Source organism: Pinus tabuliformis, chromosome 6 (assembly GCF_031772625.1).
Source record: "Pinus tabuliformis cultivar Carrire ecotype Pingquan chromosome 6, CPIR1, whole genome shotgun sequence".
In the NCBI taxonomy this organism is placed as follows: domain Eukaryota; kingdom Viridiplantae; phylum Streptophyta; class Pinopsida; order Pinales; family Pinaceae; genus Pinus; species Pinus tabuliformis.
In genome coordinates this window covers 799,872,050-799,944,138 of record NC_142292.1, presented here as the reverse complement: position 1 = coordinate 799,944,138, position 72,089 = coordinate 799,872,050, and the positions used below count along the sequence as shown (strand labels likewise).

General features: G+C 36.9%; 2 protein-coding genes across 2 annotated transcripts; both read right to left on the bottom strand.

Annotated features, from left to right (window-relative positions):
* Positions 1-10,983: 10,983 nt before the first annotated feature.
* Positions 10,984-15,027, bottom strand: LOC149261221 (cytochrome P450 720B2-like). The gene is made up of 9 exons (XM_089381398.1): positions 14,804-15,027; positions 14,242-14,569; positions 13,654-13,803; positions 13,324-13,560; positions 13,118-13,210; positions 11,957-12,035; positions 11,548-11,675; positions 11,320-11,438; positions 10,984-11,086 (listed from the first exon to the last, which is right to left on the bottom strand). The coding sequence occupies exons 1-9, from the start codon at positions 15,016-15,018 to the stop codon at positions 10,984-10,986; spliced, it is 1,452 nt and encodes a 483-aa protein (XP_089237524.1). The 5' UTR covers positions 15,019-15,027.
* A 33,273-nt stretch (positions 15,028-48,300) lies between these two features.
* On the bottom strand, positions 48,301-54,128 carry LOC149261220 (cytochrome P450 720B2-like). Its single transcript, XM_089381388.1, has 10 exons — positions 53,766-54,128; positions 53,360-53,687; positions 51,109-51,258; positions 50,954-51,019; positions 50,675-50,869; positions 50,469-50,561; positions 49,312-49,390; positions 48,922-49,049; positions 48,693-48,811; positions 48,301-48,400 (listed from the first exon to the last, which is right to left on the bottom strand). Exons 1-10 carry the CDS (start codon positions 53,987-53,989, stop codon positions 48,301-48,303), a joined length of 1,482 nt encoding a protein of 493 aa, XP_089237514.1. The 5' UTR covers positions 53,990-54,128.
* Positions 54,129-72,089: the final 17,961 nt, after the last annotated feature.

Here is a 72,089-nt window from a genome sequence, read left to right as displayed (position 1 = left end):
ACATTCTACTCATATGAGAAACCATAAAACTATTAAATCATTTTATTGTGTTTTATTATTTTGATTTATTAACCAATGAGTTTAACATCATGATTGTCCCAGTATAATATACCAATAATAATTATGTCTTGAATTTATATTGTCCAAGTATAATATACCAACAATAATTATGTCTTGAATTTATATATGGTATAAAGTAAAATGTTATATGGCTAATATATTATAATAAATGTGTGGAGATATATAATGATTTTTAAATATAATTGAAACTTATAATGATTATATTTATGATTTAAAGAATATTCTAATTATAATCATTTTGGTGATAGAATTTATAAGTCAATAGTTAATTGTTGTTGTGTTTGTTTATTATTTAATTTGGAATAATATAGGTTTAAAAAGACTATTAATTTATTTATTTATATATATATATATATATATATATATATATATATATATATATATATTTTGGATTAATATGAATACCAATCATGCATGGCTTGAATATAAAAATTTATTGTTAAAAGTGTCATTTGGATAAACAAAATGTGTTTTTAAATTAAGAAAAATAAATAGGATGTGAATTTATAATTTTGAAGTATATGATTTTTATTTTTTGTTGGCCAAAAGAGCATTATTATATTATCATCCGTGAAATCTAGAGTACAAAATTAGGTTGGATGGTCTCATTAGCTTCACTACAAACAGAGGGGAGAGAGAAGGGTGCCAGAGATAACAGAAGATGTAACCACATAACCATTATTTCTTATAGGCTTACTAGCCTTACATTACAAAAAGATGACAAAAAATACCAAGAACCTGAGATAAACATGTCATGGAGGGTGGTGAGGTGAAATTCTAGGAGGACCTGCATGGAATCTAACTCGCTCATGCATATGGAAATCAATGTGCTCCACTGGGGCCTCCAAATCACACAGGTGATCATTGAGGCATCTCTAATTGGGACAGATACTCTCAAGCAGCTCTAAAGTCTCATTGAGGAAGAATTGGATGTCATTTAAAAAGGCCACCAATTCATTCTGCTCTTCATACTGGTGATCTATCATGATGTCCAGGTTGGCTTGGATGCCTCTCAATGGATCTACAATGATTTTCAATGAGGCTGCAACCTCCACTCGACCTGGTGAACACTCACGAGATTGAGCGACCTCATCCTCCCATTCTCTGCTAATCGCATCCTTTGAAGTTGAGCTCAAACCAATGTTTTGTCGTCCAGGATGGCCCTTATGCCCTCCTCCATGACAAGGGCGCCCATGCTTCCGAGGCATCACTGGTCACTCCTAAATACCTTCAACCAAAATGACCAGAGAGGGTACAACCTCCTAGGAAGAAACAACCACCTGTAAACACCCTATCCAGCATGAATAATGCCACACACGTCCCGTTGTGGCTCGACAATGCTGACCAATTCAGGCCACCAAATGAAGCTGGAAAAGAATCACTCCGTTGGATCCCTTAAATGATGCTAATTCGTTATGAGTCCACAGGAAAAACAGAGGAGGGATATCTGTAATTCTCTACCCAAAACCATACAACTACACTCTCGTCGACTCACACAATTCCTCAATATAAATAACCAAGAGACAAATAATAAAGGAAGTATATATTGCCCCACAACCAAGAGCACACCCTCCTTAATCGAATTTGTCAAAGGGCATCGACAAAAGCAGGTGCCACCACAAGCCCTAACCGGTTGTGAGAGAGTTATCTTTAGAAAGCAATTGTGGCCACAGACAGAGCCATTCCTTCCACATGGCAATGGGCAATGTCGATTTACAAACCACCACCAACAACCACATCATAGGAAAATACCTTAACCAAATAGAAACAAGAACGTAGAGATCATTGAGTATGCACCAACCTAAAACAACCCTCCTTCGACGGCACCCAAGGTTCCCCCCTGCATAGCCAACCTTGATGCACTAAAGGGAAGAAAAACCTTCAAACGAACTTGGATCCCAAATGAACACACACCAACCCGATATAGAAGCCACAACGACAGATTTCGAACACTCCACAGAGTTCCATCTACCCCATGGCCCTGGAAAGCTCGCTCTGCCTTTAACACTCTCATCTGCCACCCTACACATAGAGTTCATCACCCAAGAAACCATAACTGTTATAATATCACCACCAAATATTATAACAGTCAAAGGCAAGTCTGGAGGGTTCGATCAATCATCGACCCGTTGCATCACTTTATGGTTCAATATGTTTACACCTACCTTGTGCCTCGTGAGGCCTACCGCGAGGTGAACCTACCATGTGTTGATACAACCCCATCAGGGCTATATATGATCTTTGTTATTATAATAAGAAATAATTGATTTTTTTCTAAATACTATTTAGGATAAACAAATTTATAATAAGATATAAAATTATTTTTTTAATTCTAAGTTAAAAGGTTAAATATATAGGTAAAAAAAGTGGTGGGTCACTCTCGTAAAACAACAATAAATGTGTTGTATTTATTTTATTAATAAGATGAAGAAAAAAAAATTAATGAAAATTTATTGTTATCAATTGTAAACTTAGTTTTCTTTATTTTATGATTACATGATCTTAGGAACGCTAACATGTGTTTAAAAATGGCATATAATTTTGTTTTATTTTGATAAGTATTGTGTTTTGGGGTGTTTATAAACTTTGTTATGCCATGTTGTACTATATAAATGAAATATTTGAAATGATGTAGAATTCCCATGAATGAATGGGAAAAAGGGATCTGAATATTTTTTTGCTTTATAGGGGAGATCATGGGTCCTAAGCGTTGAAGACAAACTCAAGTCACCCCTCGGGTAGAAACCCCACCTTAAGTCACTGCAGAGATTGGAACCCCGACCAAGCAAGTCATATTACATTCCCTAGGAGAAATGAAAAACATATTAAAGGATTGAGTCACCAGTCAAGGTCAAGATCAAAGAAATGATCAAAGTAAAGAAAAGGAGTTGGAACAAACATAGAGACAACACTTAATTTTTATATCAATGTTGATGATAGACGAACAACCCTCGATATTATGAAATAAGTTCAAAAATCGAAATTACTAGAGTTCACAAGTCAAGATGGGGATTCAGTATTAGAAGCTTGGGTGATTGTTGTCAAGAGAGAACTTAGCTTTAAAGCATACTCTTCAAGGGAAAGGTCCAAATAGTAATTTCTACTAAAAGGAGAAGCTTTTTCATGGTGGGTAAATGAAGAGACTAAGATGCAAGTCACCTCATTGCAAGTTACTTGGGTTTTTTTTAGGAATCCTTTAGAACCAAGTACCTATTAAAGGAATATAAACATCAAAAAATAGGGTCATTCCATATAGTACAACAAAATGGTAGATCAATCGAAGACTATGAGGTTGAATTATATGCATTAGTCCATCATGTAGACTATATGGAAGATGATAAACGCCAAGCTGAAAAACTCTGACATGGGCTTAATCCTTTGGTTTGAGCGGAGGTCACCATGTGGAAACCCACCACTATGGAAACAACCACTAGTTTGACCAAACAAGTCCAAAGGATGATAAATATGAAAAGGAAAATGGTGGCTAATGAAAATACAGAGAAGGAATCCCCCAAGGAGGGTGTAAACAGAAAGGGGCACACCAATATGAATTCCATAGGAGATGAAACAATGTTTCTAGGATTGCTAATGTAGCCTCTGGGTTACCTCTAGAGGAACGTAGGAACCAACCCTACTTGGAAAGAACTAATAGCAAAGCTAGAGGAGTTAGTGGTCAAGGACAAGGACATATCGAGGTCAATTAGAATGTTGGGAATGTGGGGATCCACATTACAGAGACATAGTTATGCTATGGCATGTCTGACCACATCAAGAATAATATATACAAAGTAATCCATCATGTTTCTTGCGACTGCTTGAATCTAAGTTTATGAGGAGGAAGGTGGAGGGGAATCTTGACCCATAGAAGGGGTAGCTCTACCACGTCTACCACCTCTACATTCAAAATATAATCTACATCTAGCCATCAAGGGCAAGGAGATGTGTAATAGCCTTAGTTAAAAAAATCATGTAAAAAATATAAGAACAAGGTCATGGGACACGTATTCCAAGCTGAATGGTGGGGAAAACATCCTAATGGGTGTTCATTTGGTTTATTATGGCTAAGGAAATGACAAAGGCTTTGGAAAGGCAAGACACATTAATTGACATTTTATTTATGAAAATAATGAAAAATAGGAGAAAAGGAAGGCGAAAGGTCACAGGATGCATGTGAGGAGGAAAATGAAGGAAAATTGAGGAAATTGAAGAAAATAGAGGCGTCATTGATAAAAAGGCTTCTGAGGATCAGTTCATGGATTCTGTCAGTTCAACCTTTTGTCATCTCAATTTTAGAGCTCTCTCTCTCTCTCTATTCTCATTCTCAAACTCTTGGACACTTGGAGTTTTATTGACGCGCTTCAACATCGGATCAAGGGAAGAAAATATCAAAAAAGGAAGAGCAAGATCAAGTAGCTACAACGAGATTACTTCCAGGTATCGATTTGCATGTGTGATTTCCTTGCTAGTTTTGGCATGCATGGTTATGAATGTGTGTTCTTGGTTCTCTCGTTATCATGGGCATGGGTTTGTCTAGGTGTGACAATGTTCTTTAGCCTTACCTTTCCATTTTCGTATAGCCATGTGGTGTGATAAGGTTCTCATGTTTTAGTTGAGCTAGATTCTCGGATGGATTCAAAACTTAGTGAGGTGGTCTATGAAAGAAAGAACACATGTACTAATGATCCCTCAATCATAATACATATTGTGGTAAAGCCTTGGCCTAGTAACCCCTGAATCAGATTGTGGGTTGCGATAAAAGCCAAATTTTGTGGTGCCTCGATGAGCCTAGGAATCCTCAACCGGTGAATGGCAGGATATACAATAAATCCTAGAGGTGGGTGCCCTTGATCAGGCCTGGGAAACATTGGCCGGTGAATGGTAGGATATATGGTAAAGCCTGTAGGGTGGATTCTCGATTAGGCCTAGGGATCCTCGACTATTGTATGGCAAGATGTACGGTAAAGCCTAGAGACTAGGAGATAGAAAAATTCCTCACGGTGTAGGTGGAGAAACCCGGTGGCATCCATGATTGTTTAGGGCCTAGTGTTCCGATGGGGATTGTAGTAAAGCCTAGTTCTATTGATGAGGGTGAGGTGGTTTAGCCTCGGAAAGTGCTAATTTCTTTTTGGTTATGAGTCCCACATTCATGCTTGGAATATGACACGGGGTTGATTGGCTGAAAGAAATATTTGGTTCAGCCAATCTATGGTCGGGTGGCATGTGGAAGTCCCAAACCTGGTTGGTTTATGCATTCATTAATAAGGGTTCCTTCTCCTTGGTATGTCCTGTGTAAATGTATTGGTTTATATGTGGATTTCATGGTTGTTGTATCCTTGTTATATTTGTTGTTTATATGTTGGTTATGAGTATGTTCTATGACAACGATGGTGTATGGATCTCATCATGTTTTGATTAGCAAATGAATGTACAATGAATATATGACTTAATAGATGATAATTTAGCTATTGTGACAAGGCATCAATGCTTCTTTGCAATTCTCAGATAAGTATGAGACCCCTATGCTCATATCTGTTGATATGACCTGTAGATTGTATATTTGTGACGTGTTTAACGAAATTCCTATCATGGCTAGTAAGGGTAAGATCAAGAATTTATTCAAGTGTTTGTATTAGTATTATTGTTTCGATTTTATTTTTCATTTCTGGAAGTTTCATGAAGTTCTAGGAAGTGGCCTAAGACTTAGCCTTGAAAAAGTGGCACAAAATTCGAGGTTGTTGCCTCAGGAGTCGCTGAAAAATTCCCTAATCATTGGCATGCCCTTGTTATGGGAGTGACTAAAGGGTCCTAATAGCATGCATGCCCATGCCATGGGATCCACTGAGGCTCTAGGTTAGTAAAATGTCAAATTACCTTAGGGGTTGGTCACCTAGAAGGGTTGGTTTGCTCCTGAAGGTTCTGTAACATGTGTAGAAGGAAAAATTGGTTGTTTTTTGTCAGTTCCACTTCCTTAACTTTATAGAAGGATTTGAATCATATCATAGCGGCCTCTCATCACATGTTTACCCCAACAAACCGGTTAACTTGGGTAAATATGGCAGGAGTGCGTTATACGATGACAACCAGGATAGAGCCAAAGAGTGAAGAGTGAACACTTAGTAAAAAGGAGGGTGGTGAATACTTAACCCAAGTGAGCAAAAAAATGGAAAAAGGAAAATTCTTAGCAACCAGGAGGGAAAAGGGATAAAATTAAGGGATAGGGAAGTTGAGGCAAAGTGCTAGACAAGGGAACTAAAAAATGTAGGGGATAATACAAAGGATTAAAAAGGGGGAAGGGAAAGGATAAAACTAAGAGTATAAGACCTGAAAACACTAACAAACCAAGAATATGGCACAAAAACCAGAGAAGTATGAAACAAAACTTGAAATTTTTAACTAAAATTGAGGAATTTTCTATGAAACTAATAAGAATAAGAGTTTCCTTGAGACTAGAGCAATGGATTTATCCACGTCTAGGTCTGACACCAATAGAGGTGAATCCATGAAATTCCCTTCATAATCCATAGACCTAAATTACACTTTGATAATAAGGCCATCACTAGTAGAGGCCTTTCTGTTTGGGTGCCCCAAGCACGATGACTAGCCAAACTAACTAACCCAAAAATTACAAACACAACACCAGAAAAAGGAAAGAAAAAAATGATATAGACCACATAAGACTAAGTTTCTCATGGGTATCCTTCCATGTCACAACTTCCACCATACAAGAGACCAATTTAAGCTATTTCTCCTCATCAAGCGTGGAATTTCAAATCCTCTCTGCCTGTCAAATGGAAATTTGTTGACGTTTTTGTATTTTTCATGCCCTTCATTTTACGTTCTACGCAAATTTGTGAATGTCAACCTCCCCTTATCTCAAAACTCTCTTTCAACTACTTTTGCATCTCAATTTTCATTAAATTTCCTCTAAAAGTGCCTTGTTTTTCCTAAGTTAGCATAAACATGTTAACTGTTGCAATTTTATTCCATAGTAATATCTTTTGTTTAATTCTCTCTCTTTTTAATCATATAGTCTCTTATTTTCAAATTAAAGGAATAAGTTATTTCATTCTCAATTTTATTTTATGTTATAAAATATTTGACATTAAAAACTATTTCAATTTGCAAAGAGGATTTAAGGATATAGATTTTGTTATTCATATGATAACTTTCTATTTATATAATGAAAAATAATTATATATTTGAAATTTATATGATTTTAATTTAGTATATATATGTGTATGTATGTGTGTGTGTGTGTGAGAGAGAGAGAGAGAGATAACTGATAAAGGAAAAAACTACTAAGACTCATATTTAATGTTTTTGGCTAAAAGATTTATAATAATGAGATATCCATAATTTATTTCTATTCTTACTCATACAAAGCATTATAAATTCTTTAGACTTTTGAAAATATAAGCAAACAACTAATCCTTACTTCTTATTTAAGAGTTATGTGTTATAATTATATTAAATTGAACATCAATTTCATTTAATCATTAAAACAATTAATTTATAAAACAACCCAAAATATATTATAACTAATTAAATCAACATTAAACCTAAAAAAACAATTAAATTATTTTGAAAAGTCCACCCAAAAATACAATTAAATTATTTGAAAAAATACACAATAGCATTTTGATTTTTTTTAAAATAAGAAAAGCCTCCCACCTCAAGTGCATGCCATTGGCTCAAACAACTAAATTTTTATTAACCTCAAACCATGTACATTCTTAAAACTCACAAAGCTAGCCACCTCAATCAAACGTACAACCTCAACAATCACATTGGCAGTAAGTCCTAGCATTTATTTAACAAGTCAAAAACACCTCAAAATACTCCAGTGCTTTACTGCACTGATAGCAACGATGTAAACTATAGACATATCGCAAAAAAGCTTCAGTGCTTTACTGCACTGATAGCAACAATGTAAACTATAGACATTTTAAACCCTGGTTGGGCATGTGAGTGAGATCAGGATGGCCTCTCAACTCTTGAGGAAGTGTGAAGTGCATAGATACGCTTATGTCAATAAATTTAAAGTTTTGGATGCATTAAGTACTATTAATATGAATGCTATCTCAATCCATTTAAATTTGAATATGTGAAGTTTCAAAATGCATATGACAAGTTCACACAAATAAATAACATATCAAATTGGAATTTGATATATGCAATCAATCATATTATTATATCATAATCATTTTAAAAACTTATAATCATATGGTGTCTTCTTAAAAGATTATTCCAGAAATTTTTTAGTTGAGACAACAATTTGGTTATTAAGATTGTACAAAGTTTGAACCCTTAACCAATTTAGATATAAACACACAAATTCTAACTAGAAATAATTATGGGTGTTATACGACATTGCATTATACAACAAATTGACGTGAATCGTATAGATAAAAGATCAATTGCATTCGGTTTCTAGAAATAAATATGAGTATTCCTAGTTATAGAGCTTGAGAGTGCAGAATAGTTGTTGGAAACCTGAAGTCCCAGTTATAAATATTCAATACCAGCACGCCGAAGAGATTGAGAGTGCAGCCAACTACTTGTATTTAAACTTATGCTAAGTGGAAAATCCCTTAAATGGTATTGGTATTATAATTTTTTACAGTTTAAATTTGAAATCAGACGTCATTCTGACGGGTTGCAGATATAAAAGAGACGTCATATCTAACGGGTTAAGTTTTTAGCATGCCATCAAATACGTCTTGAAACCCAAAATACGTCTTACAGGACGTCAAATTCCAGGCCTGCTCCTCATCCTCAACTACTTTCACCATCTCTTCCTATATTTATGGTGTTTTTTGGTTAGTTCCAAGACAATCATGTTAGAAATATGTTTGAATGACATTTACCTATCTAGTTGTACTTATAAAGAATCTAACCAACATCGAACAATCAATAATTTCGGTATAGTTATTCATTTCTAATCCAATTTGATTGTCTCCATTAGATGCATTGATTTCAATGTAGTTATTGATTTCTAATCCTATTTGATTGCTTGCACTAGATGCATTGATTTTAATGTAAATGTTGATTTCTAATCCTTTTTTATTACTTGCACTAGATGCGTTGATTACAATGTAGATGTTTCTTTCTAATCCTATTTGATTTCCTACACTTGATGCATTGATTTCAGTGTATATGTCAACTTTTGATTTGAATTAAGTAGATGCATGATATACATTAATTTCAAAGTAATTAGTGTGCATTGATTTCAATGTAAGCACAAGAAAATTATTGACAATGTGCATTGATTTTTGTGTTATAGTAATTCAACCATAAATAAAATACTTGAATTTTCATGTTAGATAAAATGTTCACTTACCTAAAATATTTGCTTCTTGAAACTATAAACTATTTGTAATTGACTACATTCTTCATTTTCCATCATTCAAGTTATTAACATTCACCATCATCTCAACAAATTGAGAAAATGAGCATATTTAAAATTTAAATGACCATATTTATCTTAAACATGTTTAGCATATTTAAAATGATCAAATATGATATACATTAATCTCAAAGTAATTACTGTGCATTGATTTCAATGTAAGCACAAGAAAATTATTGACAACGTGCATTGATTTTTGTGTTATAGTAATTCAACCATAAATAAAATACTTGAATTTTCATGTTAAATAAAATGTTCACTTACCTAAAATATTTGCTTCTTGAAACTATAAACTATTTGTAATTCACTACATTCTTCATTTTCCATCATTCAACATTGTTAGTCACTTGCGACATCAACTTTGCATTCAAACGAGGTAATAGAAAATAACTACCATTAAAATTTATGTGGAATTTAACACTTCATAAGTCACAATGATTGACTTTGGAGAAAAATAATATTAATATGAGAGCGCAAGAGAGACAAGGTATGATGTTTACTACAATTGCTTGAGTTAAATATTTGAATGATCTACGATTTCAACTGCCTTTTTCATATGATTGATATAAAAATATGGCAAAACTAATAGGTGTGACAATAAGAACAATAGAAGAAAATAATTTGAAGATCTTAATGAGCATATTTAAAATTAAAATGACTAGATTAATCTTAGACATGTTTAAACCTTTCCTCAAATTTTACACTATAAAAAAGGATTTAAACCTCAAAAGATTTGATCGCTCTCAACACTTGATAAATCCGGAATTAAGATAAATCTAAAATTACTTATAATACTTGAACATTTTTTTTTCATATATTTTTTCTTTCATTTTTTTATATATAATTTTAATATAATTTAATAATTTTATTTTAAAAATTCATTTTCATCCATTTTACCAGATTTTTAATATATGAATAATTTATATAAACTCTTTTTTGGATTTCTTAATTTTTAATCTATTTAAAAATATAAGTTTCACTAAACAAATTTTATTTAATAAATTAATTAATAAGAATTATAATTTTGTTAAATTTATAGTAATAATGTGTATTAATTTTTCTATTAATACTATTCGAATGGAAAACAATGAACATTTTTATAAGTAAATAAAATCCCATTCAAAAATGATTAAGGACTTGAATATATAAATTTCATCCCTCCAACAACCATTAATATCAACATGTCACATCATGGGCACATTTACACATTCCAAAAAATAAAGATGGCTAATTCTTTACATTAAAAAAGGAGCACATTTAGATGTTTTTTTAATATAACACTTTTTAATTCTGTTGAAATCAATAATTATTTTCAAATTGCAATACTTTACTTATATAATCCATATCCCATATTTCATAATTGTGTATTATGTATCCCATGTATGTGTCTTTATGAATCAATGAATCTCCGCAACGCTGCAATCGTTTTATGCTTCAAACTTGCTTACTGTTTTTAATACTCCATACTGCATGAATCAAATCCTATTATAATGCGATTAATCATCCATTTGTTCTTGAAGATGTAGACGGATCGGAAAGCCTTTAGTCAAGTGAGAAACAGGAAAGTAGGAGATCTTATCATCCTCCAGTGCCTCCCATCTGCAAATATCAAGCATAAATAAGTTAATAAACCTTGTTTGGATTCTATTACTGTGATTTTTTTGGTGAAAAAAAAAATAACAAATCAAAATGACCTTTGCTCAACACTATTTTGTACGTTTTCCATTATCCTAAAAATAATTGTAGAGGATGAGATTAATTAGGAGCAATGGTGCAAGTAAAATTGACGTTTTATTTCTCTTTCTCTGAGTGTAAAGAAGGAAACACAAGACCTGAATTTGGTGACGAAGTTATGAAGAAAGAGGGCCAGCTCAAGTTTTGCCAGATGCATTCCTGGACAGAGCCTGGGACCCCCTCCAAAAGGCATAAAAGAGGGGTTCTTTGAGAGCTCCTGCAATATAAAGTCCGAAAGATTACTAACAGAATTAGACAGAGAAAGATTACTAAGAGAATTGGGGTTCATAAAACATGCAGTGATGGATTTCATGCTAATTAATTACATTATTTTCCAGCTGCCGTTGCCAACGCCATGGGTCAAATGTGAGCGCAGAAGAATGGTACTTGTCGTCCAGATGGGTACCTGTCAGAAGCACCAACACTGTCCACCCTCTTGGAATCACAAAGCCTCCTGAGAACACAAGTTTGTGATGATCCGAATGCTGAAGTAAATCGCGTGGCAGTATTCTAAACATTCAACTTTTCTATCAGTTTTGCTTTATATTTGGCTCAAAAATTTAAAAGAAATGCTGAAATTGTAAATATCAGTTGAGAGTTTATGTTTTTCTAGCTCTTCAAAGAATCAACTATTTCAGCAGCAGCACCACTACTTGTAATTTTGTAAATTTGATTGGAAAAGTTAAAATGAACCATGAAAATCAACCAAGAAGAGCAAAACAGATTCTTAGATACCATTAATTTTGATGTCTTCTTTTGCTTCTCTGTAAACAGCCGGAGCAGGGTTGCCGATACGAAGCGTTTCATTTATAACCTGGGAATTGAACAAATGCAAACATGATCAATCATCTCAAAACATAAATATATGATTTTTCATCCATCTTCAAACAGAGAAAACAAAGACAAAATGCATAAGGTCAATCCCATAGATCCAGGAGGTTAGTAGAAAACGGATTTGAAAGAGAAAATACATGTGTTTGAGAGGTGATTTTTCATCCATCTTCAAACGGGGAAAACAAAGACAAAATGCATACGGTCGATCCCACAGATCCAGGAGGTTAGTAGAAAACGGGTAAGGTGTCCTGGAGGTCAGTAGAATAAGGGGTTGCTCTTAGAGGTTACAAAACTGTTTTTGCCTTGTGCTAAAAGGATTTGTACATGACTTAGCAATTAAAAAATTAACACTTTAGAATACTGTGGAGGGACAAAAATCACAATAACTAGAGGAAATACGGGAGGCAGAGTATCCTGTAATAGTATATATTTATTTTAAATACAGAAGATGAGTTTAGAGTGATATAATTTTTTGATGTGCAATTTTTTTACGAATCCACATTATTTTGTATAGTTTATAAATTTTTTATTTTTAAAATTTTTATTTGGGCTGAGATGAGTAAAATTGCAACTTTGATGATGGATGAACAGAGTTACACATCAGGGTTACACAACATGCTAGGCTATAGAATGAGCTTCTAAACTCAATAGTAGTGTAAGAATTAAAGAATAAATTCGTTTGAAAGAGACATCTTTATACAATTGTAGATCATCAGAGTTACACATCATACTGGGCTATAAAATAAGCTTCTAAGCTCAATAATATTATAAGAATTAAAAAATAAATTTGTTTGAAAGAGATATCTTTATATCATTGTAGATTTTGAAAATATTATGAAATTTAATAGTAAAACATTTCCAACAAAATTATTAAGCCGCCAATGTTTTGTTTTTTTAAATGTAAATGGCAAAAAATAACATAAGGAAAATTGATAATAACAACTGAATTCATTTGTACAAACGTAATCTACAAAATTTGTAATTTGCGGAAAATATGGTAACAGCCTGTCACCAAAAACAGAAATCGTTGGCTAGTCAACAAAACAGCAATTAATTACATACACATTGGCTGAATTTCATTGACTGGTAGTCATCCCAAGTGAGCTTTTGGTTTCTTGGACTCCCCTTTCTCTCTAACAACGCGTCGTGCTCCGCCTGTAACGTGCATATTCCACCATCAGTGCAATCAGTATTAATGTATCAATACGAAGATTTGGAATGTTTTTATTTAGAATAGACATTTGCAGCAACTGTACACTGGCACACACCTTCAGTTCCTGAAGTGCCTGGGGACAGTCCGTGAGAAATTTGATAGCCAATGCCATCGATGAGGATACGGTTTCGTGACCAGCTAAGAGCAGGAATAGTATAAAATCTGCTATAACTTCTTCTGAAAATATGTCTTCTTTCAAGAGTTCTGTTAAGAAATCATTATGGACAGCTTCTGGATGCTGCTTTCTGTGCTTTATACCCTCATAAATCTTTTTTATCAGAAACTCTCTGGCCTGCAGCGATATTAGTGATAACACATCCGGTAAGAACAAATCAAATTAGTAATCAGTAAAATAAAAGAGAAAAGTATTGAAGCGTTTGTGCACCTTAAATCCTCTCGCGTACGTGGTACCCGGGATTCTAATGGGAACGGAAAGGACAGCTTTACAAAAATCACCGAATGCCTTACAGATCTCTTCCGTCTCCTTGGACGGAGATAAGCCCAGCAATTGTTTTGCTATCAAATTCAGAACAAGCTATAACAAATATCACATGAGAAAGAAATCCAATTTAAACGGAAAACGGTTCACCGCCATTCTGATAGCAGTAATAACATGCAGGTTTCGTGGTTTAATTTTGTTTGATTTCGATAAATGTTTAATAAATCCACACAGAATGCTTAAAGAAGGCATAGATTTTCTAAAATTTAAAGAATGCTTAAAGAAGGCATAGATCTTCTAAAATTTAAAGAATGCATAGATTTTCTGAAAGCTAAAGGATGCTTAAAGAATGCACAGATTTTTCTGAAAGTTAAAGGATGCTTAAAGAATGCATAGATTTTAAAAAAATTAAAGAATGCTTAAAAAATGCATAGATTTTCTGGAAGTTAAAGATGCTTCAAGAATGCATAGATTTTCTAAAATTTAAAGAATGCTTGTTCATATTTTGGAATCGGTTTTGTCGATGGTGCTTACCTGATGGCACTCCTCTTGAAGATGGATTTCCCTCTTGGCTTGCCATTGGGCGAAGGTGGTCTGCATAACGCTCTGTATGCCCTCCATGAAGTCCACACTCAGCTTCTCGAACCTCAGGAAATTTACGGCCGTTCCGTGGAGCTTCTTCTGGAGATCTCCGTGCACGGAAAGCAAACCGAATTTGCCGATGAGATTTCGAAAAGGTCTCGGATATTTGGATTGAAACAGCCTGCCTTCGTGTTGCAGAATATGTTTGTTGAACTCTGGGTCCACAGACACAACCATCCGAGATGTTCCGAACAAATTCGATCTGAATATCTGCCCATACCTGCGTAATTCGCATACACATAATTCACATTTTGGATTTGATTTGTAAAATACGCGTCAATGTTAAAATTAACAGTACCTTAGCTCTCGATCTTGAATGTTAAAGTTAACAGTACCTTAGCTCTCGATCTTGAATCTTAATTAAAATTAACAGTACCTTGGCTCTCAATCTTTAATGTTAAAATTAACAGTACCTTAGCTCTCGATCTTTAATGTTAAAATTAACAGTACGTACCTTAGCTCTCGATCTTGAATGAATCGGCGTGGTTGTGAACCCGAATTAATCGCTCGCATGAAGCCCAAGGATTCTCCAATCAATGGCCACCCTCTGGAACCGGGAGGCAAATTGTAGCCTCGACTGTCCACTATTCTGTAGAGCTGAAGCAGTATCATCGCCAGAACGAAACAGACGAAGCCCACCAGCCATGAATACGTAACAATCTCAGCCATGATCCCCAATTCAATGCTTTCCTCGGACCACAACTATCGCCTCTCTTACTGTGAATTCTATAAATGCAATGCGCTTATCAGTCCATGCTACACCATCGCTTCGGAGTATACCTTCGTTAACTTTGTCTCACCGTTGACCACCCGATCTTGAAGCGAGTGGGAGCAACCACACGTACGTCGGAGACAAATAGATATCTATCAGCATTAATTTTATATACTTTATGGTACACCAATGGGAGCAAGTACATGTGCCTCCAGCACTAATTTTCATTTTCCCAGTATTAATTTTAAATATGGTTGAATTTCGAAAACGTTTTATATTGTTTTCATTTTTGGTAAGGTTTTTGATATTTTTTAATATTGAGTTGTAGGTTTATCATCGGAGATATATAAACATTGAAAACGCGGTTGATTAGTTTATATAAGTTAAATGTCTATATCAATCCCGCACAATTATATCAAGCAAAAATATTATTAAATAAATACTTATTAATATAAATAATGTTAATGATATATTATTAATTAATAAATTATTTTTTCATAAATATTGTTATTTAATAAAACATTTTATTCATTTTTATTAATTAATATTGTTTATAGTGCTATTAATTAATTAATAAATTATTTTTAGTAAAAATTAATTCATTATTAATAAATTTATTATTAATTATTTAACCATTAATTAATTATTTATTTCATTCATTATTAATTAATTCTACCTAATGATTAATATACTCAATGGATTAAGTCAACCCAAAGGAATAATATTATAAACATAAGTGATTAATAAACTCAAGTAGGGAAAATTTTAAGGGCTAATATTCGTAGGTGGGCTAATTTTCAATGATTTTTCTAAAAAAAAGATTTGCTAAATTTCTTCTCTTTTTTTTTTTAAATAGATCGCCCAAATTTTATAGTATAAATTTATTTTACTTTAAAATTTACCAAAATGTTATAGACACTATATATAAAACTATTATAAATTTGAGTAATTTTACAAATATATTACTAAACATTTTACAACTTACATATTAAGGACGATAAGATATGTCAAAGTTTCTAAACTTTAAGATAAATTATCATTCTTAAAATTTTCCCGAATCCAAGGGATTAATACTAAAAACCCAAGGGAGCAATATTAAACAAAAGGGATTAATATTATAAACCTTAGGTATATAAACCCTCAGAGAAATACTATAAACCCTAAACTAAACATGGTTGAGCATATTTTACCATGGTTGATTTTCATATTGAAATAATATTGAGACAATATTTGTCACAATGCGACATTTGACCATGGTTAATTTTCATATTGAAATAATATTTTCCAGTGCATGGTTCACCATCATTATAAACCCAAGGGATTTATATTAAACCCTAGAATTAATATTATAAGCCTTCTAAATAATATTATACCCTCGGAATATGAATCATAGATTGATAAACCTAACAAATTGGTATTATAAGCTCAATGGATTAATTCTAAAACCCCAAGGTACTATAAACCCAAGAGAATAATAGTAAACCCAAGGGATTAATATTATAAACCCAAGGTATATAAACCCTAAGGTAAACATTATAAACCCAAGGGAATAATTAATCTAAGTGATTAATACTAAAAACCCAAGGCATTATAAATCCAAGGGAATAATATTAAACCCAAAGGATAAACATTATAAACCCAAGGTATATAAATCATAAAATAAACATGGTTGACCATGGTTGGCCATGGTTGATCTTTATATTATAAACCCTAAAATAAACATGGTTAACCATGGTTGATTTTCATATTGAGATAATCTTTGTGAGAATCCAACGTTCAAACAAGGTTGACCATGATTGATTTTCATATTGAGACAATCCTTCTCACAACACGACATTGAACCATGGTTGAACATGATTGATTTTAATGTCAAGCCAATCTTTGACATAATGCAACATTGGAGCATGGTTGACCATGGTTGAACTTCATATTGAGACAATCTTTGTCATAATGCGACATTGGACCATGGTTGAACTTCATATTGAGACAATCTTTGTCATAATGCGACATTGGACCATGGTCGATTTTCATATTGAGACAATCTTTGTCATAATGCGACATTGGACCATGGTTGACCATGGGTTATAAACCCAAGGTGTATAAACCCTAAGATAAATATTATAAACCCTAAAATAAATATGGTTGACCATGGTTGATTTTCATATTGACAAAAAATTTGTGACAATGGGACGTTGGATCATGGTTTACCATGGTTATAAACCCAAGTTATATAAACCCTGAGACAAATATTATAAACCTTAAAATAAACATGGTTGACCAAAATTGGTTTTCATATTGACAAAATCTTTGTCACAATGCAACATTGGACTATGTTTGACCATGATTTATTTTCATATTGAGACAACCTTTCTCAAAATGTGATGTTGGACAATGTTTGGCCATTGTTGATTCTCATATTGAGATAATCTTTGTCATAATGCGACGTTGGACCAAGAGACAATCTTTGTCACAATGTCACCATGGTTGAACATGTTTGACCAAGGTTGACCATGGTTGATTTTCATACTAAAACAATCTTTGTCAGAATCCGACGTTGGAACATGGTTGACCATGGATAGCCATGGTTGTCATAATGTGACGATAGACCAAGAGACAATCTTTGTCACAATCTAACCATGGTTATTCACCATGGTCGATTTTCATATTGAGACAATCTTTGTCAGAATGTAAAGTTAGAACATGGTTGACCATGGTTGATTTTTATATTGAGACAATCCTTGTCACAATGTGACATTGGACCATGGTTGACCATGATCGATTTTAATGTCGAGAGAACCCTTCTCACACTACGACATTGGACCTTATCAACGGTAATAAACCCAAGACATTAATACTAAAAACCCAAGGGAGTTATATTAAACCCAAGTGATTAATATTAAAAACCCTAGGTATATAAACCCTAACATAAATACCATAAACCCTAAAATAAACATGCTTGACCATGTTTTACCATGGTTGATTTTGATATTGAGACAATATTTGTGACAATGCGACATTAGACCATGGTTTACCATGGTTGACAATGGTTGACCATGGTTGATTTTCATATTAAGTCAAACTTTGCCACAATGTCACATTGCACCATGGTTGTGCATGGTTGACCATGATTATAAACCCAAGGTATTTATATTAAACCCTAGGATTAATATTATAAACCTTATGAACAATATTATACCCTAGGAATATAAAGCCTTAGATTGATAAACCCAAGGGAATTATTCTAAAACCCCAAGGTATATAAACCCTAAGATAGATATTATAAACCCAAGGGATTAATACTAGAAACCAAAGGGATTATAAATCCAAGGGAATAATATTAAATCCAAGGGGTAAATATTATAAACCTTAAAATAAACATGGTTGACAATGGTTGATTTTCATATTGATGATATATTTGTGACAATGTGACTTTGGACAATGGTTGACCATAGTTGATTTTCATATTGACAAAATCTGTCACAATGCAACATTGGAATATGGTTGACCATGATTCATTTTCATATTGAAACAACCTTTCTCAAAATGTGACGCTGGACAATGGTTGACCATTGTTGATTTTCATATTGAGACAATCTTTGTCACAATGCGACGTTGGACCATGGTTGACCATGGATGACCATGTTCTCACAATGTCATGTTGGACCAAGAGACAATCTTTGTCATAATGTGAGCATGGTTATTGACCATGGTTGATTTTCATACTGAAACAATCTTTGTCAGAATGCGATGTTAGAACATGGTTGACCATGGATGGCCATGGTTGTCACAATGTGACGTTGGACCAAGAGACAACCTTTGTCATAATGTGACCATGGTTATTCACCATGGTTGACCATGGTCGATTTCCATATTGAGACAATCTTTGTGAGAATGCAACATTGGACCAAGATACAATCTTTGTCATAATGTGACCATGGTTGACCATGGTCCATTTCCATATTAAGACAATCTTTCTCAAAATGCAATGTTGGAACATGCCTGAACATGGTTTATTTTGATATTGATATAATCCTTGTCAAAATGCGACATTGGACCACGGTTGACCATGATTGATTTTAATGTCGAGACAACCTTTCTCACACTACAATATGGGACCTCACCGACGGTAATAAACCCAAGGGATTAATACTAAAATTCCAAGGGATTATAAACCCAAGGGAGTTATATTAAACCCAAGGGATTAATGTTATAAACCCTAGGAATATAAACCCTAACATAAATACCATAAACCCTAAAATAAACATGCTTGACCATGTTTTACCATGGTTGATTTTGATATTGAGACAATATTTATGACAATGCGACGTTAGACCATCGTTTACCTTGGTTGACCATGGTTGATTTTCATATTGAGTCAAACTTTGTCACAATGTCACATTGCACCATGGTTGTGCATGGTTGTGCATGGTTGACCATGATTATAAACTCAAGGGATTTATATTAAACCCTAGGATTAATATTATAAACATTTTGAATAATATTATACCCTAGGAATATAAAGCCTTAGATTGATAAACCCAAGGGATCAATTCTAAAACCCCAAGGTATTATAAACCCAAGGGAATAATTGTTGAAAATGGCAACAAGAAATGCTAAAAATAGAACTGCAATAAATAGCAGTTCAGGTACCAGTGCTGGATTGAGCAACAAGGAATGAAAAATGGAAGTGCTAAAAATAGCATTGTTATTTTTAGCAATTCGGGATAGATTTCAATTTTAATCAGTCTCTGGACTAAAATTGAGAAGTAAAATTCGAATTTGAACTTAATAGCTATTTTAAAATAAATTAATTAATTCACCATGAGTTAATTAGTTGTGAAAAATCAAACATGAAGTCTATATGGGACATGCAACATTTTCTCCATTAATTGAGGAATTTATCCATCAGTTAAAGAGATAAGGATGAGTTCTAATTTGAGTTGTAATTAGTTGGCTCAGTTAACTAAGTCAAGTCCAGTTAGACTGATTTAAATAGTTTGTTCAAATTAATGTGAGTTCAGTTAGTTAATGTACGCTTGCATATAACTGCTGCACCTCAGATAACTGAATATTCTCTCATGAATAACTCATGCATGCCAGTTCAGACAAAGACCTAGTTGAGATCAGAGGAGGGACAGTGTACTATCAGTTGGATGATTTTTTCCTATAAAGGAAGCTCATCCATGGAGAAGGATTTATCTCCTTCAGGATTGCGCAGTTGGATCCAAGGTTAGTGAGTGTGTGAAGAGACCAATTCACACAAGTGGTGGTTGAGGGGAAAGTACCCCTAGGGTCCTTTCGGTTAAGACTCTACCAGACTGAAAATTGCTTATTCAAAGAAACACACACACAGCCATTATCTTTACTGTAAGCAAATTCTAATGTTGAGGGTACGTACCTAAGGTCCTACGTTCGAGAAGACCTTTAGGGTCCAAACCCTTCTTGGAGTTCCCTTCTTCTCCTTTGACCTGTAAAACAAACAAATCAAAGAACACAACCATACATGGACAAATACTTATACATAAACCATCTTCATGCTATAAAGTTAGTTATAAAAATCTTTGAGTAACTACTTGCATAAGAATTCAAAACAAGAATCTCATAAGCACAAAGAAAGATTGTTTCGGGAACCAAGACGTGTTTCTTCTATAAAGGCAAGTAAAGTACATATAATGGAAAGATTTCACCTGAAACACCTTCAGCAGGCTCTAAGCAAAGCTTTCTCCCGGATTCGTTCCAGCCTCAAGCCTCCAACAAGAGCTCCTTCCAAGTCTTACTCAATGGTGATATAAAAGATGAATGATCACCAATACACATGGAAACAAGGGTTTCCTATGCAAAATGGGGGAAGTGCAGAAAGCACCAAGGACTTCAGACATGGTCTAAGGGGAAAATCTCAGCATAATAATCTTGCTCTCCTTTTCTCTCTCCCTTAGGCCTTCCCTTTGATGTCTTTTTATACCATCTCCAAAGTAGTTTTTTAGTTAGGAGTTGGTTGGGAACAGTTGGGCCACGGGCACTAACAGGTGATCAGCAGGTAAAACCCGCGATCTCCGCCCAAAAATAAGGAATTATTTATTTTTTTAAGTGTTTTAATACATACACGCGGGTTGGGTATACACAGACCCACGTGTACACGCGTTTAACTTAGGGAAATGTCGCGTATAAGGGATAAAACACTGTATTTTAAATTTTAGGACCAGGTCTGGAAGGAGGGGTTGCCCTAGGCCATGAGTACAGCATCACAAACCATAAAAGTGAGATTTGGAGCTATAACAGATGCCCCCTAATATATGAGGTCAGAAGCGGAACATGATGGCCGAAATATATTATGTAAGTACATGGAAAGGAAGTCTGTCGAGAAACCGAGGAGGACTTCACCAGAATTCAGCCTGCCAAGCCACCAAAAGGAGATCAGAAAGAAACACTGTCTGAGGCGGGCATACCCATGCTCAGAAAAAGTAAAGCATGTCCGCATATCAAGTACAAGTGGATCCACTAAGTATACAAGTATAAATGACTGGAAGATACATAATGGATCATCTGATCATAATGAGCAAGTACATGTCTGAATATCACATATAAGACTATCAATGATGCTGAAAGATGCAACGGATCACTGATATCAAAGACTGATCCCAAAAGGTACCAACTGAACATGATGTAATAGGATGGTACTACACTGCAAACTCAGGTGCCAGCATATAGAATGTCGCCATGACTGACTGCAACATATAAGGTAGAGTGGTATCAACTAGCAGCAACAGAAGCAATTGTCAAGTGAACCAATGAATGTTGATACAACCTGAGGTCTTCACCGACCACCGTGGTACATTTCTACACCATGGGAATAAATGATCTGAAGTCGACCATGTGAGAAATCGTTTGATTACGGTCATTGATGTATACCGTTAACAAACGCGAGACTACTCATCGATAATGATAATGAGCGTCAAGGTACCCAGTACAATCTAACAAGTGTGAATAGATGAGCTGAAGTCGAACACCTGTAAGAATCTATCGATCAGGAGACAATGATGGTTTCCCACTATCGATAGCGAAGGATCTGCCACTAATGACTGCAAACCCCAAGGTACTGCCAAATGGACTCTAGATCTTTGCCCCAGAGCAATGAGTCGGAGTCGATAGGGAAAGATCCACTAGAAGGAAGGCATTAAGGCATCCTCCATCAATCTAGTGCGAGTGTAACCCGTAGGCCAATAATGTGGAAGGAATCGGACGAAAAAAGATGCAGGAACCCAACCGAAGTACGTTTCCGGCGTACACAAGATGTGGCTAGCGCACGGCAGAAACCCTCTGAACCAACCAATAATGAAAGTTGACACAGAGGCGAGGTATCCACCAATAGGGTCAAATGGAAACCAAGGTACTGCACGAATCCCAATGAGTGATAATGTATGCTGATGTCGAACACAAGGGAAACCACTCAATCAGAGACCCATGATACTGATCGATGCTGAGCACAAGGTGACCTATCAATAATGAAAATAGGGCCAGGGTGTGGCTCTAGGCCTGTCCTCAGAGCAAGGTGTCGTCGTCGATAAGGACAAGACCCGCCAGCAAGAAGTCAATGGGGACCTTCTCAAACTGGCACGAGTAAAGGACCAATATAACTGATGTGATGATAGACATGACACTGACAACCAGGGATGGCCGACTGAAAAATGAGTCAAGGGACACTGCAGAGAGGCCGACTCAGGCTAACTTCCCTTGAACAAAAGCACGACTCAATGTGACTATGTGGCAACATATGATGACTCTGTATAAGTTCGCCATGCAGGAGGCACGAATGAACCCTCCATATGATTGGAAGAGATAACCAATCGGGGGAGAACTGACTCAATAACAAGGTTATGGCATGTACCTAAGTCAAACTAAATCCCACCCATGCGGAGGAGACTTTGTTTTGAGTGCTTTGTTCAAGGGCGACTCGACTGACTCCAGCTGCCAACAATAAATGGAAATAATGTCCCTGTTCCCGCTCTTTTTGGAATATTTAATTTTTTTGTCTTTTTCTGTTAAGCCGGAAAAAGAATAAAAGAATGCTATGGTACAGTGGCAAGAACGAGTGTCGGTGAAACAGATGATCTAGTTCCTGGGAAAGGAACGTTCCTATGCTCAATGCAGGGAGGTGAAAACTGGTCAGTGACACTCAGAGGTATGTTCCTTCCACGGATCAGGGTATGTCAAGCTGCAGAAGTCAAAGGTATGCAAGGTTGATTTTGCAGATGTCATGGTCAAAAGTTGGCTTAAACATGAGTCCAAGTGAAGCCGGCTCTAGGCCAAAAGGTGCAAATGGTCAACATGCAATGCAATAGTACAACTCAACACAAAGGAGCCTCTAGGGTATAAGGCCAGAACGAAGCAAAGAAGTAAAGAGGAATGAGTCTTGATCGCATAAGTCATGGCAGGACTAAAGAGGACTCCCGAGCCTAGGGACAAAAAATCTACATGAGTGCCAAGTGACAACAAGGTACTAACTAGGGCACCCATGATAAGGTAGGCTCTACCACACAAGTCATGATACTTCTAAGCAATGAGAAGGTTCCGCACCATAACTTGGTGGGGTCGATCCTAAGGCAAAATGGGAAAGGAAACTGATAAATGCACAATGCAGGTGGAAAAACCTAACCTATATGCCAGTTTCGAGAACCAATACCTGTCAGAACGGACCAACCATAAACTTCCAAAGGAGAAATCTTCCAAGTTCTGTAAACATAAATAGGAACACTAGACACGAAGTTAATACATCCCACATATAAACTTCATATAAAATCTTTGTGTTATAGAATACAAAACTTGAAAATGCGTACCTCATATGTACAATATGGTACAGGGGACCACGCAGCCTTGCGGCTTACGCATAATAGTTCTTCTGGACAAACCCCTTGCAGGGATCAGACCAAGGACTCCTTTGGTAGTCATAACTCATGGCTTCAAAGAGTTCCTCCTGTGAAGGCAAAACAAGTTCTAAGAAATCATGAGAACTACAAGGATCAAAAGAGGGAATTAAAGGGTCCCATGTCCCTATAGGATGAATCTCTCGGTCAACTGTCGGGAACAAGTCCCAAGAAGGAGAATAATAAGTCAAAGGATCCTTCTCAGAAGCAATTGAACATTGAGGACTCAATGCCACATAATTCACCCGTGGCGGGGTAGAATCTACTTGAACACTTGGAACAAACCAAGGGGCATTCTGCAGTAAAGTCGAATTAGGGTGGTGATTATCAGATGCAAGCTGATCAATAGTGACAATATTCTCGTTATGAGGAAAGCACATTACTCGAAAGAGTGAAGACACCACAACATTCATAGCATAGACATAATCACGCCCAAGTAGCATATTAAAGTCTAAAGGGCTATCAACCACCATCATATCGATTAAGACAGTCTTCCCACCTAAAGTGATAGGCACTTGAGGAAGAACACCCATAGATTCACCAGGCCTTCTATCATAGGCTAACAACTGACTCTGAGCTGTCAACAACTTTGGGGAACCCAAAGCTTTCCAAGTCAAAGAGGATATAATACTTGCAGAGGATCCTTCATCCACCATACATCGATAGACATTTGTGGAATTCACTCTGACCTTTATTTGGAAAGGTGCAGCGGAAGGAAGACGAGGCTCAACAAGACTACCCCAATCAAAGGAAACACTCTTAGAACTTGGAGGGGGAACATTTGAAGAAACCGGAATGCCCCCTATACTAGAAGACTCTGTACTAGAGATCAAACAGACTCTTTTGTTAGGCACTTCACCCCCCAAAAGAGGAGTGTAATCGGCCAGCGATTGCACTGGATTTACCACATTTTCAACCGATGGTTGGTGGGATTGATGAGAAACCATATTAGGTCTAGGAGTAGAAGTACTTTCAGACTCGGACCATACCCTTTGAACCTCTGGAATACCAGGGCATAAATGAGTAAGATGGTCTCCCTTGCATATCTTACAAGGGAACTTAGGTTTAAAACTTCTACGTCCAGGTTTCTTACCAACCGCCATTTCGCCAACATGACTAGCAGTGGTTTGCGGAGAGTCCTGAACATGACTTGCAGAGGTCGGTGATTCTTTGCTAGTATGAATTGCAGTGACTAGACTTGTGCTTCTAGCATGACTAGCAGTGGCTGAAGGTTCATCTCCAACATGACTCCTAGAGGTTGAAGATGAAATGCTAGTGTGACTCGCAGTGACTAGACTTGTGCCCCCAGCACGATTAGTAGTGGCTGAAGGCTCATCTCCAACATGACTCGCAGAGGTTGAAGATGAAAGGATAGAATTATTCTTCTTCTTTGACTTCCTCTTTCTCCTCTTTTTAGATTTCTTGTTACAAGGAGGCGAAGAAGGAATCCCAGATTTCTCTTTGAAAGAAGATGAAAAATTAGCACCCATGTGATGCCCTTGAAATAAAGCAATCAACGAAGAGGCTTCAAGAGCATTTGGAATATTCGGAGTGGACCACAGCCAAACGAGTAGTCCAACATTCAACCCAGGAATATTCAAAGTGGCCATCAAGGGAGTACCAACGTTTCCAAAGAAAGGAAAAGCACAAGGATCCCCTTTCGGAAGGGTACCTTGGTTGGTTTCCACATGAATATTAGCCATATCTAACTGATCCAAAGACCCTTTCCCTTGCGGGAATATAGAAATAACTCTTCAAAGAATATGGGTAAGCAACCAAAACATTTGCCCTTGAGGAGGCAACTCCACAACTTCTGAAAGAACGACCAAAAGCCTTTCAAGATCGGTAGAGTGGTAAGCCAATCACTCAGACCACAAAGTCCAAACGTGACTAGACAAAAATACCTAAAGCCAACGATATACAAGGAACAAAGAGCACACACTATAAAGTCCCTAAAGATATCAGCCAGTCAAACAACTTCCAAGTATTTCCGCTCCAGGTGATGAGGACCGGACACCAAAATACAAGAAAGTGGAGTCAGGGGCCTTCCGAAGATAGTCTGGGATAATGACGGCCCAGCCCTATCAGCGAAGGTAACAGAGGAAGTTACGCTGACCTCCTAACAACAGCCTGCGCCGGTGCAAGCCCCCAAGCTTCGCAAGGGTGCCCTCCAGTAGTACTGTCGAGAGTGATACAACGTCAACCTCAGGTGCCACGGGATTCCCCTCCGCAGCCACCTGTGTAGATCCCTAGGAGAAGCAACTATGGATACCAACTCGTCGCAGAAGCCAGGCGGAACAGTCGTGAGGTAAGTTCGGACAAGTAGGAGAGGGGGTATCTCTCTTCCCTGTCTTTACAGACCCTCGTGCTTAACTCCCAGATCCGGAGCTTTCCTGGTCTTCCTAACGCTATTGGATTTTCTCTAGTTATTCAGACTCCTATGTTTGACGTTTATATGGCCTTGGAGAGTTAACTCTCCACTCGCCTAATCCAAGGCCCTAAAATCCTAAACTTGTTGGTGTAACTGACTAAAACAAAAAGTTCTAGTGGATTTTAATTAGCGCTTGATTTTATTAGGCTATTCTTTAAGTCACAAGGTAATGGAGATGAAACTTGTGGTGTTTTATGGACGCAAAAGAAATTAATAAAACTTAGCTATATGCACATGCACTTTTTGTTTTCGATGAAGAGCAATTTCTATGAGGTTCAGAGGTACTTCTAATAAAACAAAGTTTTTTGCTTTCTTTTCAAACTCCACACTCACAAAAGCTAACAAAGCTATGTATGCATAAAAAGGGATGCAAATCTATCCTAATGCAACAACTATATGTGAATGCAAGATTTTAAGACTACTCTGCAAACAAAGAAGGAAAGTTGCTCACTTATCAAATTTGTCTTGCCACTAAAATGCTTAGATAGAATATGATGTGCTACCAATCATTTCGTCCAAACAATAAAAACAAGTTCTAAGATAAACATAAAGCACTTTCACTTCGCAAAAAAGGAAATCAAATGAAAAGCAAGTTTAAGAAAGCGAAACTTAAAACTTTCAAAAGATTTTCTTTCAAACAACAAGCAAAGAAGTCTTTTTCAAAGAATGCTCTCAAAAATACTGACACTAATGATTGAAGAATAGGCAACCAAACACTTTTGCGAATTGACACCTTTCAAATGATGAAAACCCAACAAAAATAAATGCGTTTGAAATTGCTTTTGACAATCAAAAGCAGCAATGAAAGTCCAAGAGATCAAAAGACAAGTTTCAAGAAAATGGTAACAAACAACTTTCCCAAAACGAAGGAGCAAATGGTCACAAAAATGGTTTCGTTAAGCAAACAAAAGGGTCACCAAAACAAAATGAACACAAAGATTGAATCCAATCTTCCTACTCTGCCAAAACAGAGCAGTCAAGATTCTTAACCAGAAATCTTGTGTGTCAAAAAACAATGACGCTTGCAATCAACGAAAACAAGACTAATACTCCTTATAATTAGAGAGAGTTCAGAACAAGATGCCCCCTGTTAAACAGAGGACTGTTACTGGAAAATGATTGCTTCAAACTGACCCAAACCACCAGACAAACATTCAGCAAAAAGAAAATTTATAAATCTTGAAAATTATATAATATACGTGCCTGCAGTGATATGCAGAGTGCGTGTACACGCGACTGTAACTGAGGAAACCTGCGTATACGCGGGTTCACTTAGTTAAACTTGCATATATACGCTTCTGTAATCCAGCAAAACAGCGTATCTGAAGATTTTCAAGAAAAATAAAAAATACAGACTGAAAAAACTGGAAAAGCTTAGAGTTCAAGAACAGATCAGACAGTCAGAGCCAGCAAACATAGGGGCTGAGCCTTGATTGGCTTGAAGACTACCCAAACTAGGAACAACAAGAGTGTTGTTCCCCAGCGGAGTCGCCAATTCTGGTTGAGGGGAAAGTACCCCTAGGGTCCTTTGGGTTAAGACTCTACCAGACTGAAAATTGCTTATTCAAAGAAACACACACATAGCCATTATCTTTATTGTAAGCAAATTCTAATGTTGAGGGTACGTACCTAAGGTCCTACGTTCGAGAAGACCTTTAGGGTCCAAACCCTTCTTGGAGTTCCCTTCTTCTCCTTTGACCTGTAAAACAAACAAATCAAAGAACACAACAGTACATGGACAAATACTTATACATAAACCATCTTCATGCTATAAAGTTAGTTATAAAAATGTTTGAGTAACTACTTGCATAAGAATTCAAAACAAGAATCTCATAAGCACAAAGAAAGATTGTTTCGGGAACCAAGACGTGTTTCTTTATATAAAGGCAAGTAAAGTACATATAACGGAAAGATTTCACCTGAAACACCTTCAGCAGGCTCCAAGCAAAGCTTCCTCCCGGATTCGTTCCAGCCTCAAGCCTCCAACAAGAGCTCCTTCCAAGTCTTACTCAATGGTGATATAAAAGATGAATGATCACCAATACACATGGAAACAAGGGTTTCCTATGCAAAATGGGGGAAGTGCAGAAAGCACCAAGGACTTCAGACCTGGTCTAAGGGGAAAATCTCAGCATAATAATCTTGCTCTCCTTTTCTCTCTCCCTTAGGCCTTCCCTTTGATGTCTTTTTATACCATCTCCAAAGTAGTTTTTTAGTTAGGAGTTGGTTGGGAACAGTTGGGCCACGGGCACTAACAGGTGATCAGCAGGTAAAACCCGCGATCTCCGCCCGAAAATAAGGAATTATTTATTTTTTTAAGTGTTTTAATACATACACGCGGGTTGGGTATACACAGACCCGCGTGTACACGCGTTTAACTCAGGGCAATGTCGCGTATAAGGGATAAAACACTGTTTTTTAAATTTTAGGACCAGGTCTGGAAGGAGGGGTTACCCTAGGCCATGAGTGCAGCATCACAAACCATAAAAGTGAGATTTGGAGCTATAACAAGTGGCTGCATTGGACCCCAATCAAAATTGCGCAAAGAAATAGGAGGCTTGCAGGGCATATTAGGAGGTTTGAGAGAGGCCTTTGACTGTCTATGAGCAGCAGAGGTATTGTAGAGAGAGCAGGATAGCTTTTGATCTGATTCTTTTTGTAATACTAGCTATATTTCCACTTGTATGATAATACAAAGTTGGGGTTTTAGGCTGAGGCTTTCCCTGAGTTATTTCTTATGTGTTATGTGTGATTGATTTCTCCATATCAGTTATATGTGTTCTTATTGATGTTGCTCATGTCCGATTAAGCTTCTGCTAAATTGGTTGTAGAAGTAGATCAAGTATTTTGCTTTAGTCTATTAAATTATCAGGTGATCTACAGGTGGGAATTTCTACATGGTATCAGAGCTAGCTGATTTGTAGAAAAATTTCTACATGGTATCAGAGCCAAGTTGATCAAAGCAGTGAACAGTATACGAAAAAGAGAATTGGAAGTAAGAAAAAAAAAATTGGGCCGCGAGTTTGTAGAAAATATCTGAAAAATTTTGTGCGAAATTTTCAGAAACAAATAGCAGATCTGGATTCCTTGCGGAAAAAGACCCAAAGTAAAAAAAAAAGGTTTGAATCGGAGTTCGAATAAAGGAGATATCGCTGATTTAAAATCATCTCTTTTTCCAGAAAATTTCGTGACGACGAGAAAGATGAAACAGATTGGTGTGCTAGCCAAGAACCTGTATGCACTTGAGGTACAAGATGCATACAAATCCTTGAGGAGCAAAGCAAAGGTTAGATACTTGGTGGTCGAGAGGGAGAGTAAATTACCTCTCAACATGCAGCACCAGAAGAAGTCTCAGACAATTGTGGAGGAGCCACAATTGGTGAAGCAACTTCAGGAGGTTGTGGAGTAGACACAACTGGAGAAGCCGAGAGGAGACCAAGTGGAGGCATCCACTCATGCAGATACCTCCAATAGGGGGGAATTTCGAGCCAAGAGGGCAAAGGAATCAAATGTAGCCATAATTCCAAGTGTGAGGTGGGGCGATGTGGAGTGATAGTCCCAAGAAGGCTGGAATAGGGGTAGGATCATTGATATACCTAACCTCTTTGATTAGACCTTGCTACTGGAGCCCCGATGAGGAGTAGCAGGACTGGCTGAGTGGGTAGAGACAGATGCGGATGGAGCGGCAGAGAGAGCTACAGTGTAGGAGTCCCAGGACGGTGTAGAGCTAGCAGGTTGCAGCAACGCGAGAGGCACAGGAGTGTTGCACCAGTGCAGGATGGCACAGAGAGGTTTGCAACGGTGCGAGTTGCATGGAGTGTTGCAGCAACTCAGAGGTCAGAGAGGGAGCACTTGTCAGTGGCAGATGGAGCTTCAGCATCAGAGTATGTTTCTAGCCCAACAGAGAGGTCAGTTGGGAGTTTTTTTTTTTGTTTCTAGAGCTTGCATGCAGAACATTCCAAAGGTACAGAATTGGGTTTGATTTGAATGCCTTTCTTGTTGAGAGGTAGTGGTTAAAATGGCAACAAGAAATGCTAAAAATAGCACTACTATAAATAGCAGTTCACGCACCGGTGCTGGATTGAACAACAAGGAATGAAAAATGGAAGTGCTAAAAACAACATTGCTATTTTTAGCAGTTCGGGATAGATTCCAATTTTAGTCAGTCTCTGGACTAAAATTGAGAAGTAAAATTTGAATTTGAACTTAACAGTTGTTTTAAAATAAATTAATTAATTCACCATGAGTTAATTAGTTGTGAAAAATCAAGCGTGAAGTCTATGTGAGGACATGCAACAGTTTCTCCATTAATTGAGGAATTTATCCATCAGTTAAAGAGATAAGGATTAATTCTAATTTGAGTTGTAATTAGTTGGCTCAGTTAACTGAGTCAAGTCCAGTTAGATTGATTTAAACATTTTGTTTAAATTAATGTGAGTTCAGTTAGTTAATGCATGCTTATATAACTGCTGCTTCAGATAACTGAATATTCTCTCATGAATAACTCATGCATGTCAGTTCAGACAGAGACCCAGTTGAGATCAGAGAAGGGATAATGTACCATCAGTTGGATGGATTTTTCCTATAAAGGAAGCTCATCCATGGAGAAGGATTTATCTCCTTCAGGATTGCGCAGTTGGATCAGAGGTTAGTGAGTGTGTGAAGAGGCCAATTCACACAAGTGGTTGCACTGGACCCCAATCAAAATTGCGCAAAGAAATAGGAGGCTTGGAGGGTAGATCAGGAGGTTTGAGAGAGGCCTTTGACTGTCTATGAGCAATAGAGGTATTGCAGAGAGAGCAGGATAGCTTTTGAGCTGATTCTTTTTGTAATACTGGCTATATTTCCACTTGTATGATAATACAGAGTTGGGGTTTTAGGCTAAGGCTTTCCCCGGGTTATTTCTTCTGTGTTATGTGTGATTGATTTCTCCATATCAGTTATATGTGTTCTTATTGATGTTGCTCATGTTCGATTAAGCTTCTGCTAAATTGGTTGTAGAAGTAGATCAAGTATTTTGCTTTAGTCTATTGCATTATCAGGTGATCTACAGGTGGGAATTTCTACATGGTATCAGAGCTAGCTGATTTGTAGAAAGATTTCTACAATAATATTAAACCCAAGGGATTAATATTATAAACCCAAGGTATATAAACCCTAAGATAAATATTACAAACCTAAGGGAATAATAAATCCAAGGGATTAATACTAGAAACCTAAGTGAATAATATTAGACCCAAGGGGTAAATATTATAAACCCTAAAATAAACATGGTTGGCCATGGTTGATTTTCATATCAATAATATAGACCCAAAGGATTTATATTAAAGCCAAGGATTCATAATATAAACCTATCTATAATATTATACCCTAGGGATATAAACCCTTAGATTAATAAATCCAAGGGATTGATATTACTGATATTATGGCTGACCATGGTTGATTTCCATATTAAGACAATCATTGTCACAATGCAACATTAGACGATGGTTAACCATGGTTAACCATGATTGACCATGGTTGAGCATGATTGATTTTCATAGTGAGACAATCTTTATTACAATGCGATGTTGGACAATAGTTGACCATGATTATTTTTCAAATTGAGAGAATCTTTGTCATAATGTGATGTTGGACCATGGTTGACCATGGTTTATTTCCACAATGAGAATCTTGGTCACAATGCGACGTTGGACCATGGTGGACACAATGTGGCATTGAACAATCAATTTTTTTTTCCATAATGTGACATGGTTATTAATGATCATTGACCATGATTGACAATGGTTGATTTTCAAACTAAGACAACCTTTGTCACAATGTGATGTTGGATCATAGTTGACCATGGTTGAAAATGATTAACCATGCTTGACCTTGGTTGATGAGGATTGACCATGGTTAATTTTTACATCGAGACAATCTTTGTCACAATGTGACATTCGACCACGGTTGACCATAATTGACCATGGTTAATTTTCATGGCCATGATTGACCATGTTTGACCATGATTGATTTTCATATTGAGACAATATTTGTCATAATGTAACATTTAACCATGGTTGATCATGAATGACCATGGTTGACCATGAATGACCATGGTTGACGATGATTGAACATGGTTGATTTTCATATTGGGACAATCTTTGTCACAATGTGACATTAGACCATGGTTGACCATGATTATAAACCCAAGAAAATTATATTAAACCTTAGGAATTTGAACCCTTAGATTAATAAACCCAAAGAATTTATATTTTAAACCCAAATGACTATATTATAAACCTAAAGAATGGTAATCAACCAAGAGATTTGCATGGCATAACATAATATGAGTGAAACACAAAAAGTTGTGTTGTTGGAAAATGTTTAACTTTGATATCATGTCAAATTTAGGAATAACTCAATACTATGAGGATTATTTTATTCGCTAAAAGTTGTCAAATTGAGAAATAACTTAATACTTTGATTATTATCTTATTTGCTAAAAGGTGTATATATAAAAGGAAGTGACTATTCTTTATATTTTATAAGAAATTATAGATTTATCTGGTGAGTTTTCATTTCTCCCACTTCGAATTTTTTCCAAGATTATGTATGTATCATAGGGCTCTCATACATCAACATGGTGTTTGGCTTGTCTACAACATTAACAACAATATTATTAAATTAAGAACTTCTTAAGGAAACATAGTGTTAAGATATTTCTAAAACATCAGGTTTTAAGAATTTGTCATCATTGTAGCACTAACATTTTTGTATCCCAATATATATATATATATATATATTCGAAAATATAAATGCATCTTAATTTTTCTTATAAATGAAAATGATATATATATATATATATATATATATATATATATATATATATATAGCAAAAAGTAAACATGTAGATATAAATAATATACCTATTAAATAAATATATATATAGTAACATTACAATCTACATGTAACAAATATAATATATTGCATAAATGAAAATTTTATATATATATATATATATATAAGTAAACAAGTATATATAAATAATATACCTATTAAATACAATTTAGTATATACAAATTTGCATTATACAAAATATTAGATATATATATATATTGTAATATTACAATTTACATGTAATAAATCCTCTATGGATTTGTTATATTTGTCTTATGTTTTATTTTCTTTTTTAATATATATTTTGGGCAGTTTTACTTCAACTATGACAATGATTGACTAAAATTAAAAATTTCAATTACATAATTTACAAAATTTATATACCTCAAAGAAAAAAAATTAAAATCACTAAATTTATTTATATATTCAAATATATAATTTGAATTAAAAAATTGAAATAAACTCACCTACTTTTTTTATTTGTAAACTTTTTAACTTATTTTAATTTGAATTAATTAATTTTTTTTTACTTATTATAATTTATCGAATTAAAATACACCCACTCAATATAGTAAAAAATATGATTTAAATTATAATAAAATGTGACATGAACAATATCGTTCAACCCTCTGGTAAACCTTCCCAAACATAAGACTATGGGACCCACCCTATCACCTCTTTATAACACAAGAAATGAAATATGCCAAGGTAAAGTGATTTTGACCGATTTATAGCACAAATAATTTGAATATATGTATTAGTACTTTTATAAATTCAACAAATATTATTAATGATGATGATAATCAATTATTTCGTGACTCTTTGCCGCTGCATCTCCGGGGACTCTGATAATCTTTTCCTCTACCACCCGTTTGTCCAACGCTCTGATGCAATTTTTTTTTTTTAAGTAACATATCATATTTTCTGCAGGTCACTTCATGTTCCATGGCGGTATGTCAACTGCATGTCCATAGATATGCTTCTCAAACAAAGTATTTTCTCCCCACGTTTAATCTCATCTGTCCAATTTTTTTTTATAAAAAAAGGTCAATCTCGGCTTTTCGACCCCAAGTTGAAATAGGTGAGCCTTTGGCTAATTAAATGATTGATAAAGGTGTGTAGATGTCAAAAACACTTATTAGTTTCTCCCATATAGAATTCTCGCTATCAATGCAAGTTATTAGGTATTATTGGTTTAGCCAACTTATTAGGTATTATTGGTTTAGCTGGATCAATGCAACTTTTAATATTTAATTTTGGAAAATAAGTATTTATTTTTCAATATATAAAAAAAAAAATATTTTCATTGGACTATATTTTGAAGGTCTTATTATAACCTTTGCACAATATAATGCTATGTGGCTTTGCAAGAAAGGTGATGCAGGGGCATCCAGCTAAGGGAGGTCATGGTTGGAGTGTTTGTCTTTGCAAACAGAAGGAGTTTCAGTTAGTTTTTTTAATTTTCATTTAAATTTCTAGTTAACAACATTTAGGACCTTATGTTAAGTTTGAGGCTATCTCAGCCCACTATTTGTTTTTGTTTACGTTCTTTTATTTTTGTTTAAAATTTACTTTTAGAATACAGTCAAGAAAGAATAGCTGTCAAGGAATAACTAAATGTAACTACTGACAGTTTAATAACTGTACAGTGATCTTTACAAAAGAAAAGAGGAAAAAGCTACTGTAATTATCATCATAGCGTTGAATAGAAACAAGCATGAAATCATTCTAAAAAGCAAGAAAGTCTGAATCCATATATTGCAACCTAAGTATTTTCTGCCTAACTTAATTAAATTCATTTATCCATATCATAACAATGACAGAGAGTGAATAGTTAACACAGAAGTAAGAAGAACACGTGGAAAAGTTTAGCAAGACAATGGAGTGGGCTTGCAGAAGAATCAAGTAAATCACTGTCAAAGGAATATACAAATTTCTACAGGTACCAACAGAACTCATAACATTCCCCTTTGTTATTTAATTATAAAAAAGAAACCACTGTGTATATATCGATATCAAATATCTACAGACCAAGATACAGTTACCAAATACAGACAAGCCATGAAAACAGAGTTCTTCCATTAACAGTGTCAAATACAACCACGAGGTCACCATAGGACCGATATAATTACAATTCATAAGTTAAATAGCCGAAGGCATAAATACACAGGGCAAGACACAATGAGACCAAAGTCAAACCCTCAACAATAGACCCAGAGAATACTGCCAACAGCAAATGCTTTGAACAGACAAACAGAGGAATAATAAGGAGCAACCCTATCCGATACAAGCGTAGGTGTTAGGGCACGAGACCGGAAAAAAAAGAGCCCATCTGTATACCTGCGTGGCCAACAAACAGGCCATTAGAGCCAGCAAGCAGAGCCATAAGCACAAAAATTGAGAGCAGAGGCAAGGGTTTAAGGAAAGACTTACCGAAGGAGCCGAGCCCGTGCAAATAAGGAAGGAAGCCGCGGACCAAGGTCACGGTCGCAGAGTGCCCACTGCTCACAAGGAGCAAGAACAATCAGTGACAGAATAAAACAAGGCAGAAGTGCAAGGCATAGAAGGAGAACTCACGTCTAGTTGAATGCCGGATGAGAACCGAGAGCCGAGCCACCCCACAAACATGACCTGCGACAAAATGCGAAGCAAATAGTCAAACAGCGAAGAAATCACTTTGAAACTAACAAAATAATCGAAGCCAACGTATAACAAAGACCCACAACCAAATTCATAACCAGGGCCGAACAAGGCGGAGACCAGAGACTGAGACCAGGGGTTCCAAACCCAGAACTTCAAAACCATGCTCAGAACAGGAAACATCACCAACGTGCACAAGTAGAAACTCTCACAGGAAATCATTCCCAGTGCTGGACAAACGAAACCCTCATGAAACAACAATGAGAAACCAAGAGCCGAGACCTCAACAAAGCAACAATAGAATGGTCAGAGTTAGGGTTTGCGCGGGATAGTGAAGAGGCGGAAGAAGCAAGCCCGAGGAGGAGGACAGTTGTCCTCACGACATAACCTCCCATACCGCGCCATAAAGTCAGCCAACCACAAAACAATCAACTTTACAATCAACAATTAATTATAAGCCGTAGGTGTTCAGGGCTGGTCCCATCAAAAGGTAAATACATTTCCCACCATAATTTAACCAAGTTTTTTCATAAAAACTGCAAAGGAATAAGATGTATCTCACCATTATTTATGTTTTCTTCAACACTTATGTAGGACTAAAATTGTAAATATGTAGACTTAGTAGTGGTTACTACCCATCAAAATTTATGTGAGTCCTTGTGGTTGAGCAAACAATTAATTTATCCACTTCACATCTCAATTCTTGAGTTCCTACCAAAGTAAGATTATAGGATTCTATGTCTATTGATTATTATTAATTTAACAGTGACCAATATAGGTTATAATTTTTTTATGTAATTTTTCCAAATCATAATTTATAACTTCAATGGCAAGGACTACACTTCCTTGAGCATGTGTTTCATTATAGCAGTCATATGAATTAAATGATTAGTAAATGTCTACAAAATGCAAACTTTTGTGAATCATGATGTTTATAACAACCTATTTCAGATAAATCAAAGTGACGATTTTCACATCGGAACGTTTCAAACCACATAATATGTATAACAGGGAAAATTTTGAGGGCACAATTTAGCAAATGGGCTATTTTTTGGAAATTTTTTTGAAAAAAAAATATTCGTCATTTTGGTTAAAAATTTGCCTATATTTTACATATATATTAAAGGTTACCGAAATCTTGATACTCCACACTGGATAAGTCTAGATTCTTTTGAAAATTTGTAAATATTGAAAATTTAAAAAAATAATAATAAAATTAATAAAATTAAATCTTAAAATTAAATGGACATAAAGCTACACTGTGTTTTATCTGTGGGTGGATTTTTGATATTTTGTTTTTCTTAATATAACCGCATAGACACAATAAGTAGATTTTATTTTATTTTTATTTATCTGCTATGTCCGTATGCATGCTTGTATAACAATTGGTTGAAGACCATGCATGTCCCAAGTTGTTGCATGTGATTAAAGAGTACACCATAAATAAAACAATATTGGTTATATTGAAATCTAGAAAATTTAACATACAGGTTGGATGGTTTTGTAAACCAATATGAATGTGATATGTATATTAAAATTAATCAATACTCAAAGGGAAATATTATCATCCGTGAAATCTAGAGTACAAAAAAGCATTATTATATTATCATCCGTGAAATCTAGAGTACAAAATTAGGTTGGATGGTCTCATTAGCTTCACTACAAACAGAGGGGAGAGAGAAGGGTGCCAGAGATAACAGAAGATGTAACCAGATAACCATTATTTCTTATAGGCTTACTAGCCTTACATTACAAAAAGATGACAAAAAATACTGAGAACCTGAGATAAACATGTCATGGAGGGTGGTGAGGTGAAATTCTAGGAGGACTTGCATGGAATCTAACTCGCTCATGCATATGGAAATCAATGTGCTCCACTGGGGCCTCCAAATCACACAGGTGATCATTGAGGCATCTCTAATTGGGACAGATACTCTCAAGCAGCTCTAAAGTCTCATTGAGGAAGAATTGGATGTCATTTAAAAAGGTCACCAATTCATTCTGCTCTTCATACTGGTGATCTATCATGACGTCCAAGTTGGCTTGGATGCCTCTCAATCGATCTACAATGATTTTCAATGAGGCTGCAACCTCCACTTGACCTGGTGAACACTCACGAGATTGAGCGACCTCATCCTCCCATTCTCTGCTGATCCCATCCTTTGAAGTTGAGCTCAAACCAATGTTTTGTCGTCTAGGATGGCCCTTATGCCCTCCTCCATGACAAGGGTGCCCATGCTTCCGAGGCATGACTGGCCACTCCTAAATACCGCCAACCAAAATGACCAGAGAGGGTACAACCTCCTAGGAAGAAACAACCACCTGCAAACACCCTATCCAGCATGAATAATGCCACACACGTCCCGTTGTGGCTCGACAATGCTAACCAAGTCAGGCCACCAAATGAAGCTGGAAAAGAATCACTCCATTGGATATCTTAAATGATGCTAATTCGTTATCAGTCCACAGGCAAAACAGAGGAGGGATATATGTAATTCTCTACCCAAAACCATACAACTACACTCTCGTCGACTCACACAATTCCTCAATATAAATAACCAAGAGACAAATAATAAAGGAAGTATACATTGCCCCGCAACCAAGAGCACACCCTCCTTCATCGAATTTGTCGAAGGGCATCGAAAAAAGCAGGTGCCACCACAAGCCCTGACCAGTTGCGAGAGAGTTATCTTCAGAAAGCAATTGTGGCCACAGATAGAGCCATTCCTTCACATGGCAAAGGGAAATGTCGATTTACAAACCACCACCAACAACCACAACATAAGAAAATACCTTAACCAAATAGAAACAAGAACCTAGAGATCATTGAGTATGCACCAACCTAAAACAACCCTCCTTCGACGGCACCCAGGGTTCCCCCCTGCATAACCAGCCTTGACGCACTAAAGGGAAGAAAAACCTCCAAACGAATTTGGATCCCAAATGAACACACACCAACCTGACAGAGAAGCCACAACGACAGATTTTGAACACTCCACAGAGTTCCATCTACCCCATGGCCCTGGAAAGCTCGCTCTGCCTTTAACACTCTCATCTGCCACCCTACACACAGAGTTCATCACCCAAGAAACCATAACCATTATAATATCACCACAAAATAATATAACAATCAAAGGCGGGTCTGGAGGGTTCGATCAATCATCGACCCGTTGCATCACTTTATGGTTCAATATGATTACACCTACCTTGTGCCTCGTGAGACGTACCTCGAGGTGAACCTACCATGTGTTGATACAACCCCATCAGGGCTATATATGATCTTTGTTATTATAATAAGAAATAATTGATTTTTTTCTAAATACTATTTAGGATAAACAAATTTATATTAAGATATAAAATTATTTTTTAATTCTAAGTTAAAAGGTTAAATATATAGGTAAAAAAAGGGTGGGTCACTCTCGTAAAACAACAATAAAAGTGTTGTATTTATTTTATTAATAAGATGAAGAAAAAAAAATTAATGAAAATTTATTGTTATCAATTGTAAACTTAGTTTTATTTATTTTATGATTATATGATCTTAGGAACGCTAACATGTGTTTAAAAATGGCATCTAATTTTGTTTTATGTTGATAAGTATTGTGTTTTGGGGTGTTTATAAACTTTGTTATGCCATGTTGTACTGTATAAATGTAATATTTGAAATGATGTAGAATTCCCATGAATGAATGGGAAAAAGGGATCTAAATATTTTTTGCTTTATAGGGGAGATCATGGGTCCTAAGCATTGAAGACAAACTCAAGTCACCCCTGGGGTAGAAACCCCACCATAAGTCACTGCAAAGATTGGAACCCCGACCAAGCAAGTCATATTATGTTCCCTGGGAGAAATGAAAACATATTAAAGGATTGAGTCACCAGTCAAGGTCAAGATCAAAGAAATGATCAAAGTAAAGAAAATGAGTTGGAACAAACATAGAGACAACACTTAATTTTTATTTCAATGTTGATGATAGATGAACAACCCTCGATATTATGAAAGAAGTCCAAAAATCAAAATTACTAGAGTTCACAAGTCAAGATGGGGATTCAATAGTAGAAGCTTGGGTGATTGTTGTCAAGAGAGCACTTAGCTTTAAGGCATACTCTTCAAGGGAAAGGTCCAAATAGTAATTTCTACTAAAAGGAGAAGCTTTATCATGGTGGGTAAATGAAGAGACTAAGATGCAAGTCACCTCATTGCAAGTTACTTGGGTTTTTTTAGGAATCCTTTTTAACCAAGTACCTATCAAAGGAATATAAACATCAAAAAATAGGGTCATTCCATATAGTACAACAAAATGGTAGATCAATTGAAGACTATGAGGTTGAATTATATGCATTAGTCCATCATGTAGACTATATGGAAGATGATAAATGCCAAGCTGAAAAACTCTGACATGGGCTTAATCCTTTGGTTCGAGCGGAGGTCACCATGTGGAAACCCACCACTATGGAAACAACCACTATTTTGACCAAACAAGTCCAAAGGATGATAAATATGAAAAGGAAAATGGTGGCTAATGAAAATACAGAGAAGGAATCCCCCAAGGAGGGTGTAAACAGAAAAGGGGGACACCAATATGAATTCCACAGGAGATGAAACAATGTTTCTAGGATTGCTAATGCAACCTCTGGGTTACCTCCAGAGGAACATAGGAACCAACCCTACTTGGAAAGAACTAATAGCAGAGCTAGAGGAGTTAGTGGTCAAGGACAAGGACATATCGAGGTCAATTAGAATGTTGGGAATGTGGGGATCCACATTACAGAGACATAGTTATGCTATGGCATGTCTAACCACGTCAAGAATAATATATACAAAGTAATCCATCATGTTTCTTGCTACTGCTTGAATCTAAGTTTATGAGGAGGAAGGTGGAGGGGAATCTTGACCCATAGAAGGGGTAGTTCTACCACGTCTACCACCTCTACATTCAAAATATAATGTACATCTAGCCATCAAGGGCAAGGAGATGTGTAATAGCCCTAGTTAAAAAAATCATGTAAAAAATATAAGAACAAGGTCATGGGACATGTATTCCAAGCTGAATGGTGGGGAAAACATCCTAATGGGTGTTCATTTAGTTTATTATGGCTAAGGAAATGACAAAGGCTTTGGAAAGGCAAGACACATTAATTGACATTTTATTTATGAAAATAATGGAAAATAGGAGAAAAGGAAGGTGAAAGGTCACAGGATGCATGTGAGGAGGAAAATTGAGGAACTTGAAGAAAATAGAGGCCTCATTGATAAAAAGGCTTCTGAGGATCAGTTCATGGCTTCTGTCAGTTCAACCTTTTGTCAGCTCAGTTTTGGAGCTCTCTCTCTCTATTCTCATTCTCAAACTCTTGGACACTTGGAGCTTTATTGATGCACTTCAACATCGGATCAAGGGAAGAAAATATCAAAAAAGGAAGAGCAAGATCAAGTAGCTACAATGAGATTACTTGCAGGTTTGATTTGCATGTGCGATTTCCTTGCTAGTTTTGGCATGCATGGTTATGAATGTGTGTTCTTGGTTCTCGCTATCATGGGCATGGGTTTGTCTAGGTGTGACAGTGTTCTTTAGCCTTACCTTTCCATTTTCGTATAGCCATGGTGTGATGGGGTTTTCATGTTTTAGTTGAGCTAAATTCTTGGATGGATTCGAAACTTAGTGAGGTGGTCTATGAAAGAAAGAACACATGAACTAATGATCCATCAATCATACTGCATATTGTGGTAAAGCCTTGGCCTAGTAACCCCTGAATCGGATTGTGGGTTGCGATAAAAGCCAAATTTTGTGGTGCCTCGATGAGCCTAGGAATCCTCGATCGGTGAATGGTAGGATATACAATAAATCCTAGAGGTGGGTGCCCTTGATCAGGCCTGGGAAACATTGGCCGGTGAATGGTAGGATATATGGTAAAGCTTAGAGGGTGGATTCTCGATTAGGCCTAGGGATCCTCGACTATTGTATGGCAAGATGTACGGTAAAGCCTAGAGACTAGGAGATAGAAAAATTCCTCATGGTGTAGGTGGAGAAATCCGGTGGCATCCATGATTGTTTAGGGCCTAGTGTTCTGATGGGGATTGTAGTAAAGCCTAGTTCTATTGATAAGGGTGAGGTGGTTTAGCCACAGGAAGCGCTAATTTTTTTTTTGTTATGAGTCCCACATTCATGCTTGGAATATGACACGGGGTTCATGGGCTGAAAGAAATATTTGGTTCAGCCAATCTATGGTTGGGTGGTATGTGGAAGTCCCAAACCTGGTTGGTTTATGCATTCATTAATATGGGTTCCTTCTCCTTAGTATGTCCTATGTAAATGTATTGTTTTATATGTGGATTTCATGGTTGTTGTATCCTTGTTATATTTGTTGTTTATATGTTGGTTATGAGTATGTTCTATGACAACGATGGTGTATGGATCTCATCATGTTTTGATTAGTAAATGAATGTACAATGAATATATGACCTAATAGATGATAATTTAGCTATTGTGACAAGGCATCAATGCTTCTTAGCAATTCTCAGATAAGTATGAGACCCTTATGCTCATATCTGTTGATATGACTTGTAGATTGTATATTTGTGACGTGTTTAACGAAATTCCTATCATGGCTAGTAGGGGTAAGATCAAGAATTTATTCAAGTGTTTGTATTAGTATTATTGTTTCGATTTTATTTTTCATTTCTGGAAGTTTCATGAAGTTCTAGGAAGTGGCCTAAGACTTATCCCTGAAAAAGTGGCACAAAATTCAGGGTTGTTGCCTCAGGAGTAGCTAAAAAATTCCCCAATCATTGGCATGCCCTTGTTATGGGAGTGACTAAAGGGTCCTAATAGCATGCATGCCCATGCCATGGGATCCACTGAGGCTCGAGGTCAGTAAAATGTCAAATTACCTCAGGGGTTGGTCACCTAGAAGGGTTGGTTTGCTCTTGAAGGTTCTGTAACATGTGTAGAAGGTCAAATTGGTTGTTTTTTGTCGGTTCCACTTCCTTAACTATATACAAGGATTTGAATCATATCATAGCGGCCTCTCATCACATGTTTACCCCAGCAGACCGGTTAACTTGGGTAAATGTGGGAGGAGTGCATTATACGATGAAAGCCAGGATAGAGCCAAAGAGTGAAGAGTGAACACTTAGTAAAACGGAGGGTGGTGAATACTTAACCCAGGTGAGCAAAAAAATGGAAAAAGGAAATTTTTTACCAACCAGGAGGGAAAAGGGATAAAATTCAGGGATAGGGAAGTTGAGGCAAAGTGCTAGACAAGGGAACTAAAAAATGTAGGGGATAATACAAAGGATTAAAAAGCGGGAAGGGAAAGGATAAAAATAAGAGTATAAGACCTGAAAACACTAACAAACCAAGAATATGGCACAAAAACCAAAGAAGTATGAAACAAAACTTGAAATTTTTAACTAAAATTGAGGAATTTTCTATGAAACTAATAAGAACAAGAGTTTCCTTGAGACTAAAGCAATGGATTTATCCACGTCTAGGTCTGACACCGATAGAGTTGAATCCATGAAATTCCCTTCATAATCCATAGACCTAAATTACACTTTGATAATAAGGCCATCACTAGTAGAGGCCTTTCTGTTTGGGTGCCCCAAGCACGATGACCAGCCAAACTAACTAACCCAAAAATTACAAACACAACACCAGAAAAAGGAAAGAAAAAAATGATATAGACCACATAAGACTAAGTTTCTCATGGGTATCCTTCCATGTCACAACTTCCACCATACAAGAGACCAATTTAAGCTATTTCTCCTCATCAAGCCTGGAATTTCAAATCCTCTCTGCCTGTCAAATGGAAATTTGTTGACGTTTTTGTATTTTTCATGCCCTTCATTTTACGTTCTACGCAAATTTGTGAATGTCAACCTCCCCTTATCTCGAAACTCTCTTTCAACTACTTTTGCATCTCAATTTTCATTAATCTTCCTCTAAAAGTGCCTTGTTTTTCCTAAGTTAGCATAAACATGTTAATTGTTGCAATTTTATTCCATAGTAATATCTTTTGTTTAATTCTCTCTCTTTTTAATCATATAGTCTCTTATTTTCAAATTAAAGGAATAAGTTATTTCATTCTCAATTTTATTTTATGTTATAAAATATTTGACATTAAAAACTATTTCAATTTGCAAAGTGGATTTAAGGATATAGATTTTGTTATTCATATGATAACTTTCTATTTATATAATGAAAAATAATTATATCTTTAAATTTTATATGATTTTAATTTAGTATATATGTGTGTGTGTGTCTGAGAGAGAGAGAGAGAGAATTGATAAAGAAAAAAACTACTAAGACTCATACTTAATGCTTTTGGCTAAAAGATTTATAATAATGAGATATCCATAATTTATTTTTATTCTTACTCATACAAAGCATTATAAATTCTTCAGACTTTTGAAAATATAAGCAAAACAACTAATCCTTACTTCTTATTTAAGAGTTATGTGTTATAATTATATTAAATTGAACATCAATTTCATTTAATCATTAAAACAATTAATTTATAAAACAACCCAAAATATATTATAACTAATTAAAACAACATTAAACCTAAAAAAAACAATTAAATTATTTTGAAAAGTCCACCCAAAAGTATAATTAAATTATTTGAAAAAATACACAATAGCATTGTGATTTTTTTTTAAATAAGAAAAGTCTCCCACCTCAAGTGCATGCCATTGGCTCAAACAACTAAATTTTTATTAACCTCAAACCATGTACATTCATAAAACTCATAAAGCTAGCCGCCTCAATCAAATGTACAACCTCAAAAATCAATTGGCAGTAAGTCCTAGCATCTATTTAACAAGTCAAAAAAACCTCAAAATACTTCAGTGCTTTACTGCACTGATAGCAACGATGTAAACTATAGACATACCGCAAAAAAACTTCAGTGATTTACTGCACTGATAGCAACGATGTAAACTATAGACATTTTAAACCCTGGTTGGGAATGTGAGTGAGATCAGGATGGCCTCTCAACTCTTGAGGAAGTATGAAGTGCATAGATACGCTTATGTCAATAAATTTAAAGTTTTGGGTGCATTAAGTACTATTAGTATGAATGCTATCTCAATCCATTTAAATTTGAATATGTGAAGTTTCAAAATGCATATGACAAGTTCACACAAATAAATAACATATCAAATTTTGAATTTGATATATGCAATCAATCATATTATTATATCATAATCATTTTAAAAACTTATAATCATATGGTATCTTCTTAAAAGATTATTCCAGAAAGTTTTTAGTTGAGACAATAATTTGGTTATTAAGATTGTACAAAGTTTGAACCCTTAACCAATTTAGTTATAAACACACAAATTCTAACTAGAAATAATTATGGGTGTTATACGGCATTGCATTATACAACAAATTGACGTGAATCGTATAGATAAAAGATCAATTGCATTCAGTTTCCAAAAATAAATATGAGTATTCCTAGTTATAGAGCTTGAGAGTGCAGAATAGTTGTTGGAAACCTGAATTCCCAATTATAAATATTCAATACCAGCACGCCGAAGAGATTGAGAGTGTAGCCAACTACTTGTATTTAAACTTATGCTAAGTGGAAAATCCCTTAAATGGTATTGGTATTATAATTTTTGACAGTGTAAATTTGAAATTATACGTCATTTTGATGGGTTGCAGATATAAAAGAGACATTATATCTGACGGGTTAAGTTTTTAGCTTGCCATCAAATATGTCTTGAAACCCAAAATATATCTTACAAGACGTCAAATTCCAGGCCTGCTCCTCATCCTCAACTGCTTTCACCATCTCTTCCTATATTTATGGTGTTTTTTGGTTAGTTCCAAGACAATCATGTTAGAAATATGTTTGAATGACATTTACCTATCTAGTTGTACTTATAAAGAATCTAACCAACATCGAACAATCAATAATTTCGGTATAGTTATTCATTTCTAATCCAATTTGATTGTGTGCATTAGATGCATTGATTTCAATGTAGTTATTGATTTCTAATCCTATTTGATTGCTTGCATTAGAAGCATTGATTTTAATGTAAATGTTGATTTCTAATCCTTTTTTATTACTTGCACTAGATGCGTTGATTACAATGTAGATGTTTATTTCTAATCCTATTTGATTTCCTGCACTTGATGGATTGATTTCAGTGTATATGTCAACTTTTGATTTGAATTAAGTAGATGCATGATATACATTAATTTCAAAGTAATTAGTGCGCATTGATTTTAATGTAAGCACAAGAAAATTGTTGACAATGTGCATTGATTTTTGTGTTATAGTAATTCAACCATAAATAAAATACTTGAATTTTCATGTTAGATAAAATGTTCACTTACTTAAAATATTTGCTTCTTGAAACTATAACGTATTTGTAATTGACTACATTCTTATTATTCTTATTTTCGATCATTCAACATTATTAATCACCTGTGACATCACCTTTGCATTCAAACAAGGTAATAGAAAATAACTACCATTAAAATTTACTTGGGATTTAACACTCCATGAGTCACAATGATTGACTTTGGAGAAAACTACTATTAATTTGAGAGCACAAGAGAGACAAGGTATGATGTTTACTACAATAGCTTGAGTTAAAGATTTGAATGGTCTATGATTTCAACTTCCATTTTCATATGATCGATATAAAAAGGTGGAAAAACTAATAGGTGTGATAATAAGAACAATAGAAGAAAATAGTTTGAAATTGATCATAATGAATAAGTCTATTTGTAATTGTCTACATTCCTAGTATTCACATTTTCTATCATTCAACATTGTTATATTGTCACTTTGCATTCAAAATTAGTATTTCATCATTTTTCATCATTCAAGTTATTAACATTCACCATCATCTCAACAAATTGAGAAAATGAGCATATTTAAAATTTAAATGACCATATTTATCTTAAACATGTTTAGCATATTTAAAATGATCAAATATTATATACATTAATCTCAAAGTAATTAGTGTGCATTGATTTCAATGTAAGCACAAGAAAATTATTGACAATGTGCATTGATTTTTGTGTTATAGTAATTCAACCATAAATAAAATACTTGATTTTTCATGTTAAATAAAATGTTCACTTACCTAAAATATTTGCTTCTTGAAACTATAAACTATTTGTAATTGATTACATTCTTCATTTTCCATCATTCAACATTGTTAGTCACTTGCGACATCAACTTTGAATTCAAACGAGGTAATAGAAAATAACTACCATTAAAATTTACGTGAAATTTAACACTTCATAAGTCACAATGATTGACTTTGGAAAAAAATAATATTAATATGAGAGCACAAGAGAGACAAGGTATGATGTTTACTACAATAGCTTGAGTTAAATATTTGAATGATCTACGATTTCAACTACCTTTTTCATATGATCGATATAAAAATATGGCAAAACTAATAGGTGTGACAATAAGAAATAGAAGAAAATAATTTGAAGATCTTAATGAGCATATTTAAAATTAAAATGACTAGATTAATCTTAGACATGTTTAAACCTTTCCTCAAATTTTACACTAAAAAGAGAGATTTGAACCTCAAGAAATTTGATCTCTCTCAACAAATTCGGAATTAAGATAAATCTAAAATTACTTATAATGCTTAAACATTTTTACTTTCATATCTTTTTTTCTTTCAGCTTTTTAATATATAAATATATAATTTTCTTATAACTTAATAATTTTATTTTAAAAATTCCTTTTCATAAATTTTACCATAATTTTAATATATGAATAATTTATATAAACCCCTTTTTGGATTTCTTAATTTTTTAATCTATAATATAAGTTTCATTGACCCAATTTTATTTAATAAATTAATTAATAAGAATTATAATTTTGTTAAATTTGTAGTAATAATGTGTATTAATTTTGCTATTTATGCTATTGGAATGGAAAACAATGAATTTACTATTAGAAATTTTTATAAGTAAATAAAATCCCATTCAAAAATGATTAAGGACTTGAATATATATAAATTTCATCCCTCCAACAACCATTAATATCAACATGTCAAATCGTGGGCACATTTAGACATTTCACCTTCATTTTAAATGTTGTGCAAAAAATCAAGATAGCTAATTCTTTACATTAAAAAAAAAGAGCACATTTAGATGTTTTTTAATATAACACTTTTTAATGCTGTTGAAATCCAAATTGCAATACTTTAATTGTATAACCCATATATATAAATGTATTTCATAATTGTGTATTATGTATCCCATGTATTTGAAGACTCTTCATGAATCATGAATCTCCGCAACGCTGCAATTGTTTTATCCGTCACACTAACTTATTGTTTTTAATACTCCATACTGGATGAATCAAATCCTATTATAATGCCATTAATCGTCCATCTGTTCTTGAAGATGTAGACGGATCGGAAAGCCTTTGGGATCTGTTCTCGAAGATATAGACATCTTATCATTCTGCAGTGCCTCCCATCTGTAAATATTAATCATAGGTAAAACACAAATTCAACGAATTTAATTCGGGCAGTACAGTACAGCATAAATAAGTTCATAATCATTGCTTAATTCTATCTCATGAATAGGAAAGATAGCAAATTATTGTGTTTTTTTCTTTGTGATTTCTTTTTGAAAGAAGTAGTTCATAAACCTTGCTGCGAAGCTCCCAAAAAATAATTGTAGAGGATGAGATTAATTAGGAGCAATACTGCAAGTAAAATTGATGTTTTATTTCTCTTTCTCTAAATGTAAAGAAGGAAACACAAGACCTGAATTTGGTGACGAAGGTATGAAGAAAGAGGGCCAGCTCAAGTTTTGCCAGGTGCAATCCTGGACAAAGCCTGGGACCCCCTCCGAAAGGCATAAACGAGCCGTTCTTTGAGAGCTCCTGCAATATAAAGTCCGAAAGATTACTAACAGAATGAGACACAGAGATTACTAACAGAATTGGGGTTCATAAAAATTTCATTACTAATGGATTTCATGCTAATTAATTACTTGATTTTGCAGCTTCTGTTGCCAACGCCATGGATCAAATGTGAGAGCAGAAGAATGGTACTTGTCGTCCAGATGGGTACCTGTCAGAAGCACCAACACCGTCCACCCTCTTGGAATCACAAAGCCTCCTGAGAACACAAGTTTGTAATGATCCGAATGGTTAAGTAAATCGCGTGGCAGTATTCTAAACATTCAACTTTTCTATCAGTTTTGCTTTATATTTGGCTCAAAAATTTAAAAGAAATGCTGAAATTGTAAATATCAGTTGAGAGTTTATGTTTTTCTAGCTCTTCAAAGAATCAACTCTTTCAGCAGCACCACCACTACTTGTAATTTTGTAAACTCAACCATGAAAATCAACCAAGAAGAGCAAAACAGATTCTTAGATACCATTAATTTTAATGTCTTCTTTTGCTTCTCTGAAAACAGCCGGAGCAGGGTTGCCGATACGAAGCGTTTCATTTATAACCTGGGAATTGAACAAATACAAACATGATCAATCATCTCGACATAATGATCAATCATCTCAAAACATAAATATATGATTTTTCATCCATCTTCAAACAGAGAAAACAAAGACAAAATGCATAAGGTCGATCCCATAGATGCAGGAGGTTAGTAGAAAACGGGTAAGGATTTGAAAATACTGCTTTTTATTATAAGAGAAAATACGTGTTCGGGAGGTGATTTTTCATCCATCTTCAAACAGAGAAAACAAAGACAAAATGCATACGGTCGATCCCATAGATCCATGGGACAAAAATCACAATAAGAAGAAACAAGGGAAGAAGAGTATGCAATATATATATATATATATATATATATATTTAAATACAGAACATGAGTTCAAAGGGTTTAATTTTTTTAATGTGTAATTTTTTTTATGAATCTACATTATTTAAATATTTTGTATATATTTTGTATAGTTTATAAATTTTTTATTTTTAAAATTTTTAAAATTTTTGTTTGGGCGGATAGAGTAAAATTGCAATTTTGATGACTGATGAACAGAGTTACACATCATACTAGGCTATAGAATGAGCTTCTGAGCTCAATAGTATTGTAAGAATTAAAGAATAAGTTTGTTTGAAAAAACATTTTTATACAATTGTAAATCATCAGAGTTACACATCATACTGAGATATAAAATAAGCTTATTATAAAAATTAAAAAATTAACTTGCTTCAAAAAATATATCTTTATATAATTGTAGATTTTAAAAATATTATGAAATTTAATAGTAAAATGTTTCCAACAAAATTATTACTCCGCCAATGTTTTATTTTTTTAAATGTAAATCCCAAAAAATAACACGAGGAAAATTGATAATAACAACTGAATTCATTTGTACAAACGTAATCTACAAAATTTGTAATTCGGGGAAAATATGGTAACAGCCTGTCACCAAAAACAATTTGTAATTCGGGGAAAATATGGTAACAGCCTGTCACCAAAAACAATTTGTAATTCGGGGAAAATATGGTAACAGCCTGTCACCAAAAACAGAAATCGTTGGCTGCTCATCAAAACAGCAATTAATTACATACACATTGGCTGAATTTCATTGACTGGTAGTCATCCCAAGTGAGCTTTTGGTTTCTTGGACTCCCCTTTCTCTCTAACAAAGCATCATGCTCAGCCTGTGACGTGCATATTCCACCATCAGTGCAATCAGTATTAATGTATCAATACGAAGATTTGGAATGTTTTTATTTAGAATAGACATTTGCAGCACCTGTGCACTGGCACACACCTTCAGTTCCTGAAGTGCCTGGGGACAGTCCGTGAGAAATTTGATAGCCAATACCATCGATGAGGATGAGGTCTCGTGACCAGCTAAGAGCAGGAATAGTATAAAATCTGCTATAACTTCTTCTGAAAATATGTCTTCTTTCAAGAGTTCTGTTAAGAAATCATTATGGACAGCTTCTGGATGCCGCCTTCTGTGCTTTATACCCTCGTAAAACTTTTTTATAACTTCTTCTGAAAATATGTCTTCTTTCAAGAGTTCTGTTAAGAAATCATTATGGACAGCTTCTGGATGCTGCCTTCTGTGGTTTATACCCTCGTAAATCTTTTTTATCAGAAACTCTCTGGCCTGCAGCGATATTAGTGATAACACATCCGGTAAGAACAAATCAAATTAGTAATCAGCAAAATAAGAAAAGTATTGAAGCGTTTGTGCACCTTAAGTCCTCTCGCGTACGTGGTACCCGGGATTCTAATGGGAACGGAACCGACAGCTTTACAAAAATCACCGAATGCCTTACAGATTTCTTCCGTCTCCTTGGACGGAGATAAGCCCAGCAATTGTTTCGCTATCAAATTCAGAACAAGCTATAACAAATATCACATGAAAAACAAATCCAATTTAAACGGAAAACAGTTCACCGCCATTCTGATAGCAGCAATAACATGCAGGTTTCATGGTTTAATTTTGTTTGATTTCGATAAATGTTTAATAAATCCACACAGAATGCTTAAATAATCCATAGATTTTCTGAAAGTTAAAGGATGCTTTAAGAATGTACAGATTTTCTGAAAGTTAAAGGATGCTTTAAGAATGCACAGATTTTCTGAAAGTTAAAGGATGCTTAAAGAATGCATAGATTTAAAAAATAAATAAAAAATGCTTTTAAAATGCATAGATTTTCTGGAAGTTAAAATGCTTCAAAAATCCCCCGATCGGGGTGCTGGAAGTGGAGAGTATGATCAGAAGGGGAGAGGTCGGCCAGGTCGGCCACCAACTGCCCGCATCATAATTCAAACGGACGCGGTGGCATCTTGCATGCCTAAAAGGAGTTTCGAGGCAATGAGGTTACAGGAGAGTGGGGGAGTGGAAGGTAAAAACAGCGGCGGTAGTGGGAAGGGACGCAGGACAGATGGGAAAGGGTTCATGACGGTGGCTAGGGGAGAAAGAGAGTTCAGTGTGCAGCGAAGGAAGGTGTGCAGCCAAGGAAGGAGGAGAACGGAGTTGAGCAGATGTCGAATTCTTCAACAGTCGACCATAAGTTCGGTATGTTTCCTTAGCCTCAACTCCTACATCTCATTCTGTCATACATAGTATGTTGGAGTTGGGGGAAGAGCTAGGAATTGCTGGGGGAGGGCCACGTCTGAGCGGGTCTGCAGTTCACCTTGTTAGGGTTAGTAAATTGGAAGAGGGGGGCATGCTGGGAAATGCAGAGGAAGGGCTGGATCTGAACGGGTCAGAGGTTTGCATGGTGAGGAAGCGTGAGGATCAGAACATTGGTATGCCGGGGGACTGTAGGAGCAGGGCAAAGGGGCAGCCTGAGAAAACTAAGTATGCAATCTGGGTGGGGGATAGGATAACAGAGGGCCCGACCATTTTTAGCCCAGGGGGAGAGAGACCAACGAGTATCCAGAACAATGGGAGAGACTGGAGTGGTGAAGGCAGGGACATGCAGGCGTATGGGACGAGTGTAATTCCTGGAAAACTAACTTCTGATGTTGATAATTGTAAATAGGAGGCAGTAAAGGGAAAGATGGCTCGCCTAGGTAGAGGCAGGGGTCGTGGAGGCAAAGGAAAAGATGGCTCGCCTAGGTAGAGGCAGGGGTCGTGGAGGCAGAGGGCGTCAGAGCCAGCCGGGTAGAAACGACCCGACAACCTCGACACCAGCAAGTCAGAGGCGTGGCAGGAAATCCATGAGGATGGTTGTGCAAGAAGCCGCACAAGCATACAAAGAAGGCACGGACACTGACATTCGTCAGCTAATACAGGAAATGGAAGACAACGTCATGGAAGAGGACTCTGAGCCCGAGATGGAGGAATTGGGGGATATTATCCTTGACCTAGGGCACACCAGAGGAAGGATGACGCTCTACATGCAAGCCCTGCATGTGTACTAGGTGTTGAAGTGAGTAGGTGAATTGGCAGAAATAGCCCAAGGTATGCCAAATATCAAGAAGGATATGAAAAACCTGCAAATAATCAAGATTATGCAAGATAGCAAGCTAGATGAAATCCAACAACATTTGAAGAAGCTACCTCCACCACCCGGTGACTCAGCGCCAACCCCTGCAAATGTGAATTCTGACAAAGATGACCGAAAAGATTAGTTTCTTGCAGTTTCTAGTTTGCTTCATTTTGCGGATAGCATTTTCTTTTCAGTGGTTTTATGTTATTTTGGAACATGATTAGTGTTTTTAGCTGTACTGTTTACCTAGCTTGGATCGAAAGACTTATTAAATTTTGTTACTGGATGGCTTATAATAGACTTGGGTGGCCAACAGACTTGGTTTCCCAAGTGGGCAAGTTGAAGCCACCAAACTGCTGTATATGAAACAACTTGAATTTATAAATAGATAAAGAAGGTACTACTGTAGGTTAAAAAAAAAATACTTCAAGAATGCATATATTTTCTAAAATTTAAAGAATGCTTGTTCATATTCTGGAATCGGTTTTGTCAACGGTGCTTACCTGATGGCACTCCTCTTGAAGATGGATTTCCCTCTTGGCTTGCCATTGGGCGAAGGTGGTCTGCATAACATTCTGTATGCTCTCCATGAAGTCCACACTCAGCTTCTCGAACCTCAGGAAATTTACGGCCGTTCCATGGAGCTTCTTTTGGAGATCTCCGTGCACGGAAGGCAAACCGAATTTGCCGATGAGATTTCGAAAATGTCTCGGATAGCTGGATTGAAACAGCCCGCCCTCGTGTTGCAGAATATGTTTGTTGAACTCTGGGTCCACAGACACAACCATCCGAGATGTTCCGAACAAATTCGATCTGAATATCTGCCCATACCTGCGTAATTCGCATACACATAATTCACATTTTGGATTTGATTTGTAAAATACGCGTTAATGAAAAAATTAACAGTACCTTAGCTCTCGATCTTGAATGAATTGGCGTAGTTGGGAACTGGAATTAATCCCTCGAATGAAGTCGAGGGATTCTCCAATCAATGGCCACCCTGTGGAACCGGGAGGCAAATTGTGGCCTCGACTGTCCACCCTCCACACTATTTTGTAGAGCTGAAGCAGTAACGTCGCCAGAACGAAACAGACGAAGCCAACCAGCCATGAATATGTAACAATCTCAGCCATGATCCCCAATTCAATGCCTTCCTCGGAGCACAACTATCCCCTCTCTTACTGTGAATTCTATAAATGGGCTTATCACTCCATGCTACACCATCGCTTCGCAGTATACCTTCTAAAAGGTTAACTCGATTCGCAGTATACCTTTGTCTCAGCGTTGACTACCTGATCTCGAAGCCAGTGGGAGCAGACCACACGTACCTCCCACTGCCCAGAATTATTTTATATACTATATCGTAGGCAAATAGATATTTACCAGCATTAATTTTATATATTTTATGGTGCACCAATGGGAGCAAGTACATGTACCTCCAGCATTAATTTTATATATAGTTGAATTTCGAAAACTTTTTATATGTGTATTTATTATACCTGCATGTCAGCACTTTTATATTGTTTTCATTTTTGGTTAAGTTTTTCGATATTTTTTAATATTGAGTTGTAGGTTTATCATTGGAGTTATATAAACTAAGTTAACCATATAACTAAGTTAACCATATAGAAAACGTGGTTGTTTGGTTTATATAAGTCAAAGGTTTATATCAATCACATGTACAATTACAATTATATTAAGCAAAAATATTATTAAATAAATACTTATTAATATAAATATTGTTAATGATATATTATTAAGTTATTATGATCAACCCTACCTTAGAAGATCAAAAGTATCTCTCTGTTTTAATCAGTTCAAATAAGAAAATTAATAAAGTGAAGATCAGAACAAACTCTCATGAGCTCCATAGTGAAACAGGTCATTGGGCAGTTCCTAAAACACCATGGATAGAAAGGATCTGCCATCTCTGTGAGAATAGGAACATCGAGGATGAAAACCACTTCCTTTTAGAGTGCCCCGCGTACAACCACATTAAATCTCAGTTTCATAATCTTTGTCACAATACTGACCTTCCTAGCCTTTTACAATGTCAAAATTATAGTGAGCTCGGGAGGCTTCTCTCCAAGCTTTTAAAGCATAGGAATAAAATTTTAAATCAAACTAAATAATTTGTTTCTTTAGGTCGATAGACCAAAGTTTCGTCTCAATAAACGATAACCACCACCACCATCATCATCATCAATTAATAAATTATTTTTTTCATAAATATTGTTATTTAATAAAACATTTTATTTATTTTTATTAATTAATATTGTTTATATTGCTATTAATTAATTAATAACTTATTATTAATAAATTATTTAAATAAAAATTAATTCATTATTAATAAATTTATTATTAATTATTTAACAATTAATTAATTATTTTTTTCATTCATTATTAATTAATTCTACCTAATGATTAATATACTCAATGGATTAATTCAACCCAAAGGAATAATATTATAAACATAAGCGATTAATAAACCCAAGCACGGAAAATTTTAGAGGATAATATTCGCAAGTGGGTTAATTTTCAATGATTTTCTAGAAAAAAAGATATGCTAAATTCTTTTTCCCTCAAATTTTATAGTATAAAATTATTTTACTTTAAAATTCACCAAAATGTTATAGAAACGATATATAAAATCATTATAAATTTGAGTAATTTTACAAATATATTACTAAACATTTTACAACTTACATATTAAGGACTATAAGATATGCCAAAGTTTCTAAACTTTAAGATAGATTATCATCCTTAAAATTTTGCCTGAACCCAAGGGATTAATACTAAAAACCCAAGGGAGAAATATTAAACCAAAAGGATTAATATGATAAACCTTAGTTATATAAACCCTGAGATAATTACTATAAACCCTAAAATAAACATGGTTGACCATATTTTACCATGGTTGATTTTCATATTAAAATAATATTGAGACAATCTTTGTCACAATGCAACATTTTACCATTGTTGATTTTCATATTAAAATAATATTTGTCAGTCCATGGTTCATCATCATTATAAACCCAAGGGATTTCTATTAAACCCTAGAATTATTATTGTAAGCCTTCTAAACAATATTGTACCCTAGGAATATGAATCATAGATTGATAAACCCAAGAAATTGGTATTATAAACTTAATGGATTAATTCTGAAACCTCGGGATATTATAAACCCAAGAGAATAATATTAAACCCAAAGGATTAATATCATAAACCCAAGGTATATAAACCCTAAGATAAATATTATAAACCCAAGGGAATAATTAATCCAAGTGGTTAATACTAAAAACCCAAGGGAATAATATTAAACCCAAAGGATAAACATGGTTGACCATGGTTTATTTTCATATTGACTAAAAAATTGTGACAATGGGACATTGGACCATGGTTGATTATGGTTATAAACCCAAGTTATATAAACCTTGAGACAAATATTATAAACCTTAAAATAAATATGGTTGACCATGGCTAACCACAATTGATTTTCATATTGACAAAATCTTTGTCACAATGCAACTTTGGACTATGGTTGACCATGATTTATTTTCATATTGAGACAACCTTTCTCAAAATGCGATGTTAGACAATGCTTAACCATTGTTGATTTTCATATTGAGATAATCTTTGTCATAATGTGACGTTGGACCAAGAGACAATCTTTGTCACAATTTGACCATGGTTATTGACCATGGTTGAACATGTTTGACCAAGGTTGACCATGGTTGATTTTCATACTGAAACAATCTTTGTCAGAATCCGATGTTGGAACATGGTTGACCATGGATAGCCATGGTTGTCATAATGTGACAATAGACCTAGAGACAATCTTTGTCACAATGTGACCATGGTTATTCACCAAGGTTAACCATGGTCAATTTTCATATTGAGACAATCTTTTTCAGAATGTAAAGTTAGAACATGGTTGACCATGGTTGATTTTCATATTGAGACGATCCTTGTCATAATGCGACATTGGACCATGGTTGACCATGATCTATTTTAATGTCGAGAAAACCCTTCTCACACTACAACAATGGACCTCATCAACAGTAATAAACCCAAGACATTAATACTAAAAACCCAAGGGAGTTATATTAAACCGAAGGGATTAATATTAAAAACGCTATGTATATAAACCCTAACATAAATACCATAAACCCTAAAATAAACATGCTTGACCATGTTTTACCATGGTTGATTTTGATATTGAGACAATATTTGTGACAATGCAACATTAGACCATGGTTTACCATGGTTGACAATGGTTGACCATGAATATAAACCCTAGGATTAATATTATAAACCTTATGAACAATATTATACCCTAGGAATATAATGCCTTAGATTGATAAACCCAAGGGATTAATTCTAAAACCCCAAGGTATTATAAACCAAAAGGAATAGTATTAAACCCAAGGGATTAATATTATAAACCCAAGGTATATAAACCCTTAGATAGATATTTTAAACCCAAGGGAATAATACTAGAAACTGAAGGGATTATAAATCCAAGGGAATAATATTAAACCCGAGGGGTAAATATTATAAACCTTAAAATAAACATGGTTGACCATGGTTGATTTTCATATTGACGATATATTTGTGACAACGTGACTTTGGACCATGGTTGACCATAGTTGATTTTCATATTGACAAAATATTTGTCACAATGCAACATTGGACTATGGTTGACCATGATTCATTTTCATATTGAAACAACCTTTCTCAAAATGCAATGCTAGATAATGGTTGACCATGCTTGACCATTGTTGATTTTCATATTGAGACAATCTTTGTCACAATGCGATGTTGGACCATGGTTGACCATGGATGACCATGTTCTCACAATGTCATGTTGGACCAAGAGACAATCTTTGTCATCATGTCAGCATGGTTATTGACCATGGTTGACCATGTTGATTTTCATACTGAAACAATCTTTGTCAGAATGCGACGTTAGAACATGGTTGACCATGGATGGCCATGGTTGTTACAATGTGACGTTGGACCAAGAGATAATCTTTGCCACAATGTGACCATGGTTATTCATCATCGTTGACCATGGTCGATTTCCATATTGAGACAATCTTTGTGAGAATGCAACGTTGGACCACGATACAATCTTTGTCACAATGTGACCATGGTTATTCACGATGGTTGACCATGGTCCACTTCCATATTAAGACAATATTTCTCAGAATGCAATGTTGGAACATGCTTGACCATGGTTGATTTTCATATTGAGACAATCCTTGTCACAATGTGACATTGGACCATGGTTGACCATGATTGATTTTAATGTCGAGACAACCTTTCTCAGTTGAGCTATTGCATGATGGACTTCAGTTAGAACTCAAGTGATTGAGTTTGGTGGAGTTGATTGAGGAGTTGATGGAGTTGTGTTCAGTTTGACTTAGTTGAACTAGTTGTATTTAGTCTAATTGCAAAATACACTAGTGATGAGTGATGTGAATTAATTATTAATTAATTCATTAATTATTAACCCATAAAGCAACTAAAGAATACATCAGTTAACTCAATGCATGGACAGTTCAGTGGAGAATGGTCTTAGAGGTGGAGACTACTATTAGTTGTGACTATAGCTGTGCATGAGATTTGCACAATCAATGATGGAGATTGATGATGAGCCTGATGAGCCCCAAAAATGGGTAACTTATTGGGCTCATTTTGCCTACTGTTCTTCATCAATCCACCATTTTTCATAGACTATGCATGTTTTTTTAGTATGTTTATGTTATTTGAACGAATAAGGGTGGTCACTTTACCAAGGAGGCTAATACGTGGTTATTTCAGGTTTTTTGGACAAATTTTGGAACAAGGTCAAGCAATTATGAGCCAGGTGACAACCAAGCATGAAGGAACAAGGGTGAGGATTCGTAGGAAGGGTGCCTCTTGCATTAAATGACCCTTCCTCGAAATCTGCACCCTCAACTCGGAGCTCAGTAGGCCATCAAAACGAATCCTAAAGGCAGCCAAGCAGCTTTGTGAAGAGTGATTGTTTACTGTCAGTTTGAACAGCCGAGCCCCTTGAGTTAAGGAGGGATGCTAGGACCCTCGTAATGCATAAATAGGAAGGCTTCAGCCTTCATAGTTTACTTTTGGAACTGTTGGGATTTTCACTATAGTGCTATCATTGTTTCAGCTCATTTTTGTAGCTACTGTTGTACAACTTTCTTTTGACATGATTATTTTTTAGGAATGAAGAGCAGCTTTACTTGGCATCAGTTCTGAGTTTTTTTAGGAGCCTGTAGCTCTTGGGGTTGGGCCCAACCCAAGTGCCAAGGATTCCTTTATGTACTGTTATTTGATTTTCATGTCTTTGCAAAATAATTTCTGTTAAGTAGATTAAAATCTTGTTGGTTACCTAGGTCATTGTTGATGATTAGAAAGGCTTTTTATGTTCAGATTGAGTTGATAGGTTAGTAACAGGGAAGATCTTCAGAAAAAGGCCATCAAGCACCTCTGATCTCACCTCTCCCTCAACGGGATCATGAGATGGGACAAAGGTGACCTTGCTGCCAACAAAAACACTGTCATTGCCTCACCATGCAATCATTAGTGTTAGATTCTCATCTGCAGAAGTTGATACCAGTTGTGGTTAAGTGTTCAAATTCATGATTGCTCAGTTTGCATAACTATTTCACATGATTTCATTGCAAATAAACTTCTGTTCATTTCCTTTGCTGTTACTTAGGCTAGATTAAAATATAGTAGCTAGGTCATTGGTTTTCCAAGTCATTGTTTGTTCAGTTTGAGAAGTAACTTGCAGAGCACCTGTAACACCTCTCCATCTACCCATACTCCATCAATCCCATCTGCTCCATCCCCTACCTCTGATTCTTGCCTCATATTTGCTACACCTTGACCTAGTTTCCATATTTTTTTGCAACATTGATCCACTCCTCCTTGAACAAATCCAGCCATCCTCATCTCTCCTCAGCTCCATCCACCAAGTCCTGGACCTCCCCACACCCTTATCTTACCTCCATACTCACTTCTCCACCTTTCTCTCTCCATCCACCCTCCAAAATCCCATTTCTAAACATCCTGTAGAAAATACAGAACATCCTGTAGAACCCTTGCAGACTTCCTGTAGAAGCTCACGAAAGCGGTTTCTTGATAGCCAAACTCGGTGAAACTCTCTGGAAGGGTGCTAGGGACCCCTTAGGCCCCCTTCTAACCTTCCCAACCTCTTGCAAGCATTTCCTCTCGCCAATCCACCTCTGCAAAGTCAAAACAGTTAAAGCACATGCATGATAATTCCGACAACTTATTCAAAAATACAAAAAGATGTTTTTTCAGATGTTACTGCAGAAGTAGCTTAGACACATGCATTTTACCTTCCTAGAAGTCAATGGCATCTCTTTCAGTAGCTTGTATCCTCTTTCTTGCATCAGTAGGGCTAGCTGGTAAAATTAGGGTTTGCTAGGGTTTACGTTTCCTTTCAGCTTTCCAATTTCTTTTTGCAAGTAGGTTAGCCTTCTTTGAGTTAGCTTTTGTCCATCAGTTAAAAAGCTTCTTCTCAGAGCTCATAGAAGTTGGCTTAAGCTCCTAATGGACTTGTGCCAACTGACCAAGTGACAGCTGTGGCAAGAGCTAGTACTTGTGCATACAACACCATCGCTTCCAATTTTGTTACGAACTATTGGGTTGATAAGAGTAAAGAAGGGAGCTCCAGGAGTTGCAGCATTATTGCTGTAATACTGGAGCCCACCATATTTTTGGTGACGCTGCCAGGGAAGCGTCAGAGTATTTGTGATTGCTGCTTTTCTTATATTTTTTACCTCAACCTTCTACTAAGTAGTTTATTTCAGTTCCATTCTGCAATTTCATTTTGCAAAAGTAAATTAGACATTTCGTGCTTTCATAGATTAGCCTTTCAATTCTGCAATTTCAATTATGCAAGCGTAGTCTAGCATTTCATTCCTGCAATTTGATTTCAACAAAATATATTAGTCCTTTCCTGCTTTCATTTCAATTCCGCATTTTCATTTCCACAAGATAGATTTTAGTTAGTTTCAATTCCATCTGTTTTAGTTTTGCAAGTACAAGCAGAAAAAAAGCAAAAGCAACCAAAAATCTTTTCATGCCTCATAGGAACATAGATAATACCAGAAAATTCCTACCCAACACCCCCACCACTTCACTGAGTCACCCTTCTCTCTTCTTTGGTGGCAGTGACCCAGAAGAACCTATAGGTGAACCTCCTAAGATATACGAAGATCTTATAAAAGAAGAAGAGCAAGAAAACATTCCTTTTGAGACCATGGCTAAAAACAGAAACGGTAGGAAAGATGATGAGAGAATAGAAGGTACCTTCCCCATCCGAGAGACCAACGGGGACATGAAGATGAAAAACATAAGTCCCTCAACCTTACCTCATTTCCATGGATTGACCAATGAAGACCCTAATACCTTCCTATTTGAGTTTTTTGTCCTTTGCCGAACTTATGACTATGCTGAGGACGAGCAAAAGTTGAAACTCTTTCCTTCTACCCTCAAGGATGCAGCACTCCGTTGGTTCATGGGGTTACCTGGAAACAGTATCACCACTTGGGCTCAGATGCAGCAAGCCTTTAACAACAAATACCGGGACTACTGTAGGTCCAAGGAAACAAAGGGATAAATCTTCCAGATGACCATGGGAAATGATGAGTCCTTAGAAGACTATGAGGAAAGGTTCTAACTTAGCTATAAACAGATCAGGTGCACACTTGACCCTGAATCTCTAAAGTTGGTGCTGCTCCAAAGAGTCCCTGAAGACCTTCTAGATACCCTCCATTTTCTAGCTGGAGGGGACATCTACCAACTACCTTATGAAGACATAAAGACTGTGTTTAGAAACCATTCTAGGGCAGCCCGGAAAAGAGGTAGGGGGAATCTGCTTTCAGCTAGTACCGCCTTCTCCAAGCATGATTTTGCTAATCAGATGGAAAACCTCAAAAGTGAGGTGAGACAGACCATTGCCATGCAACTTGATACTTTCCGAATCCCACAAAAGAAAGAGGAAGCTGAGAGGGCTTTGGCCATTTTCTGTCCCAGATGTACGAGGAATCACCCGAAGAACGAGTGTCCATTACACTCAGTAGAGGTATGTTTCGTTTGTGAGGAAGACCACCCCACAAACCAATTCCCAACCTTACCCGGATTTAAAGCCATGTACCAAGGGACTGAGGCAACCACTGAACCTCTCTACCTCCTCAACCAAAGGAGGCCGCATGGGCCCAGACCTTACCAACATGGGATTCAAGGGACATCCCAAGCTTATTATAGCCCCAACCAATCTGCTCACATACCATCTTGGGGTCCCCCTACTCATCCTTCCTGGTCCACACCTCCTCCGTGGTCTTACCCATCTCAATATCATACTCAACCCACTGCTCATTCGTTTCACTCACATGTCTAGCCACAACCTCAGTGGAATGCACCTCAACCGGGGTGGAGGCCCCAATACAACTCTTCTCCCACCATTCTTCCTCCACCACTGGCTCAGCCACAACCATTACCTCCTGCTCCTCCAAGACAACCCCAGATGCCTGCTCAACTGAACCCGAACCCCAACAACAGACAGGCCTAGCAGGTATACACTAGGGAGAAAACATGCCCTACCTATGCTATGGGGATCTAGGAGATCAACCTCCGATCTGGGAAGGTCCTTCCAGATTGCCAACCTCCTCCCCCAGAGGACGAGGAAGAGAAACAGGAAAGTGAACCCAAAGTTATTCCACCCTTTCCTGAGTGACTAACAGTAACCACGCAACCAAACCTAGAGGAGACTGAACTTCTGGGAGAACTTAAACAGTTGTGTGTCAAAATACCATTTCTCCAGGCCATAAAAGATGTACCAATATACAACAAATTGATTAAGGAGAAGTGTTTCAGGCACCCAGGTAGGCGAAAGAGAGCTGCCTCGACTATCAATGTCATAGGACAACTGTCTGATCTAATGTTGGGGCAAGTAATTTGTCCAAAGTATTTGGACCCTGGGAATCCTATAGTTGATGTCCACATCAATGGCACCATAATCCCTCATACCTTGATTGATCTAGGGGCTGCCATTAATGCGGTGACCAGGGACACCATGCTTAAACTCAACCTTCAGAGTTCCTTAAGGAAGACCTTGACAGTCATGTAGTTAGCAGATCGCTCCACTGACTCCCGAAGGGATTGTGGAAGATGTCTTGGTCTCTGTTGACTCTTGGGAGTACCCTGCGGACTTATTGGTCCTTCAGCCAAAGGCAAAGCTCACTGGATACCCCCTCATTTTGGGAAGGCCTTAGTTAGCCACTGCGGATGCTTACATCAGTTGTCGAGCTGGAAGCATGACCATCAAGAATGGGCCTATGTCCAAGCAGTTAGTCCTATACCCTCCTGCCCAACCTCTGCTAGAACATGACTTACCACTCTGGTTGGAAGAGGGAGATGAGGATGAGGTCTACTCTGCACCATTGTGCATAGTAGAAACCACTAGGGGAGGCCCTCAAACCGAGGATGACTTGATTGAGAATTTGATTCAAAATCCACCTCCCAGTGCACTGTCCTTAGAGGAATTGGTGGAAGATACCCAAGCCAACGCTTTAGTGGACCTCTATGTGACTGATCCGACCTCTCCCAGAGTTAAGAATGTGGAATTTGGCCCCGAAATAACCTTAAAGATCAGTGCCTCCCTATCTCCCTCCCAGGAGAAGGAGCTGTGTAGCTTACTGAACAATCATCTGGATGTTTTCGCTTGGAGCTATAAGGAGATGAAAGGAGTCCATCCTTTGGTCTGTACCCATCACATTTACATTAAAGAAGATTGTAAACCAGTCAGGCAGCCTCAGAGGAGAATGAATTCAGCCCTTAAATACATTGTCAAAGAATAATTGCAAAAATTGTTGGATGCAGGATTCATCTACCCCATCTCCGACAGTGAGTGGGTCTCACCTCTAGTGCTTGTGCCCAAGAAGAACGGGAAGTGGAGAATATGTGTAGATTACCGAGAACTTAACAAAGCCACCAAGAAAGACCATTTCCTTTTGCCTTTCATAGATCAAGTGTTGGATGGACTGGCAGGGAAGAAGTTCTTCTCTTTCCTAGATGGGTTCAACGGGTATAATCAGATCCAAATCAGCCCAGACGACCAAGATAAAACCACCTTCACTTGTCCATGGGGTACCTTTGCCTACTGAGTCCTTCCCTTTGGGCTATGCAATGGTCCTGCTACTTTCCAGAGAGCAGTATTGAGCATATTTTCTGAGTTGGTCCACGACTTGTGGTGAGCTCCAGTATTGAAGCAATAATTCTACAACTCCTGGGACTCCCTTCTTTACTTTTATCAACCTGGTAGTTCATAACAAACTTGGAAGCGACGGTGTTGTGTGCACAAGTACTAGCTCCTGTCACAGCTGTCACTTGGTCAGCTAGCACACGTCCACTAGGAGCTTAAGCCAACTTCTATGAGCTCTGAGAAGAATCTTTTTAACTGATGGATGAAAGCTAACTCAAAGAAGGTTGATCTACTTGCAGAAGGAAACTGGAAAGCTGAAATGAATCGTAAACCCTAGCAAACCCTAATTTTACCAGCTAGCCCTACTGATGCAAGAAAGAGGATGCAAGCTACTGAAAGAGATGCCATTGACTTCTAGGAAGGTAAATACATGTATCTAAGCTACTTCTATAGTAACATCTGAAAAAAACATCTTTCTGTATTTTTTAATAAGTTGCCAGAATTATCATGCATGCAATTTGACTGTTTTGATTGTGCAGAGGTGGATTGGCGAGAGGAAATGCTTGGAGGAGGTCGGGAAGTTTCAGAGAGGGCCTAAGGGGTCCCTAACACCCTTCCAGAGAGTTTCACCGAGTTTTGCTATCAAGAAACCTCATTCGTGAGCCTCTACAGGAAGTCTGCAGGGGTTCTACAGGATGTCTGTAATTTTCTACAGGTTGTTCAGAAATGGGATTTTGGAGGATGGATGGAAAGGGGAAGGTGAAGGGGTGAGTATGGAAGTAGGATAAGGGTTTTAGGTGGTTCAGGACTTGGTGGGTGGAGTTGAGGAAAGATGTAGATGGCTGGATTTGTTCAAGGAGGATTGAAGCAATGTTGCACAAAAATTAGGGTTATGTGAGCGAATGGCAAACGTGAGGCAAGAACCCGAGTTAGGGAATGGATCAGATGGGATTGATGAAGTATGGGCAGATAGAGAAGTGGTATAGGTGCTCTGCAAGTTGTTTTTCCAACTGAACCAACGAAGACTTGTAAAATATGAGACCTAGTTACGTTGACCTAATCTGATCTAGCTAATAGTAAAGAGAATGAACAGAAGTTTTATTTGCAAGGAAACCATGTATATTAGCTATGCAACGAAGCATTCAAGAATGTGAACATGTAACCAACTTCTGCAAATGAAAATCTAACACTAATGATTGCATGGCAGAGCAAAGTCAGTGTTTTTTTGGGTAGCAAGGTCACCTTGATCCCAACTCCTGATCCCATTGAAGGAGAGGTGGAACCAGAGGTGTTTGATGGCCCTTTTCTGAAGCTTTTCCTTGTTAATAACCTATCAACTCAATCTGAACATCAAAAGTCTTTCTAATCATCAACAGTGACCTCGTTAATCATCGAGATTTAATCTACTTAACAAAAATGATTTTGCAAATACATAAAGTACAAATAACAATACATAAAGGAGGCCTTAGCACTTGGGTTGGGCCAAACCCCAAGAGCTACAGGCTTCTATAAAGGACTCAGATCTGATGCCAAGTAATGCTGCTTCTCATTACTCAAAAATAATCATCACAAGAAAGTTATATAGCAGTATCTACAAGAAAACAAGCTGAGAAAATGATAGCACTATAGTGCAAATACCAACAGTTCCAAAAGTAAACTACGAAGGCTGAGGCCTTCCTATTTATACACTACGAGGGACCTAGCAGCCCTCCTAAATTCAAGGGACTCGGCTGTTCCAACTGCTAGTAAACAGTCACTTTTCCCAACGCTGCTCGGCTGCCTTTAGAACTCGTTTTGGTGACCTGTTGAGCTCGGAGTTGAGGGTGGAGATTTCGAGGAAGGGGCATTTAATTCCAGAGACAACCTCCTTATGAATCCTCACCTCAAGCTTGGCTGTCACCTGGGCCATAATTGCTTGGTTTTGCTCCAAAATTTGTCCAAAAAACCTGAAATGACCACGTATTAGCCTCCTTGGTAGAGTGACCACCCTTTTTCGTTCAAATAACATAAACATACTAAAACAACATGCATAATCTATGAAAAATGGAGGATTGAACAAGGACAATTAGGCAAAATGAGCCCAATAAGTTACCCAATTTGAGGCTCATCAACTTGGTAGAAATCTATATGGATGACTTTACTCCTTATGGGTCAAACTTCTGAGAAGCATTGACTAACCTGGGAAAAGTCTTAACCAAGTGTATTGAGATGAACCTGTCCCTCAGTCCTGAAAAATGCGAATTCCTGATGACCGAAGGGACTGTGCTAGGCCATATAATTTCCCAGCAAGGATTATAGGTGGATCATAACAAGATTGCTATCATCCAAAAGGTCCCACCTCCTCAAAAGGTGAGAGATGTTCGGAGTTTCCTAGGCTTAGCAGGATATTATAGAAGATTCATTAAAGATTTCAGTAAGCTAGCCTCGCCATTGTTTGGCCTCTTAGGAAAAGATGTTGAGTTCAAATGGACTGACGACTGTCAGGGGGCTCTGGAAGAGTTGAAAGATAAGCTGGTGTCCGCCCCGATCTTAAGAGGTCCAAACTGGGCCCTACCTTTCCACATCCACACTGATGCCTCGAACAAAGCCATAGGGGCAGCCTTAGGACAAGTTGAGGAGAAACTACCATATGCCATATACTTCGTCAGCAAAAACCTGTCCAAGGCAGAAATGAACTATATTGTAACCGAGAAATAATTCCTAGCTATAGCCCATTCCCTAAACAAGTTCAAACACTACATCACTGGTTATCAAACATTTGTATACACTGATCATGCTGCGGTTAGATATTTAATGAATAAGCCTGATGTCAATGCTCTTATCATTAGATGGTTACTTTTGTTGCAGCAATTTGATTTGACTATTTTTGACAAGCCAGGTAAGGAAAATGTTGTTGCTGACTTCTTGTCTAGATTGGATTTTCCTGCAGGTGAAGAAGGGACAGTGGATGACCAGATGCCAGAAGAACATCTGTTTGCTATCTCAGTACTCTCTCCATGGTTTGTTGATATAGCAAATTACTTGGTCTCAACACAGTTCCCTCCGCATCTATCCTCAAAGGAGAAGAGCAGAATTGTGAGAAAGAGTGCCCTGTTCACTTGGATTAGGGGCAACCTGTTCAAACTTGGCCCAGATTAGATCTTGAGGCATTGTGTTAGGGAGGAGGAAGTCTTTGACATCCTCCTAACCTGTCACGATGGGCCCTATGGAGGCCACTTTGCAGCAAAAAGGACTGCCTTCAAAATTCTACAGGCAGGCTACTATTGGCCTACTCTTCACCAAGATGTCAAAAGATAGATCAGCGAGTGTGACTGATGTTAGAGGATGGGAAAACCGACTCTAAGGGATGAAATGCCTCTCCAACCTCAAGTGACCTTCGAGCCATTTGAGAAGTGGAGCACGGATTTTTTGGGTCTTATCAACCCTCCTTCAAAGAAAAGGTCTTACATCATTGTGTGCACCGACTATTTGACAAAGTGGGCAGAAACAAAGGCAGTGAAAGAAGCAACAGAAGAAAAGGTGGCTAAGTTTTTAAGGGAAAATATCTTCTACAAGTTTGGCTACCCAAGAGAGTTAGTCACCAATCAAAGAAGCCAGTTCACCTCTAACCTGATTGAAGACTTGCTCACTCATCACAAGATCAAGCACATGACTTCCACCCCATATCATCCACAAGAAAATGGGCAGGTGGAAGTCACTAATAGAGAATTGGAAGGGATTTTGACTAAGGTGGTGAGCAACAGTAGAAAGGATTGGGCAGATCACCTAGTTGAGGCCACCTGGGCCTACAACACCACTTGGAAGACTACAACAGGTTTCACACCTTATGAGCTGGTCTACAAGAAGAAAGCTCTGCTGTCCATAGAGTTCGAGTACAACACATTGAAGGTGGCAGCTCAGCTGGACTTAGATCTCAGCCATGCTCAACGTGAAATATTACTGTAGCTGAATGGATTAGATGAACACAGAATGCAGGCCCTCCTCCACTCAGAAGTAGTTCAACTCCAGAGGAAGATATGGCATGACCAGCACCTTAGTGAAAAGCGATTCCAGCCGGGAGATTGGGCGTTGTTGTATGACTCAAGGTACAAGGATTTCAAAGGGAAGCTGAGGACAAAATGGTTAGGACCATATACAGTGGAAAAATGCAATGAAAATGGTTCAATCCTCCATTGATGAAGAAGCCATCCCCATGCTTGTCAATGGGCATCGATTGAAAATCTATAAGAACCCCCTTTCAAGGCAGGAGTTCATTGAAACTTTGGAAAAATCAGTGTTGGTAGTAGAGCAGGGCTCTACCTCTATTCCACCCACACCTTGATCATCAAAAAAAAAAAAAAAAAAGGGAATAAAAAGATCCTTGGGTGAAAATCTCTCTGAGGCGCCCAAGGCAGATAGTGAGGGTGAAAACCTCATGGAGGCGCCCCAGCTGTCTCTCAAAAAATAAAGAAATGGAATAAAAAATATCTTTGGGTGAAAACCTCTCTGAGGCGCCCAAGACAGATAGTGGGGGTGAAAACCTCATGGAGGCGCCCCAACTGTCTCTCAAGAAAAAAAAAAAAAAAAAAAAAAAAAAAAAAAAAGAGAAAAAAGAAACAGGCCTAATCTCTGTAAAATTATTGTAGGTTGCAGGGAATACATTGCAGATAAAGAAGGTCACGCAAAATGAGGAGAAGGGTCTGTACCAGGCTACAGGACATCCTTACAAACACTCCCTCCATGGCCACTCGCTTTTCGCAGGATTTGATCACATTCGGGTCGAGATTCCACCTCCTACAGGAAGTTTTGGGCTTTCTACAGGAAGTTCTGCGTTTCTACAGGAAACATCCTGTAGAGCATTCGGGCAGGCCAAATTTGATCTTGGAAAGGGATTTGAAGCTTGGAGTCTATTGGTTAGGCCTACAACCACCCCTCTCTTCCATCCATCACCTGTTTCATCTCTTTCCACCACCATTGCAACCACTTATGTGTTCCTGCAGTCATACATGAAATCGTGTTTTCTTCAGATGGACAGAAAATTTTCTAATGACAAATCAAGCAGCGAAGGCCCGCACACTTTACCTGTTCAAGCTCCATCTGGACTCTTCATCAGCGAATTCAGCCCTGCTCGTTTAGCCTGCATCCCAGGAGGAGAAGCAGCTATAGGACATCCTACAGGAGTCCTATAGCAGTTGATCCCTCTGGAAGACATACTCTAGAGGCAGGGGCAACCGAAACCAACAAAAAGAAACATGTAAAAAGGCTCCTCCTGGACGTGAAAACATCCTCGACGACTGAAACCAAACACCACCTGTGCATGCAGCATTGCCAACCAAGGATCGGGTTCCAAAGTTGTGCATATAGCATCAACTAATGAAAGAAGGAGTTCCAGCACCTGTGCACAAAGCAGCAGCGAGCGAAGCAGTCGTTCCAAGTCCCGAAGCCTGTAAAACACATCCACGACCACACAGGTAAGTGTCTAACCTTATTCATCAAATTGCATAGACTATATTTCGAAAATTGCATGTCTGTGAAATGGTTCAGATTGAATGAATTCGATGGCCAGTCAACTGGCCACCCACAGTCAGTCGAATGACTTCGTGGGATCCGAACAAGCTCGGTTACGTTCGAATTTTCCAAGGAGATGTGCAATCGACACGTGGGAAGTGTCCAGTCGGGGAGAATCAGTGGGATTGGTAGTGGTGGTGACGGTTAATGGCAAAGTAAAGGTAATGGCAGTCAGGGACACGCAGAGGAATGATGGTCGTGACGTTGGCTAATGGATCGGCCTAGCCACCTCACCCCCTCGCCACGAATTACGTCGTAATTCAAAAATGCTCGGGCGAACACTTGCGTTAACCGTTGTTCATTTGCACTTGTAACCGTTCTCAGCGAAGTACGCATCCTCCTCCTCTGCAGTCTGTTAGCCCGAGCTTTTCAGCCTGTTCCAAAATTCTCCCGCGTCCTAGGCTCATTCAAAAGTGTCGTGACATCCTACAAAAGCCAGCAAAGCGTTCTACAAGAAGAGGCTCTACAGGAAATACAACATAGCCTTCTGGAGCAGAGAAGTCTGGACTTTTCTTTGTCAAATTTGGAGTTCCGAGAGAGGTAGGCTCGAAAACACTCCATGCATGGTATATTTCGAAAACATGGTGAATTTAGTTGCCTAGAATTGGAGGGTTAGAGACAAGTCTGCCTATGAGTCAAAAATAGCAGTTTACTTGTGGTTGCACGGAATTTCTTTGTTGGTTTTGCGTCCAAGTTTTCCTCCACGGTTCTTGTTAAGAAAATCCTTCCTGTAGAAAAGATAAAGCACTGTCAGGGCTAACCTGTGTAGGAAAAATGTGAATTTTACATGGTTATATGTATGCTGGGGGTGGAAAGTGAGCTCTGCACTCTATCTGGGGAAACCCAAGTCTTCCTTTTATACACAGACAGTCGAGTTTCTAAAACCAGGGAATTGGTGCAAGGTTAAAACATAAACACCTGAGAGATATTGTCTTCAAGCTCGAAGGAGGAAACCATAAAACAGCAAGTCCTCTCTGCTCAGAGCACAAAATAGAGCACTCTCACCATGCCAGGGGGTTTATCAGGAAGGAACCCTCGGATTCCAGAAAATTGCGTGAACATCCTAAGGTGGTGAACCTCTTCACCCGTGCCAATTGGATGACCTTTTGTGACAGAATTCAAGGTCATGACGATGAGATAACGGAGGAGTTCTTAATGTCCCTGTAGCCTAAATCAAAGACACTGGCCACTGTGAATTTCAGAGGGTTGACCCTAAAGCTTACCCCACAACTCATTAGTCGAGTTACTGATCTGCCATTAGGGATACCCTGGAGCAAAGAGGAGAGGGCATTGGGCCAAAAAGCCAAGAAATAATTCTTCCTACCAGAGGAACAGTTTGTAGAAGACAAGAACGGGGTCCGGAGAGCCAGCCTACATCCTTTTTGGAGCGAAGTCATCTTTCAGATCATGAAATACATTACCTATGAGGGGCAGTTCAGTATTGTCTACGACTATCACTTCCGATTGTTGAGTGAACTCAGACATGGGATGGATTTACCTCCAGAACAGAAGTTAAGCATCCCCTACTTTCTCCTGCAATCATTAATTGAGTGTGGCACAAAATTGAAGGAAGGGACACCGGATCAGCTAGCCCATCATGGGCTTATCAAGCTTCTAGTGGAAGATGCCCTCCATACCTACACTGTCCCTCTCTCCTGGGAGATTTTCCGCAACATGTCCAGGGATGATGATATTTGAATTCTGTCCAAGGAACTCACTTCATCCAGCAGTGAAGAAAGGGAACCCACTAAGGCAGAAGAGAAAGCCAGTGGTAAAGAAACATAGGACAGACCACCACAAAAAGAACAAGAAGAGAAGCAAGGGAAAGGCCAAGTTGCTGAGCCCAAAACTGTGGGTTGGAAAAAGGCACAAACACCAAGGGAGAAATGATTGCAGAGTAGAGCAGAGAGGACTGAAAAAGTCCAAACCAAGGAGGGCACAACCAAGGCAACCACACAGAAATTAAAAGGAAAGACACATCCAGCCAAGCAGACCGAAACAGTTGCAACAGTTTCTACAGGAAGCATGAAAATTGTTTCTACAGGAAGCATGAAAACAGTTGACATAGGACTTTCTACAGGAAGTCTGGAAACGGAGCAACAAAGGGAGAAATCGCCTGAGATTTTGGCCAGGGAGGCGGCAGTAGTGCTGGCTACCCTAAGCACATCTCCAAAGCAAAAAGGGAAGCGAAAAAGGGAGCCTTCCATGTATTTTAAGGCCAGAAGGAGCATGCGAATAAAAACTGGCAGACCCCGGCCACAATCAAAGGAGCCAATTACAATTGTGGACACCCCAGCTAAGCAAAAGGAAAGGTCACTTTCAAAGGCATCCATCACCTATGAACGGGGAAGCCCAAAAACATCCACCTGGAGAGAAAGGATGAAAATGTTGGACACAAAGACCTCTCTACAGGATGTTGAGACTGTTCTACAGGAAACACTGGC

What these genes read in the sequence shown, in the direction of transcription:
- LOC149261221 (XM_089381398.1), bottom strand. Translation starts at nt 15,018, where the DNA reads ATGGCTGAGATTGTTACGTATTCATGGCTGGTGGGCTTCGTCTGTTTC. An exon ending in AGGCACTTCAGGAACTGAAG is followed by an intron (nt 13,211 to 13,323) that starts GTGTGTGCCAGT and finishes TGCACGTTACAG; the next exon opens with GCGGAGCACGACGCGTTGTT. An exon ending in AACTTCGTCACCAAATTCAG is followed by an intron (nt 11,087 to 11,319) that starts GTCTTGTGTTTC and finishes TGATATTTGCAG; the next exon opens with ATGGGAGGCACTGGAGGATG.
- LOC149261220 (XM_089381388.1), bottom strand. Translation starts at nt 53,989, where the DNA reads ATGGCTGAGATTGTTACATATTCATGGCTGGTTGGCTTCGTCTGTTTC. An exon ending in CGTACGCGAGAGGACTTAAG is followed by an intron (nt 51,020 to 51,108) that starts GTGCACAAACGC and finishes ATATCGCTGCAG; the next exon opens with GCCAGAGAGTTTCTGATAAA. An exon ending in AGAAGACATTAAAATTAATG is followed by an intron (nt 49,050 to 49,311) that starts GTATCTAAGAAT and finishes TTGTGTTCTCAG; the next exon opens with GAGGCTTTGTGATTCCAAGA.